This window comes from Lygodium microphyllum, chromosome 22 (genome assembly GCF_053477565.2).
Source record: "Lygodium microphyllum isolate KBCC chromosome 22, Lygodium_microphyllum_v1.1.10, whole genome shotgun sequence".
In the NCBI taxonomy this organism is placed as follows: Eukaryota; Viridiplantae; Streptophyta; class Polypodiopsida; order Schizaeales; family Lygodiaceae; genus Lygodium; species Lygodium microphyllum.
Genome location: NC_141156.1, coordinates 36,496,156 through 36,568,244, shown reverse-complemented (window position 1 = coordinate 36,568,244; position 72,089 = coordinate 36,496,156). Strand labels below are relative to the sequence as shown.

Below are 72,089 nucleotides of genomic sequence, written 5' to 3'. Positions count from 1 at the left end.
ATTCAAAAGAAAAAAATTGGTCTGGGATTTTCGGAATAGCGATAGCCACACATCCCTCCTTACTTTCACTACCATTCCAATAGCATCTACATGTTAGCAAAGGTGGCCGCGTGATTCCATAACTACTATCTATGTACACATTACAAAGGATGAATATGGCAAATGGGAAGGAGCATTGTTCAAGAAGATTCATGGGTCTACATGCAATCTTTAGCAATAGGGCCTCATCGAGTTTGTCATCGTGGTGTACTATAAAATCATTGAAAGGACAAAGTGCTCGAGTTTCAAGAGGCTCAATATAGTGGTCTTGTTGCATTAGTTCAATAAGTATATGGTGTGAAGGACTTGAAGCTACCTCCTATGAATAGTTGATAAGTTTTTCCCTCTAATTGTAACTCACTACTTTTATGTTCTTAACTTCTCATATGTTTTTGAGGTTTTTACTTCTCTCCCGTCAGACATTTTTCCTTCAAATCTTGTTGAGGACTAGCCTTTCGAAAGATTGTTTGAGACATACAAAGCTCTACATGTGGATGTGGATGATGATGATTGGAAAGTTATCACAATATCTTTTACAATGCAAGATTTTTTTTAAATAAGTTTATCTATATAGTGCCTACATCAATTGATTCATATGGTTCTCTTGAATTACTCCCTTATCCAACTCTCAATTCTTTGGAATGGCCCATTTCCAATGGGTGGACGTTTCAAACATTAAAAATGAAGATTGTGCATGATATTCATAGCTTGTTGAGATTTGGGAGAGCTTCAAGATTAGTGGGTCTGTCATGGTTTGTACCAATTCATATTTTTACATATATCTTCAAAAGCACTAATGTGTATCAATGTCCTTGCATGTTCATCTATAAGAACATAACATAGGAATTTCTCAATTCCAATTTTAAAGAAGGATAGAATGAGGTGGGTGGAATGAACAAAGGTGACATATTTTTATGCAAAGTGGTGGTCTCTACTGTTACATTTCGTTGGTTGATTACACGTTTATCATTGTATATGCACTTCTATTATCAAGATTGGATGAATAAAACAAGCCAATAAAGTCCCTTAGAGTTCACACTAAAGACATGGGACAAGCATTTGATATTCAAATTCATATCCCAAGTGAAATGAATGAGTCAATCACAATGAGTAATTGTTAAGAGTCTCCTAAATGTATGAGAGCATCTAGTCTTGATGGGAGGCATTCATACGGAGAGCTTCAACTTCTGTATTGGTGGTAGAAAGGTGAGCTTGTTTAATGATGGAATTTTTTGTTTTGATTGGGACACAATATTTCAAATATTATTTGGTCTTTTCTCCTTTCAAATGGGCAAAAGAATGAAGAAGAATTATATGCTACTAAGTGCTTTGTAACAAGTCAAAATCTATGTACATATTTTAAATTCTCTAACATTATAGATCTTAGATTTTTTGTGATTTTTAAAACTTTTTAAAATTGTATTAATGAAATTTAATGGATTAAAAAAAGCTAAAACTCTAGGTCTATGGCCTATAAAAATTAGTCACTTGGTCTCATTTTCATTTTCCAACTCTCCAACCACTTCTCCTCTCCTCCCAAAAGCACCCTTGCTCTTGCCTCCACCCCTTCTTCCACGATGGATCACACTCTTGATAGCTTCATGCAATTCCTTTAGGGCATGGAATTCATCAGGATATTAGATCTTTTATCCCAATATCAAGTATTATAATACGGTATTGTGGTATGGTCCAAGCTTACAATACTACCCCCTCGAGTACATGACCACACACTTATGAGACTATGTAATGAAGCAAATAAGGCCAATGGCAAACAATGACAGCATGCTAAAGCAAATAAGGCCAATGGCAAACAATGACAGCAGGCTAAATGCCTTTGTGATAAAACTAGAAGTCTAGGGCTTAGGGTTTGCTATAAATAGGTAGCCCTAGCCAAAGTTAGGGGCCTTTTGCCATTTGGACATGTTATTCATGTAAGTTTTCTTGGTAGTCACATTAGTTTTCTTGTTCTTCACCTACATGGAGGTGAGTTTCCATGGCACCAGCTTGGGGTGTGTTCCAAGAATCCTTTCTTGTATTCATGTTTTCACCATAGGTTAATGTAGTGATTTCTTCATTTTCCATTGTTCCATAGTTAGATTTTATGGTAGTCTAGGACCTTCATTACAATGGTATCAGAGCATGTGTCTTTGATCCTTGGTTACATCAATTTTCATGGTTATGATCTTGCTGGGGAGGTCTTAATCATGGAGGAGTTGGTTACATCAAGACTTGATTGATCTGTCATCATGGAAGTCTATGTCTAGTTATCTGGGGATGATTTACATAGAACCATGGTTAGATCTGAAGTAACTGTCACAAACAGTGGTCAAGAAGATGGTTCTTGGTATGCATGATGGAGGATCTTGGCAATATCCATTGGATAATGGAGGTTCAGGGCTAATTTGACAGGTCGTCATCAAATTCTACCCCATTTTGAAGGCTTATGGACCAAAAGAGGGTTAGACATGGCTGGAGGACACTTTAACTCTGTTTACTTTTGAGAGGGAAGGGTTTACTTTTCAGACACAGTCTTTCTCTCTCCGGTTTCAAGCTCTCTTCATCCTCCATAGCCAAAATCTCCATCCTCTCTCTCTCCCATGATTTCTACTGTCAAAATGGACCTGATAGCTTAAGCCTCCATGCTCTAAGCTCTCCATTGAGTACTCAAATGGCTTATTAGCCACCTCTAGATCTCATTGTACTTCAGCATGCACTCACGCTGCTTGTGCCAAAAATTCAGGGTGCTGTATTGCTTGTGATCATGAAGATTTTTGAGCTTTTGTACCTCATCTCAAGCTTCTTGTTGATCAACTACAATTCCTATTTCAACCTATGGAGAGAATGATTGCATCAAACTTCACATTGTCTGGTAGGAAAATTTCCATATCATAGTCACGCCTGTCCACATCGGAAAAAACTCTGTAAGCTGCGCTTGGAGATCGACTACGATGGCTCTTCATCAGGAACACTATCCAAAGTGTCAAGGTCCACACAATCTGGTTGTCGACGGCATCTTGAATGTCATTTCCCCTAAAAAGGGATGACGGCAACCCTGGTAGCGAATGAACGAGCATGGTATGTCTTCATCAAAGGAAGAAGAGAAAGTCTTTGAAAAGAGCCATCAGAATGATATCTGGATGAAGGTTTATTGAAGGTTTATCTGTGTTCTTTGTGTGGAGCCTTCGCCTCTCCTTGCGAGAAAAGATTGGACAACAATTGAAAAGGGCCATCAAGAAGCTCGTGAAAGTGTAGAAAGGGCCGCATACCATGGTTGAATACCACCATTGTCCATTATAGCTCCAGAACACCACAACCATTGTCATCCTTATCATTGCCATCAGCGGTTTCATTGCTGTCATCTCCTTCATCAGTTCCCTAGGTTTGCCGTGCCCGTCAACAGCATCATTTGCTTTCATACCCTTGCCTCTCAGAAGTGGAACTAGAAGAAGACTTGTGAAGAACAAGAAGTCACCAAAGTAGTAGAAGAAGATCCATTTCTGCTCGACTTTGACAACTTTATCCTGAAGCTTCTGGATGTTGAGGACAAGCTCTATCGCTATTGCTGTCCGACAAGATCCATTTCTAGTGCGCATACCTTTCTCTTCTACAGGGCATACGTTTTTGAAGTTCACTCACACTTTTTGAGCAACAGATGAGCCTCCCGGTTCTGTTGCACAACAGCAAAGTGTTCCTGCAACTGTCAATGGTGTCAACAGCAGTATCAAGAGTGCAGGAAATGGCTGTCAGTGGTATCAACAGCAGTATCAAAGTGTTCTTACAGCTGTCAGTGGTATCAACAGTAGTATCAAGAGTGCAGGAAATGACTGAGGAGTTTGTAGATATATTATAGTACAGCAACAACATCTCCAACCCTTTCAACCAGAGCTTCGGTAGTCAATATACCATAGCCTGCTTGTGCAAAAGGAGTCGATGTCATATCAAGTGTTGAAAGAGGATGCCATTTCCAAGAACATATCGCAAAAGTTTCAACAATCAATACCCCATGGCTTATTGACAAGTGGAATTGATGACATGTTCTTTAGGTGCAGCCAGTACCTTTCAGGTTTGAGAAGGGTGTATCTACTTCGCTGCATCTTCTTTCATAGGTGTTGATGGAGAAGGGTGTATCTACTTCGGTGCATCTTCTTTCATAGGTGTTGATGGAGAAGGTTCATCTAAGCTTACTGCAATAGAGGAAGGAGAGGTGGCGTAAGAGAAGTCAAGGATTGTGTTCATCCAGCACATCATATGGTGGTGCATACACTGCAGCCCCTTCACAGCTTGTATTCTCCGCAGTATCTCAGGCTCTGCGAAGGATTCCCATTGGTGGCCTTCATGTAGCAGCAGAGTGTGTAAATTGCTTCAGGATACTACTCCTTGCTAGAAGCTCATGGCTTAGTGCTTTGTCCTCAAATTCCAGCAGGCATAATTGAGAAATTGAATGCTATTTTTGGCACCTTTCAACAAGATTGAGCAAGCAAGTGGGTTCCTCTTTCCTTCGCATATACTATGGATCACACTTGACCAAGCCATTGAGGGTATACAATGTATGATAGTTAGACTACTGCAGAGCAAAAATTGGGTGCATTATGGGCTTATTTGCAGAGAATATACTCGGATTATCAATGTACTTACTGATCTGAAGCATCTCCCAACTTCTTATGGGTGGAAGACATTGATAATGAGGTAAAACAGGGCTAAAACAGAGTAAAAACAAGGTACAGTCCACTGTGGACAGATGTGGAAATCCTTTTACAGAGAGGGGTATTTCTACTCCTAAATTGAAATCAGCACTCTCATTTGAAGCTAGACATCATAGGCTTGAAATAGAGCTATCATTTGTTCCATTTGGACTTGTATTCATCAAGTTATGGCCAAAACAGTGCAACTAGGTACTTGGGACAGGGTGCTGTCTACTGTGGACAGACATAGTAAATCATTTCCAGAATGGGGTATTGGAATATTTTAATGTGAATCAGGAATTTTAATTGGTACTAGACATCATGGGTTTCGAGCAGAGCCATCAAGCACCTCATTTGGATCAATATTTCTCAAGATATGGCCCAAACTATGCAACTAGGTACCTGAGACAGCTTGTCTGCATGGGACAGTTTAGTGAAGGATGTCAGGGAAATGAAGTTAGAGGTTGAAAACCTTGTGTCTCTTGTTGATAAACGTCTTGGAATAGCATCTATGAGTCAGCATGCTCATGCTTTTGGATTTAATGCTTATGGTTGTGCTTCCTATGATGCTCCAGCTCATTGTCATGACAGTTTTGGATCTCCTACTTCTTCCTTCACTAGTCGGCAATATTTTAGCAATCTTGGGGGATCATTTGGAGAATTCATGATTTGGTAACAGAGAGCAATTCAGAGCAAGTTGATAGAGACAGAACAAGCAGCTACAAGAGTTCTGCAGATCATCAGTGGATGAAGGCCAACAAAGTCGTGAGGAAGAGGCAGGCTGATATTCTCAGATTTCCTCATCTTGATAATGGGGCTTTTGGCCTTTGATGCTTCCTAAAGGTTCCTCATATATATAACCAGCAACAGAAGTGTGATTTATGCAGCAGATTTCATGGACAAATGTATTTTGCTTTGGTGTACTGCTTGAGAATATGGCATGCACGCTAGTCAACTTCATATCAGGGAAAAGCCTTGCATTCAAAAGGAGTTTGTAATTCACTGCTGCCCACATCAAAATATCCATGACCATTTCTTGAAGGTTGAAGAACTTGGACAGCATAGACCGATGGAGCATTCTCAAGGGTATGAATTCTCAAGGGTATGATGCTCAAGTATTTGGTTGTTTGATCAATGGAAATTGATCAATGAATATCTATGGACAAATGGTTCAATGTTATGGATGCAACATGGTAATGAAGAATGGCAGCAAGATGTATTCTCCCTTGGACAAATGGAATGCAGGGATGAGTATGCAATGAATGTACAATACAATCTACTTCAGCCCTACACTTGGAAGAGTTAGTATTTTGATGTATGTAGGGGTATGAATAGGGCAAACATGTTCATTGGCTTTCCTATGGGCAAAAGAGAATCTCCTTCAGTGAATCTTGACTTGGATTCATATTGACCATTTCTTGGGTATTCTTAAGCAAGATTTGCTTCAGTTTTGGAATTGCAGAGGTTATTTTCATCTATTTCAATACCCTACAGCTCTTCCCTACCCCTTTGAGTGTCTTGGTGTTGGATATTTGCTCAAATTTTGATGAGAAGTACAAAAGACACTTGAAACAAGGCATTCACTCTTTACAGAGTGTGTCTGGCTGACAACAACAAAAAGCATTTCCAGAATTGTCTATACTTATCCATTTGCAGAGCTTGATAGCTCATTTGAAAGAGTATTGTATAATCTTCAAACAAAGCCATAAAGCACTCAATTTGGACAATTGGAGCTCAAGTTATTGAGGATTTTTCCACTGCTGTATACTCAGACTGCATGTATAAAATGGGAGACAGACATGGATATTTTGTTGGAAGGGTGGATAATCATGCATATAATGATCCATATGGGCAGTATGAAGCTTGTGCATTATGCATGAATGGTGGGCAGCATCAATCTTATGCATATGAGCATGATATGGGTGCAAATAATGCCTATGGCACACACTATGCAGGGTACCAAGGACAGCCAGCTTATGTCATGGATTATCATGAGGAAGAAGAAGTACTAACCCGTCCTTTCTCCTTCAACAATGTTCATGGTACCTACTTTTCAAGCCGAATGTTGGATGATCTCATTTCTAGAGGTCTATGCTACAAATGTGGAGAGAAGAATGTTATTGGTCATCCAAATGTATGCAGGGCACAGCATGTTAGAATTTCAGTTATCTTAGAATGGCCCACTCCTTTTGGCACCCGAAGAAAGCTTATACCTCATCAAGAGCTGATGGAAATGAAAAGACAACTCATATGCTGTAAATGTGAGGGTCAATGGTCTCCTAATCATGAGAGTTACTGCAGGAATAGTCACTTTGCTACAGCCCTTGTATTGGAGGATTCTAATGTAAATGTATCTCAAGTGGAAGTGCAAGTTTGTCATGGACAGCAAGAAGAGGATAAAGATGTAATAATAAAGTTGAAAATGTAGTGGGAAAGCTTAGGGAAATGTCTCTTAATGCAATGCATGCAGAAATTTGTAAAGAGTAAGCATACTTGGAAGATCAAGAAGAAGAAGATGATTCAAATGACCAAGTTGAAGAGCAAGATGATGCAGCTGAAGATGAAGAGCAAGAGTATGCAGATTCAAATGAAGATAGTGCACAAGAAGAGTTTGTTGCAGATATGAACGACAATGTATATGTGCATGATGATGAGTTATCATGGGGTAATGATGAAGACATGTATCAACCTATCCTTGATCATCATCAGCCCATAGATGATCATGAACTGCGACTACCTTATGATGGCATTTCGACTGAGTATGATTTTGGTTATGGGGCTGATATGGCATATGACTTTGATGTGTCATTTCCTTATGATCTAGGGATTTATCTTGATGATTATGAAATTTTAGATGGATTTCCATATGACCCGAGAGGTTGTGACCATTATTTTGGAGGATTTCCATATGATCCCGGAGGTTATTATGGATGATTGGATGATGATTTGACATCCCTTGACCTGCAAATTTGGTTGACAGCTTGTCTTCATTGATTTTTGACATGGTTTATGGAAAAAAAAAAACAGTTGAAGAAGCATGAGCTCATTGTTTAATACAGCTTGCTGTATTACATTACTGTCATGAAAATAAATGGTCTGACATCATCAAAGTCATCATTTGATGATTGGATATGATGCTTCTAGGTGTATTCTTCAAAATGACACCTCATTTGTTGGATTTGGAGCTATATTTAAGAAGTTATGACTCTTTTTCTATCACTGCCCTTCTATGGACAGCATGAGCAACATGCAGGCAGTCATCAACTTCTTGGACCATGGAATCTTCTTCAAATTGTGCTTTCGGACATTCATGACACATCCATTGTAATATCTTCCCATTTGCAGCTTTGAGGACAAAGCTAATTGAGGCAGGGAGGGTTTGTAATGAAGCAAATAAGGCCAATGGCAAACAATGACAGCAGGCTAAAGCAAATAAGGCCAATGGCAAACAATGACAGCAGGCTAAATGCCTTTGTGATAAAACTAGAAGTCTAGGGCTTAGGGTTTGCTATAAATAGGCAGCCCTAGCCAAAGTTAGGGGCCTTTTGCCATTTGGACATGTTATTCATGTAAGTTTTCTTGGTAGTCACATTAGTTTTCTTGTTCTTCACCTACATGGAGGTGAGTTTCCATGGCACCAGCTTGGGGTGTGTTCCAAGAATCCTTTCTTGTATTCATGTTTTCACCATAGGTTAATGTAGTGATTTCTTCATTTTCCATTGTTCCATAGTTAGATTTTATGGTAGTCTAGGACCTTCATTACAGACTATATTGTCAACTTCCAAGATTCTGACAAGGAATGGATGCTATTCAATCTCTTAAAGTACATCAACGGTACAGAGGCATTTTGAAAATGATTGGGTCGTTTTGGTGCAAATCTCACCCCCACCTATTTCAAGCACCTCACTTCTCAGCAAGCTAGGGAATACGACTTTGATCAACATGGCACTGACTATCTCTCATGAACTACCACTTTTGTTTTGTTAATGAAAGTAAGGACCCACCTGTAGTCGTAGTGTATGCTAAAAGAGCAAGTGGGATGCTTACTAAAGGAATAGACAAGAGGAAGCAGAGGCTACAGAAGAGTCAAAAGCTCTAGAACTTATGGTCGATAGAGCTATAATTGTTGTAGATAACACCTTAGAAGGTGGCTCACGTGAATAGGAGGTTGAGCCCTCTACTGTCAATGTAGACTATCACATAGATAGCATGAGTGAAGTCTTCATCAATGAATGGCCAATTCACATGTCATGGCATCTAGCGGCTGCAAAAAATCAAATGCAATTTTTTGGGTCATTTTTTATCATTCTGGGGCAAAAACAAGCTGATTGGCCTTTTGAACCACAAATTTTTAACCGATAAATTTTAAAAAGTTTCCATGTACTTCATCGCTTGGTTGATGAATGCTAACTTATCATTTGGCAACACAAAAAGATTAACTAGATTGTTGATAATTGATTTCTCATTCTACATAATTGTCGAGTTCTCAATTGACATAAATTTAATCATTACACTGCCATGCACAAATACAATATGAGACATTCGAGGCACAATAAAAAGCAAAGGTTTTTCATTACATATCAAAGTTCACAAAGTACATCGCATTGCATTGTGTTACAAAAACTATAGGCCCTTGGTAGCTCTAATCTCTATCCCCTCTTATCCGTCTATCTAATTGTATGTCTCTATGCATGATGGTCACCTGCTTGGCATGAATTGCGCAAAGATATGTGTCCTCAAAGAAGGCAACAAGGTACACTTCTGTAGCTTTGTGGATAGCCTCCACTGCAATCCCTTGCATGCAAAATTGATATCCATAAGAGTGAAGGATTTTCTTCACTAAGTGTGCAAAGGGCACTTTCCTAATCGGTAGGTCTGTGCTGTTATGGTACTTTGTGAATCTCCCTAAGAGCTACTAGGTGATAGTTCTTCCTCCCCTTTAGCCTTTACCTTAGGACTCGTCTTACTGGGCCTCGCCGTTGTCCTCCTTGTGCTTGTTTGGGCATGGGATTGGGGCTTGGGTGGGGGTTGCTCGCCAAGGGCTAGTTTATGAGACCTAGCCTCCTTTAGGGTTTAAGGAGGGTTCACATGCGGAGTTATATACGTGCCCATTTTGACTCTTCCCTTTGCCTTGTCATGCACTATGCTACATGTGTATTCACTGCAAATGTGTTTCACCACTTTTCTTATTATGTGCATGGATTTGTTGCCTGAGAGATTTGGACAATGCGGTAGCCGTAGCATTCTCTAATGTGATGGAGTGACCAAAGATGCATCTATAAAACCAATCGAACATTTCTACATGATAGCTTTTCTTGACATGAAGACCCATATTTCTCTAAAAAATATAATCCATTAGCATATAAAGTGTGTTGCAAAGGTATGGAACATTGACATTAGATTTGGAGCATCAATGTATGCAAATATTAAAGAACATGCAAGTAGTAGAGTTGAAGTTATACCATGTAGTGGTGTGATGTTGGTTTCTCCCCATACATTGACAACTAGCTTTGTAAAATCATTGACCACTATATGAAATTCAACTTGAGTGGAATGATTTGTTGATGGTTTTAGTATTATACATACTAGCTTATCAAAAGAATTTACCTGGGCATTCTTAAGACTAGGGTCTCTTTCCAAATCTATATTGCATTTGCATAAATCTTTCCACATCTCCCACTTTAACTTTGATGGCTTGCAAGTCATATTGCTTAGGAATCTCTTTGCCTTCATTCCACTCATTGATATTTTCTATGCTATGTCATAAGTTAGGCATGATGTTTTCTAGTCCTTTTTAATATTTGCCTTGCCTCCATGTACACCTTATGAATTTAATAGCTCCTCGAGTTTCTCAATAGTTGCTTCATGTATGGAGGGAGGCTTCATTGTGTATATATAATTGATATGCAACTTCAATAACGTCAAATATGTACATGAGGTAATGGAAAGTGTAAAAATGGACATTCTCAATGTTAATTGGAAATTCTCATCAAGATATGACCTATTTGGTAGTACCTTTCTATTGTAGGCCAATGATCCTTCCTTCTATGCAACATTATCTACAGCCTTAGGAGAATTAATTTTTTTCATGCAAAATGGACGAGGCAACGATGCTAAAGCCTTAGTGTCACAATTGAACATACACTTTAGAGTCTTAAGATCACCGCCCAAGTGCCAATTAATGTTGAATTCTCCGACTACTTCCACATACAGCTTCTCCCTACTTGTTTGCTTGGAAATTATATATGGATATGGAATGCATTGAAAGCTCCAAGAGAGAACATTATGGGTCTCCTTGGGCACTTTGGATGCTACTACCTACCAAATTTCCTTTTCTGATTACACAGTAAACAGTTGGACAAGCATGCTATCTTTTGCATAGGCCATGGCATAATTCATCAATGTAATGCCTACTCTCTCCAACTTGCATCCCTTTAAGCTTGATAACAAACTCCAAGGTTGAAACAAAACCTAGCAATCATAGTTGGTGCAAACTTAGGAGAAACAAGTGTACTGTATTAAATCCATAATGTTAGATTAGGACAAGTCAATACCTTTTGAGCATTACACCTTGTAGAAATGAGCCATGGCACATTGCAACTTAATAGATCAACAAAAATATTGTTGAAGTTATCATAGTCAGAAGAAATATTTTGAGTTTTAGCTCCCTCCACTTCTATTTTACCGATAATAAAAAAAATTACTTTCTTATTGAATCAAAAATGGATATATTTTTTCTCGTCTTACATCTCTTGGTCAAAATGGACGAGGCAAAATCATATGCTTTATTTTGCTTATGAGCTAGTACAGATGCTATCATACCATATATGGCCTCATAGCCTTGTCAACTAACCCCATGTATATTATATGCTATTCGAATTTCTTTTATGGATAAACTATTAAGAAATTTTATAAGAACCTCATTTAAAGTAGCAACCCGGAGGATTCGATATCAAGGGTCTCTCAAAATTCCAATCTGATGCTTGCATTTTAAGAATGCCTTTGGAAACTCCATTTGATGACTCTCACCTTGGCCTCTAATATCATCGAAAAAGTTCCTAACAATAAATAGACATTTTTAGGAAATAAAGTAGATTCAATGTGTCCTTCAATAGAAAATAGCAAACCTTAATGCTTGCACACGTCTTTTCCATTCTCCACCCTTCAAGGATAGTGATAGCATTGGAAGTAATTGATATTTTATTTCCTTATAACCCATGGAAGTTTGCTTGCACCTTTGCAACTTTGCTTCTGCAATGTTCTTATCCTTCTCCATTTGCTTCAAAAGCGATTTCAATGAAGCATTCTCCTCCTCCAAGGTTAAATTTCTTTGTGTGTCTGTTGCCATGTCTTGCCCCCTTGCCTTTATATTGCTTCGATTTTTCTTCAAGCTTCTGCACTTTGATTTGTTGATCTTGTAGGGATTTTTGCAACACATTTAAAGAATCCTAGGATTGTAACAAAGATTGATGATTTCTATATAGCATTGATTGATAATATTGATGCATATGAATATTTTCATCTAAGTGTTTGCAATAATCTAGTAGACCATTTTCACCATCCCCAACAAATGTAAGCAATGAAGAAATGGAATTGAACGGTGGATTTAGCCTATTGCTAGGATCATTAGGATACAAGGAACCATCCACCCAAAGATCCATATTTTTCTTTCCTTCTAAACAATATTGGAAAGCACTTGTTGCATCTAGCCTATGCTTGCTACAAGGGGACTTTGCAATAGCATACTCTTCATCTACACAAACATGCAAATTCACCTTTCTCTTACAATTGCTTGTCGCTAAGTGGTTCCATTAGAGTAGGAGAGAAAATGGAGTAGATTAATTTTTCATGAAATAATACTAATTTGGAATGGCTAGAGGACAAAAGAGAGCATGAAAAATACTTTGATGCATATATAATATGGTTAGGCACCACTAGACATGGAAAAGACCATGTTTTGAGAAGGGAGGAAAAGAGTCGCATTTCAGGGTCAAAATTAGTCCGCCTTGCTGTTGTGGCAATTAAGAGGAGCAGTGGAGCATAAAGTAGATATGTAACTACCTCTTTAGGGTCCTAGGTATCACATGTGTGGGTATTAAAAAATATGAGCTGATTTTGAGGACATCCAATACAAAAATGTTGTGATAATGGCAGAGAACAATGGAAATCCCATTATTGAGAAGCTCAACAAGAACAACTACCCTTCATGGAAGTTCCGTGTGACAAACTTTCTCATTGGAAAGGGCCTTTATGAGTTTGTTTCAAGTGAAGAAAAGGAGTCAGAGCTTCTGGGTATCCCTTCGACTACAGATGAATTAAAAGCATGTAAAGAATGGAATGCAAAAGACAAAAAGGTGATGTATTGGCCATTTGTAATCATTGATAATACGATGTTGGGACATATCAGCAATGCAGAAACTTCACATGTAGCTTGGACAATTTTTTAGAACATGTTTTCAATAAATACAAAGGCAGGAAAGATTCAACTCAAGCAAGAGTTAAATACCTTGAATAAAGAAAAAATGTATGTTAATGAGTATGTTTTGAAGGTGAGGAGCATTGCAGATGCTTTAGTAGCGATTGATGCAATGCCTGATAATGATGATTTGGTTTCGTCCACTTTGAGTGGCCTTAATAATGAGAAGGCATGGAAATCATTTGTTACTTCAGTATATGTACGGAAGCCATTTCCAAATTTTGATGAGCTGGTCTCTCTCATGATTATCGAAGAGATCAATATGTAGGGTGACTCGTCTGAAAGAAATGGTGAACAGGTCCAAGCATTTTACTCAAGTTCAAGAAGGGGATGTGGTAGATCCTCTTCGAGAGGTCGTGGTATGGGATGTGCTGGCGATAACTAGCAAAACAGGTTCAATCAGCAATTTGGTGAAATGCAGGTTTTAGGAGGCTGAGGAAACTTTAGAGAAAGGGGAGCTCTAGAGGAAGAGGTGGATGGCAGAACAAAGATTCTGGAAATTCTGCTATTGTTTGCCATTATTGTGGAAAAACATGTCATATTGCAGCCCATTGTTATGCTAAGAAGGATGATATTCAGTGATAAATTGCATCAAGAAAACTATGCATCATCTTCACGACAGAATGAATACAAAAATGAGTGTTTCTTTGTTATGCAGCACATGATGAATGCAATTACAGGAAAGGGAACACATAATGATGTATGGTATGTGAATTCAAGTACATCTAATCATATGACCAATCATGTTGAATGGTTTGGAGAGATGCAAGACTTACAAAATCCAAGTTATGTGCAGACGGGTGATGATTCATGCCGCTCAATTTCACATATTGGAAAGGTTCCCTTGTCAATGCATGATGGCCAAACAAAGAGTCTGACAAATGTATTACATGTGCCTTCAATCACGAAGAATCTAGTGTATGTTGGCTAAATGGTAGACCAAGGGTTACAATTTCGATTCAATACAAAAGGTTGTTTTGTAGAAGACTTGAATGATAAGTGCAGGTTGGTCGCAAAAGGAAGTAGAGTTGGCCACATGTTCACTTTAGATGTTGGAATTCTTGCAATGGATGCTGCTATGTATGCTAAAGAAAAAGGAGTGGTTGCAAACATTGAAATATGTCATAAACGTATTGGATGTGCAAATATGCAAAGGCTGAAATTAATGCAATCCAGAGGATTGGTTACAAAGTTGTCTTTCTTTAGAGTTGTAGAATTTCATAAAGTCTATGAACAATGCTAGTTTGGTAAGTAGGAAAGACAACCCTTCTCGTATGATAGAGAAGTGAGCAGAAAAATAATTGATGTAGTACATACAGATGTTTGGGGACCTACACAGAATGTATCTCTTGGTGGTAGCAAATACTTTGTCACATTTATTGATGATTGTTCAAGGAATCTATGGTTATATTTCATGAAGGAAAAGAGTGACGTATTTGAGCACTTTAAATCTTTTGAGGCAGCTGTTGAAACAGAAACATGCTTGAAAGTGAAGCGCTTGAGATCAAATGGAGGGGAAGAGTACCTCTCTAATGAGTTTAGTAGCTTATTAAGAACTCATGGGATAAAGAGGCAATTTACTTGTATGTATATCCCACAACAAAATGGGATTGCAGAAAGAAAAAACAAGCATATTGCAGAAGTTGCACGGGCGTTAATGGTCGAAAATAATATACCAAAATATTTTTGATTTGAATCTGTTAATACTGCTATCTATATTATGAACAGAATCCCCACAGCTATAGTTCATGGAATGACTCCCAAAGAATGCTTTACTGGCAAGAAGCCTGATGTATCACACTTGAAGATATTTGGCTATGTTGCATATATTCATGTGCCAGATGAGCTACGAAAGAAGCTTGATCCAAAGGCTAAAAAATGTATTTTCATTGGATACTCTTTAAAGTAGAAAGGGTATCGTTGTTATAACCCTGTCAATCACAGGTGAGTTCAAAGTGAGCAGGGATGTTATTTTTTATGAGTTGAGTAGTTGATATGCATCTGATGGTGATGTATTAGATAATGATAATGATTGTGATAGCTATGTGCAAAAAGAAAAGCAAGAATCATGGATTCTTAGTGGACCAAAAACATCATCTGGTACTACACCTACAGTGAGCCCTTGGTCTGGGAGACTAAGGGATAGCCCCACATCTTTAGGTGGATCTATAAGTGTTGCAGCCAAAGACAAAGGAAAGAAGAAAATGCTAAATGGTAATGATATATCTACTAGTCATTCGAGATTTGATGAAGATTCTAGTGATTCAGAGAGTTTGGATGATGAGCTTAGTATTCCTTCAGTCAAGACACCAAGTGTACAGAGAGCTCATAGTAATGTAAGGGCTCCATTGAGTGATCCAATGGTACGTAGTAGGGTCAGATACCCTATTAAAAGATTTCGTTTTGAAGGTTATCCAGCTCACCATTATGCTTATATGGTGAAACTAGTTGAGGATATTGAGCCCACTTATTTTGAGGATGTTGTTGGTCATGCTCATTGGAATGCAGCAATGGATGAGGAGATGGCTACATAAGAAGCCAATAAGACTTGGGATTTGGTACCCTTGCTTAGGGGTAAGAAAGCTATTGGCTGTAAGTGGGTTTACAAAGTCAAGAATAATGTAGATGGGTCCATTAGTATCTATAAGGCTAGGCTAGGCTGCAAAAGGCTATGCTCAAACATATGGCATAGATTATGAAGAGACATTCCGTCCAGTTGCTAGGATGGCAGCTGTTAGATGTGTGATTGCTCTGCTAGCAACCAAAGGTTGGAATTTGCAGAAAATGGATATTAAGAATGCCTTCTTGCATGGTAAATTGCAAGAAGAAGTGTATATGGAGCAGCGAGCAGGTTATGAGGATTTAGAGTATCCCACATATGTGTGCAAGTTAAAGAAGGCACTCTATGGACTGAAGCAAGCACCTAGAGCATGGTCTGACAAGATTGGAGAGTATCTTGTCAATATTGAATTTTTTATTTCTGATGATGATCACTCACTTTATGTGAGAAAAGGAGATGCAAGTTTGGTCATCATAGTCCTTTATGTGAATGACTTGATTATTACAAGTGACAGTGACAATGGAATTGCTGAAGTTAAGAACTTCTTAAAAAAGAAGTTTGAGATGAAGGATTTGGGTGTGCTGAGATACTTTCTTGGTATTGAGGTGATCAGATGTGATGATGGTATATGGCTATCCCAAAGGCAGTATGGCTTGGATATGTTGAGTGCCGACATTGGGTATGAGATAGAAGACCCTACTATGTTCAAGAGGATAGTAGGGAGTTTGATTTACATGACTATCACAAGGCTAGACTTGAGCTATGTTATTGGCCTTGTCAATCAGTTTATGTAAATGCCTAGATAGCCTCATTTGGATGCAATTAGACGTATATTAAGATATGTGAAGTCCACTTTATATTATGGACTTTTTTATGAGGCAGATAAGAATGTACAAGTCTTTGGATACACAGATGTAGATTGGGCTGGTAGCATGTCAGACAGAAGATCTACTAGTGGATTCATGTTTTCCCTTGGTAGTGCAGCAGTTACATGAAGCAACAAAAAGCAACCTACATTTGCTTTATCGAGTATGGAGGCTGATTATAGAGGTGTTGCTATGGCAGCATATGAGGTGTTATGGCTGCAAAAGTTATTAGGTGATTTGGATATGCAAGGATATAGTCCAATTGTCATTCATTGTGACAACATGAGCAGCATACACTTAGCTAGTAATCCAATGTTCCATGCTAGGACAAAACACATTGAAATGTACTACCACTTTGTGAGAGAGAAGGTACTTGCAAGAGATATTGACTTGTTATATGTCAACCCACAGAATCAAGTAGCTGACGTTTTCACAAAGGCATTGGGTACAGAGAAGCTTCAAAAGTTTCGAAGCTTACTTGGAGTTGTAGAGATAGAGTTGAGCTTGAGGGGGAGTGTTGAGATGGCAAGCTCAACACGTGCGGACATTGATGATGGACCGCCTGGTTAGATGGGTCTACATGTCTACACTTAGCACGTTGGTGGTCATTATGATACTCACATGGCCACTGACTTATCACTTATTATATTTAGTTTGTTATACCTACCTACAGCTAGCAAAGATATAGCGCCAGTCGATTAGTGTAGTCTGTTATGCACTGTTTGACTTAGTAGGCTACTTTCCTTTATGTTATATATTATCTGTACTTTGTGTACATTGTATAGTGTGTGGAAGAAGAAGAAGAAATCAACAAGAAAACGTTTTTGGCCTCCATCTCTCTTCTTGTGTTCTTGAGTGAGCTTCCTCTTATGCATACACTGTATGTTTGGCATAGCAGCTCAAGCAAGTCTCCCCACCACACGATTCTTGACAAAAAAGTGGGTGGAGCCTAGGAATGGGGACAAAAAGACATGCAATGATGACCATTGAAGATGGACTAATCCAAGATTAATGATTCCTAAGAAATTTCTTTATGAGGCCCTTTTTGACTCCATATTCCCCCTAATGCTCTATTATACTAGTAGTATATCCACTTACTACCCTACTTTGCATCTCTAGACATCTGACATGACATCCATGAATGATATCATACCATTATGGACATTATCTACTGCATAACCATTCTGCAAACAAGCTATATAACAATGAATAAACAAGTAGTCTCTGTGATATAACCCAATCAGTTCAATGATATCATGGATATATGCCACCCTCATTAAACCTCCTCAATACATAGGTATATAAGTATCATTGCTCATACATTTTTCAACCTCCAATTAGAGTATAACTCAAACCAGCCTCATATAAGCCAAGCTTGAGGCCGGTTTGAGTTATACTCTTATTGGAGATTGAACATGCATGGGTCTATCATTGACCATTTAACACCATACCAACATCAATAAACAACACCCTAAGCTCCGTAAAGACATTCGATTTTGAAATTGTAAATATTCCAGCTTATATGACTATGCAAAGCCCAATATATGTAGGGAATAGGTACTCAAAATTCCCTCAACTGCTTTTGATGAGATACATTGATATTCGATCACAAGATTGCTAACATGACCATGAGTGCTTTACTTCAAATTGTTGATTTCACCAGGCATTCAACTGTTGAGCAAGAGACTGAACCAGAGACATTTTTTACCGACAAGAAAAACTGGCATACATTCAGAAATTTCTTTTTTGAATCTAACTTCAATTTTCTCAGGTAGTGCAGCCCTTTTTTTGAAGCATATCATTACAATTATCATGGTTGCTTCCATCAAATATCATCACACGATGATGCACAGACATCCTAATGACCTTGCACTTGAACATTGAGTTCCCGAACTTGCCTCACAACTCCATCAATTGTAGCTGAGCATCTATGTGTTTGACTAGAAAGCATGACTTCCTCAAGTGGCCAAACTGCAATTACAACACAAAGTGGCATGTCCCAAAGGATGAGTAGCAAGAGAACTAGTCCATATTCATATTGTCTGACCTTGTCTACTCCTGGTATTGTGTTCTTTCCATGTTGATTGAAGCTATCACCAATCTCATACAATATACATCATGCTTGACCTTATCTACTCCTACTGTTGTATTCTTTCCATGTTGACTAAATTTGAGCCAGTAGTCTCATACAATATACATGATGTCTTCCAACTATGCTCAGACCTAGGGGGTAAAGCCAATGCCAAATAGTGAACTAGAGTAGTGAATCACTTCTAGTAGTCCACACTAAACATAGCGCAATTTCTGCAGGTTTCCATGTTGCTACTATTGTGCTCTAGCACAACACTCAACAAACTCAGCACTTACGCTTTTTAGAAATGCGCCCTGCTATTCGCACAAATCTCCTCACATAGTCCATCCACCAAATTGATCGATAGGACACGTGTTGCTGCTCATTAATCTTAATTCTAGTCATTTAGCTCACTTTTTTAGCTCTGTTGCAAGTCATTAACCCCTTCATATGCTATCTCAAGCATGCCTTGTATATCAATTACATTAGATGAATGTCACAAAGCCTGTCAAGCTCTGATACCATGATGAAACTTTAAGTAGGGAAAGACAAAGATGGAGCAAACAAAGGTCAAGAGCTACATGCTCTTCCTCTTCATTATTCTTCAACCATTTTATATTTTCTCATTATCTTTCTATAACACTTGTGAGACAACCTAAGTTATATAACTCAACAATGATTAACTAACTCAAGTCAATCTACTCGTCCAACTTATTTAGAATCTATACACAAACCTGCTAGTGACAACTAAGCTACACAACTATCATGTCAGGGATAGAATACTAGTGATGAACTTGACTCTCTCAATCAGAAAGACCAAGAACAACCTGCACTGGAGGCTCTCATAATTGCATTGTGTAGATAACCATACATGCAATAGACATAGACATCATACACATAGGAGATCTCAAGGTAAAGAGAGGAGAGTTGCCAAATGCGTAACCCATTGAGCAAAGCTCAATACATAGCCTAGAAGCATATAAATATCATTGAGAACACACAAATAGACATAAATGCCAAGTCCAAAGTAAGTGATCAAATCATCCCACTCTAGAGCAACTACATCTAATACATATCAAGAGAGCATGTACGTGAAGTCAGTGTCCCACAATCTTGGTGAAAGTAAGCTCAAGCTCAAATGCATAAATCCAAAGATCTATGTAATATCCAAAGTAGCACATGTAACTTCCACTAGAACAAAATCAAATGCCAAATGAGCAATGCAAGGTCAAAACATTAAGTACATGACATTCGAGTATTAAAGATATATGAAGCATAAGCCAAGAACATAAAACCCAATAGATTCTTCTAGCTCATAATTGTGTAAGCCACTAAAGTAACCAAGGTATGTAACCACAGCCAAGATCAATGTAACAGAGCCCAAATATAAACTCAAAAGCATGCCATAGCATATTGGAAAGTATACATGACATTTGAGTATTAAAGATATATGAAGCATAAGCCAAGAGCATAAAACCCAATAGATTCTTCTAGCTCATAATTGTGTAAGCCACTGAAGTAACCAAGGTATGTAGCCACAGCCAAGATCAATGTAATAGAGCCCAAATATCAACTCAAAAGCATGTCATAACATATTAGGAAGTATACATAACAATCGAAGTAGCAATATATCCACTGAGTATCCCACAAAGCATCAATGAGCATTAGGCATTAGCTTTTCATTGATACATGCTTGCTACCCTATTATTACACAACTAAAATGACAATGAAATCTAAGCTATTTCAAGCTCAAATTAGTCCCAAAATCATAACCATACTATGTAGGCACCGAAATAGCATCCCTAAAGCATCAAACATACATTAAGAAATTTATATTGGCTATTCAAACTAGAATTGTTCTATTTTTACCATATGCCTAGCATGAAAGCAAGAAGTTTGATAAACGATAATATTCTCTCCCCCCTACCCAATCTCATCTTGATTTGCATTTGCAATTGTGGACCCATGAACTCAATTAGCTTGTCCTTCACCTTATTATTATCCATGTCATGTGTGATACTTCAATAATGCTAAAAACATCATCTTCTTGTTTGCAATCAATAATAATCAAAGGCATGAGTTTACCTATTTGTGAGCTATTCTTTTACCTACTAAATATTGGCTCAGAATCAATTAGAGTTCATCTTGTGGCATTAATAGCCTATTGTAACGTGATTTAAAAGTTGTCTTAAAGTAGCAATACTATAATATTTTAGCTACTATGGTATTTTTCCAAGTACACCAACCCTCTAAACCAAGCATACAACACATGGGTATCTTTCTTTGCTACAATGTTATTCCTTTAGGATCTCAAGTTATGGGTCATGCATGCTAGGAGGACGACATTAGCATACATTACCTTGCTTCACTAATAGCCCTTAGCAACACTAGTCAAAGGCACACATGACGTGAGGCATGCCCATGATGAGTATTTGATTGCAAGTATATTCATGACCTCTATTCTGAAAACTAGATAGCATGGGCCCTTGATTGTGGTTGGATAATTGGAACTTATGCTACTGAAAGGTTCATCAAAGTTGTTGATTTTGATCGTTGGAATATGGATTTTAATATGTCCTTTAGTCATAGTCATGGCCTCGCTATTCTAGTATCGTTACGGTTGGTAATGCCATGTGCCTCAAATTTACTCAACTCTTATAAACATATTTCCTTCACATAGGGCAACACTTGCCTACCCCCCCAGCCCTGCACCCCTCTCCCTTTAATCATGAAAGTTGGAAATCCAATATCCAAAATTTACTGATTGATTTCTTTATCTCTAGCTCAATTAAGGCCACATAGAAAAGAAAACTACACAAAATCAACATTCTGAGTGCTCAAATCTATAGCTCTATTTTCTATCCAAACCAAAACTATTTTATTATGTATGAAACAGAGAATAGAAAACTACACAGAATCAACTTTCCAAGTACTCTGATCTGTAGCTCTTGTCACACTCTTTGTTTCTAGTTATAAATGTCTAAATCTGATACCTTATGCAAAAGTTATGGCCAAAATACAATAACACTGTCAAGTGGCCATAGCTATCCACGACTTCTACAGCATGCTCTGTATCCACTCAAAATGGATAAAATGGCTTCTCCTTAGCTCAATAAGCACTTAACAAGGCTCAACTAAGACTTAGGAAGCTCGTCAACAAGCGCGAAGCAAGCTAGAACAAGTTGGAAGAAAGAAATACTCAAAGCATACCTTAAGAGGAAAAAATAATGCCTGCCATGAAACCTTGAGTTGAAGCTTAGAATCTGGGGGCTGAAGCAAAGGATGAAGAAGCTCCTTCAATAGTTAGCTCTGATACTAGTTGAAACGTAGAGCTCGAGTGGAAGTACACAAGTGGAAGCAAGAGCTATGGCAGATGGAGCAAGAGAGCAAGAAAAAGAGAGTGCATGTAGGAACTCCAATGGTCACAATGTGCGATTGGCTTTCCCTTTTTCAAGTGTTACTAAAAAAATAAAAAATAAAGTGACAGTGATGGGCGCCTGCCGCCCACAATATATAAGTGTGCCAATATTGTCAGTGTAATGAATAGACGAGCAGTTAGACACACGTGCCTTTACCCCCAACACACAGTGCAAGAAGAAGAGTAATTATGTGTGGTCCAATGTGTGATTGGCTTTCCCTTTTTCAAGTGTTACTAAAAAAAATAAAAAATGAAGTGACAGTGATGGACGCCCACCACCTGCAATATATTGGTGTGCCAATATTGTCATTGTAATGAATAGACGAGCAGTTAGGCACATGTGCCTTTACCCCCAACACATAGTGCAAGAAGAAGAGTGATTGTGTGTGGTAATAGTGGTGGTTATATATGGTATTGATATATTGTGTTTGGCATAGTCTCATGGCTCCACTATCAAGAACAAGTACATCATTGACATGATAGTAAAAACTTCACAAAAAAACTTACTTTATTGCAAATTTTTAATGTAATAATGACTATGATGATGCTAAATGATTTTAGGGTGTGATGCTCTATGACTTCTCCATACAATGCTACAGAGAGAGAGAGAGAGAGAGAGAGAGTGTGTGTGTGTGTGTGTGTGTGTGTGTTGGGGGTTAAAGGCCAAATGTACCTAATCGCCTATATTTACCTTGTACACAATGCTTGTATGCATATACCCTACGAGTAGCGGATGCCCAGCACGGTCACTTTATTATTTATTTGTGTAGTAGAAATAGTTCCTACTTCCATTCATCTAGTATCGATCCCTACTACATCAAGCAGTACCCTTCCTGCATGCCTAACATCTCCAAATTTTTTCAAGGCATACAAAGTTGGTAGCTTTGATATACCAAGTCCTTCTCTGCATTGCCTAGTTTCAAGAGAGACGCCATTCCTTTCCTTTGTAAGGATATTTAGAGTTCTATAGAGATATCACTTATAGCTTATGTTCAACAATTGTACTCTTCTTTCCATGAGAAGATGCAACACTCCAAGGAGAAAAAGGCTACCAATCCTTTAATGACAACCATGGATAGCCAATATTGGATAATCTCTCTCCAAGGTAGTAATCAAGTGGTTTACCCAACAACAACGATAATCATTACCACTATGTTAGAGAATACAAAGAGAAAGGGAAGGCAAGTCACACATTGTGACTGTTGAATTTCCACATACCATCTTGCTCTCTCTCTTGCTTGATTCTCCATAGCTCTTGCTTCCACTTGTGCTCCCACTATTGCTACACCTTTCAATTGGTATTAGAGCAGGCATTCCATGAGCTTCACTAACATTCACTTCAACCTCATGGGAAGATAGCTTTATTCACAACATCCATGGCAGCAAGGCATGTATCAATCCCATTAGCTCCTTACATTTCTGAATCATTTCTCAACCTTCCCCCCGTCTTTGGCGAGTGCCAGGAGCTCCAGTATAGTTACTAGCAGTCATGGGAGAAAACAAGAAACAACCCACAAATTTTAGCATTTTTTTAGGGCTACTCCTTGTCTATCCCACCTCATCCTCTTCCCCCAACTCCTAATAGTTATTATTTGGCACTTGGTGGTCCTTCTCAACTTCCTTTGGTTCCATATTTAGCATCATTTGAAGAGTTTTGGATCAACCCATTACTCTATAGTTTAGGGTAAATTGTTGTTCATTGTTTAGACAACAAGTATTTGATTGCTCTATTGATACTAAAGGGGCAAGCTTGCAATGCCTAGATGATGTATTGATACTCAAGAAAGGCTTTTTGATTAATTAAAGCTTGTTTAGCTCAACATTTGGAAGGTTCTTTGCTATTATACCCTATGGGTAGCAAGCATTCGCTATGAAAGCTTATGCATTGAATGCCTATAGATGCTTTTGAGATTATACATGGATGTATTGATGCTTGGCATTGATTATTATGCCCAGATATGCTTATGTTGAGCTCTAACCCTTGGATTTGAGCTCCTTGGATACATATATGTAGTGGTCCTTTGCTTCAATGAATTTCCACTTACAAGCTTGAAGACTTATTATTGGTATATGCTCCCGAATGTATTGCTTCATGTCTTTGGGCACTCAAATATTATAAGACACATGTATTTAGCTTTGCTTTACTCTTGGACATTCTAGGTTTTCTTCTGTGGAAGCATTTTGATATTTTTATTGCAAACCTTAAGACTCTTGAGTCAATGAGAGACTCTTATATACTTATTGGTCTATGCATACAGTCCTTGTTACAGACATTGATGATTGTGGGCTGAATTAGCTTTGGTTTGTACACCCAATACTTCCTCTTGTAAGACGATTTTTGTCCTCTTATCAAATGATTTTTATCAACTTTGATGCATTCTTGGATATATACCTGAGCTTCATTGTTCATGTGCAATGAAGTAGTTATAGATTGGTGGGTCTAGAGATCTCTTCTGCGCGGTTGGCTTACATATATGCTACTATTTTTCTTGGGATTGCATTTATGTCTGACATCTTTGGGTCAAAGATAGTGTTTGGTACCTTGATGGTTTATGCTCTATCTTGCACTACTAGTTGCATTGTATATCCCAATTGCTACCCTGGTATCCCTGGATGTGGAAGCTTTATTTTTTGGTCTTTTTCCTACATTTAAACATTCATTTGCAGTAGTTTTATAGACAACCATACTAAAATTCAATTAGGTTTGTGAGACCAAAAGTGACAAGGATTGTGAGGCCTTTTCGAAAATCTTACTTATCTTTGTGAGACCTCTTCTTACCATTTAACTAATTATTGTATAATAAAGCGCTATTGAGATAGAAAACAACATTTCTGTTAAGGTATGGTTAACCTTCATATGAGCCCCTAGACCTGTGGAATAATGACATTACTAAGGCAACATCAACTCACCACATGGTCCCTTACACCTATAACAAGTACATGAATCACCCAAATAGTCAATCCCAAAAATTAGATTTGATGGACGCCATAAAGATAGTGCTATTCACAAGTCCATTAAATCCAATTCATTGGATACTCCACAATCTAACAAACAAGATATCCCAAACTCGAAATATGATGTCCTTAATGCCAAACCAAAACTACAATTTACTTGTATCAATATTAATAATAAACTAATAACACTAGCCCACTTAGGCCAATCTATACCATGTAGCATTCCATGTAGGCATGTGCAAATGGTAGCCAATTGACAACTCAATATAACAAGAAAAGTTTAATGTGCATACCAAAGAAATCCACAAATGGACATGTAAACCCTTAACAAGCTAGGGGCATTAGTGATGCATCCACCAAGGTTTGAGCTCACGAACCCTTGCACACAAACACAGGCTCAAAATTCATTCACCACCAAAAGATATTAGTGCTTCTAAAAGTAATTAAAAGTAACATGACCCAACCAAGAACTAGTAGCTCAAGTGGTAGTGAAATGGTGTGACAAACTTAAGGTCATGGGTTCCATTCTCACAAGCAATAGTGAAATGGTGTAACAAACTCAAGGTCATAGGTCCCATTCTCACAGACAATATTGTGGCACCTTGTATGATGTATGATGTAAGAAGTTGATTATGGCTCCACTTTGCTGGTCACCAAGGTGGATGTTGTAGTGGGACCACTTGTAAAATCCATGGTCAAAGGTTTGGTCACCCCTTGATTACAAGCATCAATGTAAGCACTAATATTCAACTAACACAATCATTTCATGTCCCAAAAAAACCAGCACAAGGTGCAAGTTATGTAAATCGTTGCTTGTAAACCGCACCACACATAAATAAAAATGAAACCTAAGGCAATATTGTATGATAAACTCTTGTAAGGCAAGTTGAAGTACGTCATTGGACAAAATGTGTAGTAGTTAATAGTGAAAAACATTTTCCTAAAACTTGTAATGCAAAGCAAGCAAATGAGAGCCACCATAAAGTTGGAAAGCCCCATTACAAAAAGTAGAAAAGAAAAGAAAATTGGATTCAAAAGTTTTGTAAAAAAAGAAACCCATGTGTCAATGAAGTTTACAAAGTTGATGCCCAATGAGTACACCTTTTTTGAACATGCAAAACTGATATCGATCTAGTTTATATCAGCTTGTCCGGCATCTCTAGGGAATCTATATGCCCCCCCCGGCACACCCCCCCCCCCCCCCCCGGCAAATAATAATAATAAATCTACGCAATGTTGGCGCCTCTACATTGGAGGATCTTTATCTTTTTCCCTCAAACTTGAAAGGGAATTTCTGTCTTGGGTTAGCAAAAGATTCAACCTCAACAAAATGGACATTGTGAAGTATATTTTAAAGATTGAACGGGGACCTATATACATCCCCATTTATTTTATATGAAAAAGCGCCGCAAGAAAGCAGCACAAACCTACTACTGCAAATAATAAACCAACTACCCAAAGAGACTTGCAAAGTGAACCCCTGATTCTGCGTGCTATATTCAATAAAAATAATATATAATACCAGTTTTCTGACTTGTAATTCAGTTAAACTATGATCATTTTGAGCAGGTGGTAAGAATTGAGAGGTTGACAAATTACACCTCTGATTCTTTATACAAAGCAAATCCCAATTGAAAGATTTTGATGCCATCTTGTATGTCAGTCTCTGATCCTTCGCAATTACAAGACCCATATCCACTCCAAAATGGAGCCCCCAGCAAGCCCAAGAAGTAAGCACACAACCATGACAAACCCTGCCACTTCAGCTTCTTCCAAAGGAACACTCTTTGGGGCAAGAATCATCACAATGGTGGTAAAATAGCCATTAGTCAGACCTAAGAGACAAGTCGATAGCATCACTACAGTATCTGTCTGAAAGAAACTCGGTCCATGTAAGCATAAATAGAATAAAGGATAGAAGAGAAGCCTTGCCACACAACCCCCTATAGCGATAAATTTGTTCTCTGTCATAAAGACTCCAGGAAGAACCTTGCCAACAAGATCAAAGAGATTGTAGCACAAGGTCAATAACACAGCATACCAGTCACCAAAGACAGATGAATGGAGGTCTTCAGTGATGTGGCCTGGGAATATTGATAAAGTGACCACATATATGAGCGCTACAGATATTGCAAAGCCTTGAATTTTCTTCCACACGTGCATGTAGGAGATACCATGAGTATTTCCTGTGTCATCTGGTCCTGAAAATTGCTCAACCTTGGAGTCATCCTTCTCTTGATCAGAACTGCCATTACCCAAAAGGGAGACAGATTCCAGTGTAGAAGTTTTCAGCTTGCTATAATAGCGCATAACAGGTAATTTTCCAACCAGATTATAGCTAATGACACATGCAATCATTATGACGATACTAACAATAAAGTAAAGATAAGCACTTGCTTCAATGCCAGCCTGTGTTTGAGGCATCACAGCTCTTGAAACGATCCGAAGGACACTTACAAGAACTCCTGCAGTACAGTAGCCATTAACCTCTCTAATGAGCTATCGCTCTCTCTTTTTTTTCGTAATAGGTAATTGAATTAATTACGCAAAAAGTACCAAGATTACATGATTACAAGATGCCTAGAGCATGAGATGCAGAATGGCTCTATGCCATCGTGAATAATCTCTCTCTCTCTCTTTTTTTTTTCGTAAAATCTCTCTCTCTCTCTCTCTCTCTCTCTCTCTCTCTCTCTCTCTCTCTCACCCCCACAAAAAAAAGTGCTTCGTGAATTAAACAATGATAACAACAGGTCATCAAGCCAGCATGCAAAAGCCATATGCATAGCTAAAAGAGAAAAGAAGCAACACAGCTAGTGGCCACATGCACAACTAGAGACCAAAAAAAAGACACATGGCTACTAGGAAGAAAATGAAACTTGTTAAATCCCTTGAACCTAGAGTGTTCAGCAAAGATGCCCATGAACAGTGATTGAAGTCGTGCAAATAAGTTCTAACCATGGAGCAGCACATCACAGATAACACTACCTGCCAATATCATAGAAGCCACCTAACACAATGACCAATCTAGCCATGAATTCTAAAAGTAAGAGCCAAATACTTAAACCATTTCTAGTGCCAGACATACTAAAGCCCAATCCAACATGAGAACTGAAACAAACAAGAATTTGTGGTTGCAGTGTGTCAATTTGGGGTAATCATCCCAAGATCCATGCTCAATCACTAGTTCTTAGCAATGTTACTGATATCCAAACATCCCAAAATTGTCTACCAACCAAGTAAGAAACATAATGATGAGATATATCCTCCATCTATGTAGTACAAAAGACACGACGACCATTAGCAATCTTGAATCAATGCACCATGTCAATAGTAGAGCGGCCACTAGTAAGAACTCTCCAAACAAAAATTGTCTTGAAAGGGGATCTTTGACTTCCATAATTGTTGTGCCCATGGATGCTATTCCAAACTCATATCCTGTAGAGAGCTAATCAAAAGCCACCAAAAGTTACTCAACATTAAAAGTGCAGCCCTACCCATACAGTAGTGACATGCTCCGTGTAAAGAAATGGTATGGCAAACACAAAAATGCAAGAGTGTAAAACAACATGAAGGGCGCAAACTAAAGAATAATAATGCATGATAATCAAAACGAAGAGGATACAATCATAGGGCTAGGGGCTCCGAATCTCCTTGTCTCCAGGGCTGAGGCAGAGGTCTCTAGAGCGTGTATCGTAGGGTGTCATACTTGAACTGATCTGGAGGGCCGAAACACAGAATTCTGGATGTATCAAATGATCACTGAATGAGCAGTAGGCAATGTAAACAGTGGCAAGGCAGAAAAATGTAGATCTCCTGGGCATGTGGCAAATGATGACTAAGCAGTCTGGATGTGTCAGACGATGACTAAGTGAGCAGTAGGCAGCATAGGCAGATGTATGGCAACAAAACACAGATCTCCCAACGAAGGTGATGATGTAAGCAACCGAAAACTGGACCAGCAGGGCAGACAGTCCTTACTATAAAGGCAGGTACAGCTGCTAGGACTGCAGTAAACGCAACTGCTGAGAGTGCTGGAACAGGTTTCCAGGCAGCAGATAGGGATAGGCAACAAGGCAAGACGGTAATGAAGGTGCTGAGACTGAGGAGGCTCTCCAAAACAAGCCACCTAGCTGGAAAGAAGCTGTAGACAACAGGGCAGCACTTCAGGAAGGCTCCATAAACTAACGATATCCTCCAAAAGGGGTGTGGCACGTGGACAATAGCGATAGACCGAGAGTGCTGAGATTAGCTAGCTGGAATGAGAGGCTGGAAGATGCACAAACACAAGATCCCTATTGATAGAGGATTGCAGGTGCATTTATCCTACTATCAAAAATACGATTTTCCATAATTTTGTATTAATTGCTCTCTGGGGCTGTTTTAAGAAGACTAGATTAGAGATTAATGCACCATATTTATGAGTGACTGCAAACCCTAATATTAGTGGCTCAACAACCCCTCTCATACCCAAAAAGGATTGTGCCCGAGATGGTGTACAAGTCACATCTCCATCCTCTTTTCATAAATAAAAGATGCCACCTCATGTGAAGATATGCCAGGGTTTGCACTAAGAAGACACAAAATGTACGAACACGACTAAAACGCCAACTCAAATAGTAATGCAATAAATGCAAACCCTAAATACAAAACACAAACACAAGCAAAGAAGAAAGAGAACTCTGAAATGAATGAACCAATACTGTAAATGAAAGAGAGAATGTACAGAATGCTTAAGGGCAAAGCTCTCCAACAGCCACCAGTGGCTCTTGTGGGAGTAGGTGTCGATGTGTGCTGTCCAATGGAGACAAATCTCGAGCATAGTAACCACCAATTGGAGCAAAGGCTAATGAAGAAAAGTGCTGAAAACAAAGAATGACCCGCTAAAGATGATGGCAACTGATCACCAACAATAGTGGGAGACTAGGCCACAACACAGACCACGTAGTAACAATCGTTAGGGGCTAGACAACTAGTGGAAGAGGGCTGATGGCCGAAACCTGCAAGACAAGGATGGATCTGAATAATGGGCAGCCTATCTATTTATAGATGCAAAAGGATCCTCCCAGATTAGGGTTATACATGTGGACACACAAACTCTCTAGAATCGCTCGCTATTTGATGACACTTTTAATCATTTACATGTTTTGGGGCTGTTTTAAAGAGCTAATTAATATAGAATAAATTTTTAGCTTAACACCCCCTCTCAAGACCAAATTTGGACCAGAAAGAGATTGTAAGAAAAGCTCAAGCCCATTTTTACCCCCAAGCGTCCCACCCTAAAGTAGCCAGGGCATTGGACAAAGGGTACACATCAACTACCCAATGGCCTACCAAGACTATAAAGGCGATGGTTATCTTACCAAGGGAGCCCAAATGATCACCCCATAGAGGCCAAGGCATTGAACAAAGGGCGCTCGTTAGCTTCCCATTGGCCTACCAAGACCTATAAAGACAGATGGAACCATATTATTTTTTTTAAATAATTTTGGTGGAGAAGATATGGTTTTTGGCCTTTCAAGTGACTATGCCCCGTGGGGAGAATGAAAAGAAATGGTTAGATCCAATACATCACAAAACAAACAAGGTAACCTAACTACTCAAGAGTGTCGATGACGAGTGAAAGGGGTGAAAAAATATGGTGATATGGTGATAAGGAACCGGTTGCGGAGACAACTCAAGGTCCACCTAGGTATGCTTTGCACAATGAGATGTATAGAGCAATGCTACATGATGAGAATGCACATGCAGTAGGTGCCACTTGGACAATGTCCCTCGTGAGAAAATTATTCGCTTGCTCAAGAGCCCTTATACAAAGATGATGGCGATCATGCAATGCAAAGGGAAGGTACAACAAGGAAGGGAGACCGATGTCGAAGGCAAGTGCCGAATCCTATAGAATACCAAGAAACGGTAGGAACCCCCTCTCAACCCTGGATATCGAGGCCAAATGAGTAAGAGGAGCCTAATGTCGATCTTCATGTGGGCCAAGAACCATGATGATAGATGAAAATATGGATAAAGCAACCCAACTGAAAGAGCAAGGTAGAAGTCGCTGCCATGATTACATCAAGAGAGATTCACATGAGCACAAGGCCGAGATAGCCAAGATCCCTTATGTATCTGCAATTAGCAGTTTAATGTCTGCCATGATAGCTACTCGCCCTGACATGGCTTTTGCCATGGGAATTGTAGCATACTATATAACTACACCTAGCCAACAACATTGTGATACCGTGAAGGGTATCATGAGATACTTGAAAGGCATTGCAAATATGTGCATTTGCTATGGTGGAGAGGACACTGCAGTCATGGGTTACACTAATTTCAACTATGCAAGGCATGCAAATAGTAGAAAGTTCCCATCTGGATATGTCTTAACTTTTACTGGAGGTGTTGTTTCTTGGGTGTCCAAGGTACAAAAATGCACGATCTTATCTAGTACTAAGAGGAAATTGTAGCACACTATATGACTACACCTAGCCAACAACATTGTGACACCGTGAAGGGTATCACAAGATACTTGAAAGGCACTACAAATATGTGCATTTGCTATGGTGGAGAGGACACTATAATCATGGCTTACACTGATTTCAACTATGCAAGGCATGCAGATAGTAGAAAGTTCCCATCTAGATATGTCTTCACTTTTACTGGAGGTGTTGTTTCTTGGATGTTCAAGGTGCAAAAATGCACGATCTTATCTAGTACTAAGAGTATATTGCATCCACTAAGGATTGCAAAGAAGCCTTATGGTTAGGCCATTTGGTGACAAACCTTGGTATTACTAGTACTCCTACCCTGCATTCGGATTCTATGAGTGCTATTCAATTGGCCTAGAATCCAGTCTTCCATGCAAAAACAAAGCACATTGAGGTGCGCTATCATTTCATTGGAGAGGTAGTAAAGGACAAGTCTATTGAGCTTGTCAAGATCTCAACTGACGAGAATCCTACATATCTACTTACTAAAAGTCTCTTAGTGGAACATTTTGCCTTCCTTAGAAAAATGATGGGCATAGGATGAGATAATGTCTATTCCTCCTCCTGTTGTACTTTTATGTACATTTGTACTTTGTCACTTTTTTCTTATTCTCTCCTCACTACAGACGCATTCGCATTTAAGTTACAGGTTATTGGGAGTAAACACACTTATGCCTATGTTGCCTGTATTTACTATACACACCATGACCACACACATGTGCACTGTAGGTGGTGAATGTCCATTACTATCACTTTGTTCTTTGTTCTTTTAGTAACTATTGAATAAGGGAAGGTCAATCATACATTGTGACTGTTGGACTTTCCACACCTTGTATCTCTCTCATACACGAATAAGGGAAGGTAAGATGGCCATAGTCGATTCCAATAATCCACACATACACGAATTTTCTTGTTCTTTTTGAAACCACAACAATTGTAGGCAACCAAGTAACCTCATTAATAGGCTTAATAAATCCAATCTACAGCAATTTATCAAGTTCCTCCTTGACCTATTTTGCATAATTAGGATTCATCCTGTAACGACGCTACATAACAGGTTTGCCATCCTTTTGCAAATTGATCCAATGCTGACAAATCAGAGGGTCAAAGCCCTGCATATCAATATACTCCCAAAAAATATTTGCAATTTTCCTGCACAATGCCAATAGCTCTTTCTTAAATTCAAAACCAACAAAAATGTAAACCTTAATACATTTAAGGACATCAGCAAAACCCAAATCCACTTCTTCCACTTCATTTTCTATAATGCGGACTGAGTGCCACATTGTATGTTCAAATTGTGCCTCTGCGACCACTTCCTTATGTTCTTGAGTAGTTTGAAATTGCTCTGTTGTCTTATCCTGAACATGCTATGCCTGAAGGACAGAATTCTGAAGGTTTGGATCTATTTCCAAAATGTTTGTTATAATAAGTAAATCCTACACATCAAAAACAGCGGAGTATTCTTATACTATATTTTCCACATCTATTTCAGAACTACTATAGAATTAGCTTGGAGAAAAAGATCTTCCTCATCATCCTCAACTCCAGGAGCTAAATTAATTGTTTGGGCCACTACAAACCAACAGCTAGGCTTGACCAGCATCTTGCCTTGAGTACAAATTTTAATCCCCTTTTTACCATGCACAATAATCACAAATCCTAAATCCCAATCTTGTTTCATCCTGGCAAACTTAAACCACAGTCTTTCAAGCAACATTTGATAAGCATCCTCATCCATATGCGACACTACAAAACTCACCTTGAATTTCAAACTAGCAACCCAGATTAACTAATTCCTCAAAATGCCTAATGGTTGTAATCTTTGCTGATCAGCCATCTTCACCTAAAATGGAGCTAGAGCCAACTCTGAACATTTATGAGATAGATAGACTGCTTCTAGAAGAATATTAACTGAGGATCCACCATCTAAAAGAACTTCATTAAACATCTTTCACGTATGCTTTGTAAGTGCGAGAAAGAACGTGAGAATGACAATACTTTGAACTTAACCAACTTGATCAATTATCACCATGAAAAATTACAAGATAGATAGAGAGAGAGAGAGAGAGAGAGAGAGAGAGAGAGAGAACAGTTGAAACCACATTGAGAGGAAAATCGGCTCCTCCCCTTTTTCAAGAATTTATTGAAACAAAACCACGGGCACCAAGTGCTCGAACCATATACAAAAGGGCTAATTTGTTACAATTCTAAAAACTAGGATTTTGAAACCCTAATTTTTGTAAACTCTGGGCAACAAGTTGATTCTATTCTTTAGTGCTTGAATTAGATCAAGCTAAGTAGAAAGTGTTTCTTGGATGAAAGATAGATAAGAGAGTACAAAGCATGCGCCTGAAATTTCAGCACGAGAGCTTGTTTCAAACCAAGAGAGAGTCCTTCAATATATAGGTGTGGGGCTTGGATGCTCAAAAGTGAAAAGTAGAGGTTACAAATCATAAGTGCTTGCTGAAAATGACAAGTGTAGGGTCACTTGTCTCGTGTAGGAATACTTGTCTCTTCAAAATGACATATGTCTTCTTTTAGATGCCACATGTCACTTTTCTAGAGAAAGAAGCTTCCAAACCTTCAACTCTAAAAATCTCTCAAATGGTTAAGAATTTGAGATAACTACTGAAGAAAAAATTGTTCCTTACAAAATTCCAAAGCCTTTGACGTGAACAAAATTTCCATTTGAGCAACTTCTAAAAATAGTAACCTCCTAAATTTAAGAAGTTGCCAAATTTAGCTTTTGAAGAGCTTCATTATATAGGTTCACTGATTCATGGTTTGTTTCTTCAATCATGAGCATCTAGTTTCACTTTCTAAAACCACTCATTACATAGGTTTCTAGTCAAAGTGACTATCTGAGTGTAAAAGTCTTGGTCATCTAAGCTTTTTGGTCAATCTGACCGCCCGACTAAAACTTTTAATTTCTTTTAGGCATCTCATCAATGACGACCCAAGTATAATTATAGAGCATTCTGATCATTCGCCACCCTTAAATAGAAAGATAAACATTTAATCATATCTTGAAATACTTAAATAATACAAATCACCTTTCAAAGTACATGAGCATCAAATAGATTTGGAATCATTGAGCCAGTATGCATTGGTAATAATTGATATACAAAAGGTTTGTTACATACTCCATCTAAATTGTGGGGATTCCATAATTGGCCACCAATTGTTAAATAAGGATTACAGTACGACATAGAGCATCCACATGTTTTGGACCCGGTTCATGATTACTAAGACTCCCGTACTGTTCTTTCAACTTCTGCAAGATTCTCCTTGAAACTATGAATCAAGTCTAAAACCTATTCAAGTATCAACCGCAATGATGACATAACTAAGGCCTCGAATAATGCATCAGATCCATCTGCTTCAAGTCCTAAACCTTAGCAAGGTCCATACAAATATCATCAGCCGATACAATATGTCCCAAGAAGTGGATTTTATGCAAAAAGAATTCACTCTTCTTGTCATTGATAACCAGCCTATGCTTACGTAGCTCATTGAAAACAATGTCCAAGTGCTTTCTATGCTCCGTCTCATTCTTTGAATAGACAATCATGTCATCAAAGAAAGTATCCACAAATGCTCTATGTGGCCGAAAGATGCCATCCATCATCCGATTAAAAGCGGCAGGAGCATTCGTAAGTCCAAAAGGCATGACAAGAAATTCATATAACCCAAAATATGTCCTGAAAGCTGTCTTAGGCATATCCTCCGGTCTAATGCGTATCTGATGATACCCACTTTTCAAATCTATACGGCTGAATATTGCTGCCCCTTGCAATCTATCCATAACATCATCGATCCGAGGGATCGGAAAGCAGTTTTTATCGTAATCTTGTTCAGAGCATGATAGTCAATGCACATACGCCATGAACCATTCTTTTTCTGCACCAAAAGCACTGGAGAACAGAAAGGAGACGAGCTAGGCTGAATCAGCCCTTTTTCTAACAGCTCATTTACCTAACTCATAATCTCCTCCTGTTGGGCTGCACTGACTCTATAGGGTGGTTTATTAGGAGGGCTACTTCCAGGAATAAGGTCTATGCCATGATCTTCAGGTCTTTCAGGTGGTAGCTGCCCTAGAAGTGACTGAGAGAAGCAATCAGCATACATTTTCAGAAATGACGATCCTTCTCTAATTTAGACATATTCCCAACATTCTCACTATCATCCTTATCCTTAGCAAAAACTAAATACGCTGAAAGATGATTTTTCATTACTTTAGAAATAGCAGCTGCAGATACAACAATGACAGGTTCCCCTTTCAACTTTACATCAAGTGTGAGTGTCTTTCCCTTATGTTAAATAGTGATCTCTTTTGCATATGAATCAATCACTACATGCATACGGTGCATGCCATGGCATACCAAGCAACACATCACAATCCTCAAGTGAAGCGATGTAAAACTCTTCGCTGTCCACATATCCCTGTATGTGTAACCAAAGCTTTCTAATGAGTGGTGTGACAGGTTCTGCATGACCCTTACATGCCATTCCAACTTCCCCCATGGCTCCCATCTCATCCTCTTTGATGCCTAGACGGGCTGCCATGTCAGTAGAGATGAAGTTGGCTCCTGCAACATTATCAAAGAAAATCAATGCATACTGATCCCTAATTTTGCCCCATGCTCTACATAACTCAGTAGCATCATCATTGGGTTGATCACTAACAACATCGGGCACCAATCCCACTGATGTTTTGGGTCTTTTACCCTTAGGATCTCCCTGATTTTCTGATTTTGCAGCTTGCTGCCTATTGGGACAATTCTTTGCAATATGATCCTTCTATTCACAAATAAAGCATTTATTTGCAACCATCAATTCCCTACGTTGTGCCAATGTTTTCGAGCCCTTTCTTTGCTGTTTTGGCCTATTTTCAGGCTGGTTTTCAGATATGTCCCTTTTCTCAGCCTTAAACAACTTTTTATTCGACTTCTCCCCGCTCTCTTGGAAGCCCGAATCCTTTCCACGCAGCAAAGCATCGGCTGTAGCAGCAATCTCTATGAGCTGAGACATGCTAGACACGGTGGATTTTATGCAAAAATCCCTAATTCCTTTGGGCAGCCCACACACATATATTTCCACTTGCTCATGAAGGGGTACGGCATGATAAGAAGTGACGGGCAGCAATGCATCCCAAAACTTCTTATTGTATTGCTCTAAATTCTTGCATTCCTTTGCATCAAGCTTGTTCCAAGCTGTCATGATGTCCACCTCAAAGGTACTAGTCAACCAATTCGATGCAAACATAAGCTTGAATTGTACCCATGTTGACGGTGCTCTACCTTGCATCAAGAGCGTGGACCACCACTGCAATGCATTCCCCTTCAAGAAAGTGACTGCCTTTCGAATCTTAGAGGATTCGGTGAAGTTTCCCCCTGAATAGGCTGCATCAAACTGCTGAATGAAGGTCAAAGCTTTCAGCCTATCTTGTGCACCACTGAAGGACTCAAGCTTCACTGCTTTTCCTCCATCATCATAGTCCTTTGCTTCCCCTTTGGGAGTCAAGTTGTCATACACTGGCTGCTGCAAAAAGGGTGCAGATGCTGTATTTACATCATGATCAAGCCCAAATGAAGCATTTGGATGACAAGCAGTCATTCCTTGAGCCCCATAAGCATTCGGGGGTGCAAATGTATTCCCAAACATTCCACTTTGCGCCCCAGGCATCAAGCCAATGCTACCATACATAGGGTTTTGCACATTTACAGCCATACCCGAATACAATGGGCCTTGCACACCATGCATTGGCTGCTGCATACCATAGGGATTTGTGCCATGCATTCCCGTATGCGGCCCTTGGCCAACCATTGCATGAAAAATCATACTACCACCAAAGTATCTTGGCTGCCCCATCATAGCATGCATACCTAGCTGTCCAAAATCCATTGGATTGACACTTCCATAATGGCCTTGCATTTGCATTCCTTGCCCCATAGGTACCAACTGTTTAGCTTCATTGGCCTCTTTAGGAGCTTCAAGTGAAGGATTTGGCACTACCTTCGGTGCACCTTGCTGTCCCGAAGGTGTAGAAGTTGACTTCTTCTTCTTGCCCTTGCTATCCTTCTTCGGAGCATTCAAAAATCGGGTGAACTGAGGATCCTTTGCCAATTCAGCAAAGATATTTGCTGCTGTCCTCATCCGATTCTTGAACTGGTCATCAAATTCCTCTTCACTTTGCTGGTCATCTACCTCATAACGGCTTGAAGGCCCTGCATCTTGCCCAACAGCAACATTTTCAGCTTGTTGTCCATCATGAGAGCCTTGTCCAAGATTAGGCATTGCATTTCCTTCATTCCCATGAGAATGTCTATACTAAGAGGCATCATCACTCCTTGATTCCATCTCACTGTATGAAGACATGTTGCTGTTATTTCTCAGCTGAGCACAAAAATCAGCACTAGCACAAAGCTTTGGCTTGCAATCAGGTGTCTCAGGCTCACCAAATCAAGAGATTGAGTGATTATCCCAGCAATGGAACAATGAAACCAGTCTTTCTTCTCGGATAGGGTGGTTTAACCTGATTAAGCACTTAATTACAGCAATTAGCAAATGAACATAAACTGAAATGCTCACTTACCTTCATAAACTTGGACAGTGGACACCCTGTTGGCCCCAAAATTGGCGCCCCTTTCGGTATTTCGTTAATTTCAATTGTTGATGGATAAATTACAAGCCGAGATTTCACGATCTCCTTGGCTTATTCAAAAGCCCATTACTATTTCAATAATCAGCAAAGCATTCGGGCAAATTGCCCCTTGATTTTCACCTAGGACTTGCTCTAATGGAATCCCAACTGGTCAAATGCTGCCCCAAATTCACAATAGATGGGCTGGCATCTGAAATCCTCACAATTCCACGAATTTCCGGTGCTGATTTCAGTGTACAATGCCTTTCACTGATGACACGGGTCCCAAGGTGGTTGCTAAACCCTAATTACTGCTGTAATTTAGGGTTTACAGCAGTAAACTCTCTGCTGTCCACCAAATTTGGCTGTACTTTGCTACCAATGACTGAGAATTACTGAGAATGCTTGAGCATAGACTGGAGGAGATGAGAGAATGCTGTAGAGAGAGAGAAAATCAGCTGAAATGTATATTTCGATTCGTAGCTCTGATGACAAATCTGATGGCACCAACAGCTTCAAAAGGGGGGTAAAACTCCAGCTCAGCTACCGAGCCCTCCTCTTCTACTGCCGCCTCTCTTGAGGCGGAAGAGAAATCCTGCTGCCCTCTGTCTCATCGCGACGCGCGATCAATCGTCGCCGCCTCTCACAGTCAAATTTGATCACCTCCTCTCCCTCTACCAAGCTCCGAACAGCTGCAATTCCACTTCCACCACCCTCCAACAGCCTTCTCCCTAGTTGCATGGGAAAGTTTTGCCAAGTGGCAGCCTTCCTAATGCATTTTCAGCCATTAAATTAATTTTTCAGAATTAATTAATTCTGAAAATTAATTTCAGCCCTTTTGACCCTACCCAAAATTAAACATACCCATCTGTAATGAAATTGGCTAGGCCACTTGCAACTTGGAGTGGTTCCCAACCTCTGTTGACCCTTAGACTAGCATTAATTAATTAATTAATGCTAATCCCTAGTGTCACCACTGACACTTAATGGCCAAATAATTGTCCTAGGGTCCAACCTGGCACCAACTGACCACCAAAACCCAGTTGGCATAACTTAACACAACTTTTGCCTTTAGCACCCATTGCATCGTCGGGGTCCTTGGCCCATTCCCATGAAATAACTGCCATGTGCATCACATGTGCTAAACAACCTTGTACATTTAATTAATGATTTAATCAAATGTTACTAGCAAGATTAAAGCATCTCAAAATTTCACATCCCCGTGACACCGTTGTCCTAAAATGATATGGAGTCAAGGATCCTAGTTAATTCAAGGGTTTGTTGTGCCACAGTGCTATGGAGTGTGAGACAAGAATGAGCAAGAATAGAGCTGAGAGCTGAAAGTGAGGTAATCGAATGTGAGTATACCAGTATGTTCCAAGGTACATAAAGAGTTAAAAATATACTTATATGTTAGGGTCCAAATAAAGGGTGTGTTCACACCCGTAAGTTTATACACACAGGAGTTAATGGAAGTTTACACCCAAAGGGACTTTACATCCAACAACCTCCCACTTAAAGGCCCAAAGTGGTACCTTTAAGCTATCCAACTCCCACTAGTCGAATGTAATGCTCATACTGAGTCTTTGCAAGGCTTTTATTGAGAATATCTATAGCGTTATCTTGGGTTTTGACCTTAGTCAATGTAACAAGACCATCATCCAAGACCTGTCTAATGAAGTGATACTAAACATCTATGTCTTTGATACATGCATGAAACACGGCATTCTTAGTCACATATATTGCACTCTAGCTATCACAACCAAGCACTAGAGTATGTGAAGAAAGACCAAAATTCTTGACCAAACGACCAAGCCAAACAACTTCCTTAGAAGCTTCTATGGCTGAAATATATTCAACTTTTGTAGTACTCAGTGCTACAATTTTTTGCAACCTTGAACACCAAGAAATAGCCCCACCAACCAAAGTAAAGACACACCACTGGTAGATTTTTAGTGTCAAGATCTCCTACCATGTTTGAATCACAGAATCCCTACAACTCTAGTGTACCCTTTCCATAGCATATACACTTGTCTTGTATACCTTTTAAGTATCTAAAGATACATTTCACTACTTTACAATATGGTTTTCCAGGGTTAGACATGAATCTACTAACAACTCCCATTGCATAAGCAATGTCAGGACGAGTTGCAACCATGGCGTACATCAAAGAACCACAAGCTAATGCATAAAGTATGCCGTTCATAATAGTAGCAGTTGCAGTATATTTTGGGCAATCAGATTTACTAAGCTTTGTATATAGCGGTAAGGCCACACCAAGAGCATTAGCATCAGCCATATTAAATCTATCAAGTACTTTGTCGATGTACTTGTCTTGTGAGAGAAACATGTATTGCTCTCTTTCTCTTTTAATGCGCATGCCCAAAATGTGTTCAGCTACTCCCAAATCTTTCATTGAGAAGGCTGAACTCAGCTGCCTTTTAAGAGCATGCAAAGTACTTTTATGCTTTCTTGCAATCAACATGTCATCCACATATAAAACCAGCACGATAAGGCTTCCATCATCAGTCTTTTTAGTGTATAAGCAATGATCTGTATGGTTGTATTTGAATACATGGCTGAGTATAAAAGTATCAAACTTTTTATACCACTGTCGGAGGCTTGCTTCAGCCCATATAAGCCGCATTTTAGCTTAGAAACTAAATGCTCTTTCCCTAGAATAGCAAAACTGTCACCCAAGACTGTGACAACTATTATCTTTTTGTTGATTTCTTTATTACTACTTTATTTGGGTTTTCTTTTTGGAAGGATCCCTCTTGAAATCTAAACGCCTGAGTTGCATGGCCAGTATGTGAAACGGACAGGAATGTCCAGTGAGTCAAGACTGGACAATTAAGGTCCAGTACAAGTCTAGAAGAGACTGATGGCACTGTAGATTGACAAGCCTAGAAGAGACTTGTGAAAGTGTATATGGACAAGTGTGCTGAAGAACTAGCCTGGAAGAGACTAGTTCAAAGTGAAGATGGACAAATCTCCAAGAGATTAGTCCATGTGGGGTCATCAGTGGAAATTCACTTTCAGTTGAGCCACATTACCAATTTCGATGTAGCCATAGTCTGCAAAGATGGTCAGAAGACTAGTGGGGATGCAATGGAAGCAACTCCTAAAATATAGGGAGTTACTATTTTTGGATCCCAGAATCTGTTCGCGTCATTATCTTCGTTTTTGCACGAGGATCAATCCTCTAGTCTGTGCCGAGGTCAAATTCTGCACCGAGCATGGAGAATTTTAGACCGGAAGGCTAGAACGGGAAATATCTTACAGTGCTGCCACTTGGCACAAATGTGTGCACTTACCTCTTTAAAGAGGGCTGGCATGCAGTTTTTGGGCTAGAAGGGGCTCATTTGTGATGGATAGCTGCAGATGGAGAGCTATTGAGAGCTGGTCTACCTTGTCTATGATGCACAGAGGGTTGAGCTTGCTCCCTACTTTCTCTTTGGCAGTTATGGATATGCCTCAGTTGAGGGCCTTTCTGCTGATTCATGTACAGTTGTGTGGGAATATGCTGTTTTTGCATGAGGCAAGAGCCTCCTTTCTCCAAGAACAGGATCAGTTGTTTGCTGCTCCCAAGCAGGAACAGGTGAGGGTGGTAACCTCACCAAGCAAGTGTCTGAAACGGCACTAAATCAGTTCTGTTTTTGGACTCTTCAGAGGTTATTTCAGAGCCCAGTTGATGTCAAAATCAAGGGGCACTTGGCACAGATGTTGGAGAACAGTACAGGGAACAATACGAGTTGTAAATAGGTTTCAAAACAGGTCTGAACCACTAATTACAGTGGCCTGAAATGGTCAATTCTGCACTCCAACCAGAAGTTTCAAACTTGGGCAGAGTTTCCCCTCCTGGTCAACTTGATTTGGGTCAGTAATTGTACTGTTATGCTGCCAAATTTCACCCAGAATAGGTGAAAAACAGCCCATTGTACTTTCTCTCTTTTTAAAAATAAAGAAATACCGCAAGGGGCACCTGACATAGGGGCCAACAGGGTGTCTGTGTGGCAACAGGAGCATTCTAGCTTCCTGTTTTTCTTCTTGATTCTGTGTCTTTAAGTTCAGGTAAAGTGGGCGACTGTGAATTGGGTGAAAGCATTTATATATTTTGGTTGTACACTACCGCCCTTCCCAGTGAACAGGCCGGTTACAAAAACCTTCGGGCTATTTCATGTACAGCTCTTCATCCAAGTCACCATGAAGAAAAGCAGTCTTCACATCCATCTGATCCAACTCTAAATCCAAGGATGGAGTGAGAGCAAAATAAAACACGGAGCATAATCATCTTCACCACCGGCGAAAAAACCTCCTGGAAGTCTATGCCTTCCTTCTGTGTATAACCCTTAGCAACCAAACGTGCCTTGTATTTGGGCTTCCCATCAATACATTCACCTTATAAAACCCATTTATTAAGAATAACTTTCCTATCCTTGAGCAAAGGTACAAGCTTCTATGTGTTATTCGCATATAAAGACTTCATCTCTTCCTACATAGCAAACTTCCACTTTCTCTTATTTTCACATGACTGCCTTTTTAAATGGCAGAGGCTCACCTTCATCAATCAATAAAATGCAATCCAAAGATGGCTGAAACCTCTGTGGCTGCCTTTTGATACGTATAGACCTTCTTACCGAATGATCTATATTGATAGGCAATGGATTTGCATCCTCAGGTATGTGCACACCATTACCTAGTGGCTAATTTTCAACATTTTCTTGCTGCTGTAACCTGTTTTCAGCGTGTTCTTCTTGCTGTCCTATTCCATCATGTGCATCTATTTGCTGTCCATTATCTTCTAGCTGTAGCATAATAGGTTGCTACTCATTTTCAACATCAAAAGAAATAGAATCTTCAGTTGGTGATTGTTGAATGGCTGGCTGTTCATGCTAAAATTTGACCTTCTTTTTGTCAAGGTGACCATGTGTAGCCCTTTTCAGCAACTTTGCCTCATTAAATACTACATCTTGGTTGCATACTATCTTCCTATCTTGAGAAAACCAAAATCTATATTCCATCTCTCCCTCATCTCCATATCCCATGAAGATGCCCTTGATGGATATCATGTCTAGTTTAGTCCTCTGATTTACAAGAATATGCACAAAGGTATCACAACCAAAGACATGCAAGCGATCACATGAAGTAGGTTTGCTTAACCAAACCTCTTCAAGAATGTGATTTTCCAATGCACAATTGGGAGAGCAATTACACACATGAACTGCAATTTTAAGAGCCTCTCCCCAAAACTACTGCGGGAGATTAGCTATGGATAGCATGCATCTGACTCTCTCACAAAGTGTGTGATTATATCTTTTAGCTACACCATTTAATGCAAGATTGTAAGGGGTTGTCAACTCCCTCTTAATGCCATCCATCTCACAAAATTTTTTTAATTCATTTGAAACATACTCACCCCCATTATCCGTTCTTATAGCTTTTAACTTAAGCCCTTTCTGTGTGGTAACAAAAGCATGAAACCTTTTAAAGCATCCAACACTTCCTTTTTGCTCTTTAATACATATACCCATGACTTTCTATTGAAATCATCAATAAAAGTGACAAAGTATTGTGCCATCCCCATGTGAATTAATAGACATAGTGCATACATCAGAATGTACTAAGTTAAGAGCATTGGAATTCTTAACGACACCAAAGTAATAAGGAGACTTTACATGTTTCCATATATGCAATCATTATAAAAGTTAAGACCAAATCCTTTTACATCAAATCTCCCTAAAGAGAAGAGAACCTGAAGAGCTTTTTGGCTCATATGGCCATGTCTTTTGTACCAAAGTTCCATCTATGAATGAACTTCAGCCATAGTCAAAAATTTGCTAGGTAATGATTTACAATGCAAATAATACAAAGTCCCCCTTTTGTTGCCTTTAACAATCAGCATAGAGTCCTTGTGGAACTTCCAAGATCCACCACAAAACGTAGTAAAATACCCTCTTGCATCAAGCTGCCCAACTGATAGTAGACTTTTCTTTATGCCAAGTACATAGCTGACATCTTGCAAAATCAGCTCTTGACCATTTTCAAGGGCCAAGTGAATGGTACCTACACTCTCTATGTCACATGCATAATTGTTGCCCAAGTAAACCTTGCCTAGGCAACCTGCAATGTATTCAAAAAATGACTCCAAAGAGAGTAACATGAAAAGAGACATCGCTGTCCACTATCCCTGATTGAGACAGCCCATCATGAGCTGAAAGTAAGGCATCAATTACCCCCTTTTTAGTGATGTACATATTAGCTGCATATCACTTGCTACTACCATAACATCTACATTATTACATGAGGCCACAACAAGTATCTCTCTAGTGTCAGAGAGCTCTTCAATGACCACACTAGATGCGACATTTACCTTTGCAACTTCTTTTAATTAGCCTTTTTATGCCCTTTACGTCCACATTGATAGCAAGTAACATCCTGTTGTTTGACCTTGCTTTTACTCCTACTTTTGCCTTTATTTCTTGCATTACTCCTCTTTTCTGACCTGCCTCTTAGATGATAGGCTGAACCACTGCTTTCTCTACTTGACTTTCTTCTAATCTCCTTATTGAGAATAGAGCCCCTAACGCCATCGAAGATTAAAGCAAGGTTGTTGCTCAATGAAACAACCATAGACTGCTATCATGCAAAGTTATCAATAAGAAAACAGCCTTCGATTTATTATTAAAAGGCTACAAACCAAAGTCCTGCAACAATTGGCTCAAAATCCCTAGAAAGCACTCAAATGCTCCAATGTTGACTTAGACTCATCCAACTCCATGTTTACAAGCTTGCACATGAGATGCACTTGAGTTACTAGAGTTGTATTTTCACAAGTGTCCATTAACTTTTTCCATATGGCATAAGCTATATCAAGACGCTTAATGTCATAAGCTATATCAAGACGCTTAATGTCTATAAGTACATCATCAGATACAGCCATTTTAATGTATGCAATGGCCTTCTTGTTGAGTCTAGCCCAATCTTCATCTGTCTCTTAGTTGCAGGCTTGACTTCCAAAAGAGCATCATCACAATCCTTCAGAAACAAAATGCCTTGCGTCCTGTCCTTCCACAAGTCAAAGCCAATGCCATCAAACCTCTTGATTTCAAGAAGGGATTTAGTGTCACTGTTGCTTCAAGCATTTGCAGCCATTTTTCAGCAATGTGCCCAAAGATCAATGCTGCAATTTATGACAGCAAACAATGAGCTGAATGTTCAGCTAATATCAGCCCAAATTTTCAGACAACAAGAGCAAGATTCAGTCCAAGTACATGTACAGCAGTAGAACTGATGACTTTCCACAATATAACTAAAATTTCAGCATATAATCTAAGCATACATCACTGCCACGTGACTCCCACTTTGGCAATATCACCAAAAATACATCTGCAACAATCCCAGATCTGCAAGTGATCACAAAGACTGCTGCAACATGACTATTAAGAAATATATCAACTCAATGGGAGCTGCCCAACATGTGTACTGCATACATATGTGACCAAGTCAACTTCTGGTACACAAAAAAACACCAAAATTCTCTGCAAATTCTTCAAAAACTCAAGAGTGGAGATAAATCTCACTACTTACGCTTCAGCAATGTTCCCAATGTACACTTCAAACATCAATTTTGCCAAAATTCTCAAATTTCGGCAAAAGTCCCAAAATTTTACTAAACAATCTGCCCCGATTGTCAGAAGTGGAGCAGCGGTGGAAGCATAAACATGTGCTAAAATAAACTGCTGAAACACAAGACAAAAAGAGAAAAGAAAAGAACACGATACAGATGAGAACTCAGATGCATGCACGGGAAATGGAATCCATATATCTGAACACGAGACAGTCGCATACAACAGTGAGTCACTGGCTGCGTGGGCACTGGCACTGGCTCCTCTCTCATAGAGTCTGCAGATGGTGAAGATGAAGTGACTGACTGAGGAGGAGCCACTGAGTATAAATAGGCTGAAAAAGTGGGGAGCAATAATGCTGGTCGGACAGCATTAAAGCTGGCCGATTGGTGCATAAAAATGCTTCACTGGCATAAAATGCCACACCAGAAAAATACCTAAAATACCTAATAAAAATGCCCAGCCCAGATCAAGCTCAGACTCACACATGAGCTGACAAATACTCTGCTAACACCCTCTCTCAGATCATGAGTGATCTGATACAATACAATAGTACAATGAAAAGGGATCAGAAACTATACAACATAGAACCACCAAGTAGAACCATGGATACCCAAGCAGTGGGTGATCAAGCCACCACCAAGGTGCCTCGGAGAGAACCTGATGTCGATGTCGATCGTACCAAACACCTGAAAATAGAGAAGATCATAGCATGTCTCTGTGTCCATCACCAATGTCTCGCAGTAGCATACAAGACCATCCTGTCAAAAATGCCTCTGAACATAGGTGACCATGGATTCCCCGCCTTTGGCCAGACCGCCAAAGTGTCCCCTCATATGAGCTCCAGACGAAAGCCTCCCGCTCTCTGTCAGATAACCAGCTCAGCATGAACCTGGATGTCAATCCCAGCTCTAGGATTTGATTCCGCCAGACTGAAGTCGATGCGTCAAGGACGTCCCTCTCTGGAACCTGTGCACCTGTATAAAAGTATAGATGAGGCGCGGCTGCCCCATCTGAACACCCGCTCACACTCCCTCTCTGGCACAAGAGAGTCGTGAGGGATGACCTCATCACCACCACTAGAAAGCAACCGAGGAAGGGGCCACCAAGCCCTTCCCGCGATCCAAAGAAGAGGATCCCTTCCGCGCCTTGGACTTCACCTTGGTTGGAGGATCGGAGTCGGAGTCTGATGAAGGAGAGGACTCATCGGTAGAGTCAGCATCCCGCTTCGTCTTCTGCTCCTTCTTCCTGGAAGCCGCTAACTTCTTGCAGTCCTTCCGCAAATGTCCCTTCTTGCCACAGTGGTAACACTGGGCCTTCGACTTCTTCTTCCCGTCACCCCTCTCTGAAGCTACATAAGCCTCACCTCCATAATGTGCCGGAAGCTGCCCCTGTAATCTCAAGGATGTCTCATGCAACTTATCATCAGGGAAAGTGCACGGAGGAGCCATATGGAGAGGAGAAGAAGAGAAGTAGAGAAGAGATGGAATTTAGAGAGGAAACACAGCCAAAACACAAGCACAGACTACAGAAAATGAGAGTTCACATGCAATAGAACCCAAAATCTGATCAATAGAAGACAAAATCTGCTGCAGAAAGTCAAAAAATCAGTCAAAAACTGCCAAAAACAGTAAAAACGGCCTGAAGTAACAGTCACCCAGCCACGAGAGATGCTGAATCAGCAAAACGCAGGCTGTAAACTGGAGAAAAACAGGTAGAAAACTGTCGCCAGCAGCTGCAGATGAAAAACGCAGGCAGCAGAGGGTGCGTAGGCAGCAGAGGGTGCGGAGGCAGCAGGCGATGGCAAAACTGCAAAAAACGCAGGCTGAAAACAGCCCCAAAACAGGTTGCCTGGCTGCAACAGCAATCGTCAGATCAGCAGGGGTACTAAACAGTCCTGAAATCAGCAAGAAAACACAGCAGAAACACAAATCCTGAAAACTGATACCATGTCAGAAGTGGAGCAGCGGTGGAAGCATAAACATGTGCTGAAATAAACTACTGAAACACAAGACAAAAAGAGAAAAGAAAAGAACACGATACAGATGAGAACTCAGATGTATGCACGGGAAATGGAATCCATATATCTGAACACGAGACAGTCGCATACAACAGTGAGTCACTGGCTGCGTGGGCACTGGCACTGGCTCCTCTCTCCACAGAGTCTGCAGATGGTGAAGATGAAGTGACTGACTGAGGAGGAGCCACTGAGTATAAATAGGCTGAAAAAGTGGGGAGCAATAATGCTGGTCGGACAGCATTAAAGCTGGCCGATTGGTGCATAAAAATGCTCCACTGGCATAAAATGCCACACCAGAAAAATACCTAAAATACCTAATAAAAATGCCCAGCCCAGATCAAGCTCAGACTCACACATGAGCTGACAAATACTCTGCTAACACCGATTGCATTAATACATGATCTCGAGAGCATAAAGCTGGCAAAATTAGCAAAATTAGCAAAATTTGCCAAAATCTTGCAAAATCTCCAAATTTCTCAAGTCCAAAGGTGCACCAATGTCAACAAATTTGACTCGGCTAAGCAAAATTTCACCGATATAAGAAAAGCCACAAAATTTTTTAGAGCCAATGTGCACAATTTCTACAATTTCCTAGTCATATTGTCGTGTTTTGGATCATGGTTCCCAAATCCGAGAAAAGCCCCAAGACTTTCGACCAAGATGGCACATTGTGCTTGTGTACGCGAACACCCGATAGAGAAAGAAGAGAAAAATTGCAGTTTTTTTTTTTAAGGCTTGTCAAATTGTTGACCAACCTCATCTGCCCGATTGGCATCTACCTGGCCCATCGTCTGTCAACCACCGTCGACCTGGTTGCTTGCTAGTCCCTGTCACCCGTTAGTTGTCGAGCCTATCTGGACCTGATCGACCACTTGCCAGTCACCATCAACCTAGTCCATCTACTACACGCGACCTGTACTGGTCACCTTCTCCCCCACGCCGTCTACTACACGCTAGGATTGTCCTAACTCACTTGTCAACTGCTGCCAATCTTGCGACCTAACACACTTGTCGACTGCTACCTATCCCACAACCTCACACACTCTTGGAAAGCGCGAACGTTGTAACCAATGCTCTGATACAAGTTTTTTGTGCCAAAGTGCTACAAAGTGCAAGACAAGAATGAGCAAGGATAGAGATGAGAGCTGAGAGTGAGGGAATTGAATGTGAGTGTACCAGTGTGTTCATAGTACACAAAGAATAAAAAATGTATTTCTATGTTAGGGTACAAATAAAGGGTGTGTTCACACCCGTAAGTTTATACACACAAGAGTTAATGGGAGTTTACACCCAAAGGGACTTCACACCCAACACGGTTAATTTCTCCTATACTCTGATGCAACAAATTTGTGATAAGCTCTCGGCTTACCGAAACCACCCTACCTTAGGGCGGATCCGCCAAGGATCACACCCTCCCACTTCCCTCAGTTGTGCAGTTTTAGATATTTACTTACCTAACACATTTAAGTTATACACATAAAATCAACTTCCTTAATTAGTCCTTTAAATCACAATGTTCGTTTACGTTATTTAAAATCACAATACACAAACAAAACAACTCTCTGAAAGATGTTTTTTATTTAATAAAATTCCTTACACAAGTCTTCACCTTCCATCCATACGGAAGAACGATGTGAAGGTCATTATTTACCCAAGATTTCCACCCGTAACTAGTACCAAGACCTCCAGAAACCCATCCTAAGTCACATAGGAATTTGGGCAACTCCTAGGAGTCTTAAAGGTTTACCGACCAAAGCCCCCTTGGCACCCTCACTCCTCTTGCCCAAGGACTTCCTATGGAGTGACCTCTCGTCATTGGGGTCAGTCCAAAACTCTCCAAGGCAGCAATCTGTTTTCCCCTTGGGAAGGAACTTGCAACTAGCCTTGGTGGAGGTCTAGTGTGCTTTCCTTATTATCCTATTGCAAACTTGGTATTAGGATTTTTCCATTATTTAATCAATTTCCTAAATGCATTGAGTCAAACTCGTATACACTGCTACAAACACAAGCAATTTCTTTCAAGTGATTTCTTAACAAAAGAGGCCATTCAGTAGGATCTTAACTTTTCTTTTCTCTTCACCTTCGATTAGCATTCCTCTTTTTGATCATTTTTCTTGATTATCGTAGGTCTCTAAGTACAATCTTTCGTTCATAATTCTTGTCAAGATTGGTTATTAATCCCATCAAGAATTTTAGAGATTATCTTAATTTGGAGGGAAATTTATCAAATTTTTATTTTTATAGTGGCCTTCTTCTCCCTTAAGAAGTACCCCTAATCGATAATCTTGATCATCTATTTTATCCTTCTTAATTCACTTAATACTAGCTTAAGTTATTCTTCTTTGTTGTAAATACGAAGGTTTTTTTTTATTTAAGAAAATCGTAAGAGTAAAGAGAATTATCCTAGATACGATTTTTACCATCCTTTACGTTCATATGATTTGTAAAAACTAAAGAGCTATTATTAATATAACTTCACTAATCCTAGTTTTACATAATTTATAAATGCAAAAAAAAAAAAAATTCTACACAGCTTTTAACTTTCCAATGTTTTTATCTTTCTATGATTTATAAATATAAAGAAATTAAGCTTAATTCTACTTTCATCTTTTCAAGATTTATAAATGTAAAGGAATTAAGGTTAATGCTACTTTAATCTTTCCATGATTTTTTAACATGATTTGTAAATACGAAAAGAGCTTTATTCTTAATGCAACTATTCGTCTATAAGTATCTTAAGATAATTGTTCAATGTGATATTATACAATTTACACTAGATTCGAATTATACAATTTTGACTTAATAATCCTTATGTGTCCTATTTTTACGTTTCTAACCATGTATTTAACGAGCATAATTTACGAAGGAACTTGATCTTGTGCCATGTGAGGTGGCATGTTGACCATATTAGTGGCTTCCATGCTCCTTGCTCTAGAATTTCTCCTCTTCGGGGCCATTGCGGAAACACATCCACGGTACTAGTTTCGAACTTGGACAACGGTCTTGAGCTCCAGACAGATTTTGCAGTTCCTTGTGGGATTTCACTCTCACTAGGTAGGAAGGGCTTGTGTCAAAAATATTGGGGTGATACTCCTCTTGTGTTTCGAGAATGTCTTAATTGTTTTCACTTTCCCTCTCTCTTTGCTCTTATTTTCCTCTATCCTTCTTTATCTCCTCAACTCCCTTCCTTCTCTCCTCCTCCTCCTCACCTCTTCTACTTTTCTCCTTCTCTTCTTCTTCTCTACATCTCTTCTACTCTCCTTCCTTTCTTCTCTCTCTCACCCCTCTATTCTTGCTCCTTTCTTTCCTTTCTCTTCTCCCTTCTCTCCTTTTCACTTATTCTCTCCCTCTCCCTTCTTTTCTCTTCACCCTTCACTTCTTCCTCTCTCCTCCTTTCTTCTCCCCTTTCCTTCTCCTTCAACTTTTTTTTTCTCTCTTTCTTCCTTCTCCTCTTCCCTTCTCCTTCCACACCTCTCTCTCTCTCTCTCTCTCTCTCTCTCTCTCTCTCTCTCTCTCAGCAACAACTAGGTGCGTAGAGTAATAGCATTAGCTTTTCAATTGCATATCACTAGCTTTATAACCTTTAGGCTAAGGCTTAAGCCTTGCTATCGATCATTCGATTGCTTCTCTTCCTCTCATCTTGCAATGCTGAGTATCAACTCGAACGGGTGGTGGCATGGAGGCCTTGGTGTGATCACACGCTATAGCTCGAGTCTTCTTGCTGATGAAATCAAGGTAGCGAGGACTGTCAGACTAGAGCGACAGCAAAAATCTTCCTTTTTTTTCTTTTTTTTTAATTTTCTCTCTACGGTTTAGTCTACCCCTCCCCCCTTAATACTAATTCATGCAAAGGGAAAAGAAAATGAGCATTACAATAGAGAAGAGAGAAAACCTAACGATAGTTGTAGGAGGCAAATGCAAGAAATTTAATGTGGGCGACAAGGTGTAACCATGAGAAATAAACCCTTTGTATTGATTTTTCTTTTACTCCAAGGCATCCCATCCCAAAGTAGCCAAGGCATCAAGCAAAGGGTGCACGCCGACTACCCAACGACCTACCAAGACTATAGCAGCAATGGTTATCTTACCAAGGGAGTCCCAAGTGATTACCCAAAGAGGCTAGGGTATCGGACCAAGGATACTCATCGGCCACCCAAGGGCCTACCAAGTCTTGTAAAGGCTGATGGACTCAACAATGGACTGTCTTTTTCTTTTTTAAAGGGCTTGCTTTTAGTTTATCACAAAATTTAGCATTAAGTGAGAATTTTAAAGTAATGTTCATCCCACTAAGTCACTATGCCCTAAAGTACAAGAAATAAGGATGGATAGCCCCACTACCTTCATAAAACAAGCAAAGGAATCCTATACACTACTAGGATAAGTGCCTAGGGATTACCTAAGGGTGTGTGTATGTGTCAATCATATGGAGAATATGTGCAAATACAAGCAATACGACAAATAAGCAAGCAAGACAAGTAAAGCCAGCATGCAAGTTTAGGGAAAAAAACTGCCTTAGGAGATTGCCATATACAATGCCACAAGTATAGTGGATTCAAAGTCGACCACTCCAAAGAGTGACTGAAAATCGATAAATACACATAAATCCATGTTTACATGAATAGAATGCCAATGCATAGGGTAATACAAAGAAAGATACAAGATTTGCATGCCCATGTATAATGCGATGCAACGGTGTCACTTGGACAATGCCCTCGCAAAGGAATTGTTCACTTACTCAAGCGACCTTTTACAATCATGTCATCCTAACAGTACGGATGAAGTTACAAATGTCCATAATGTACGATACAAAGTAAATAAATTTCTAAGAGTGAAAAGCTATAAGCACCATCACTGTCCACTATCAAGAGAAGAAAAACGCTCACTCTTAAACTGGAAAAAGTGAGAGTGAAGCACCCTCCCCCCGTCAAGCTAAAGAAGTAGAGAAGATTGTACCCAAGCTGAGACGTGATAAAACCGGCCTGTTGACTACCTTGGTCAAAATATCTACAAAATTATCGTTGTACACAGCCCAAACTCTATCACGGCCATGTGCCGTATCCAAGGAGTAACAATCGGATTGCCTACAAGGACAATGGCACTCTGATTGTGGTAGTAGACAACTCTAGGCGTCTCACAAGAAAACCAAAGTGTGACCAATAAGTTTGTCAAATAGATGGCCTCTGTGGTACCATCAAAAAGAGTAATACTCTGTCTCAACCATGGAAAACGCCACCATCTCCTACTTACGACTAGGCCAAGAGATAGATGACGTGCCCAAGGTATAAAGATAGCCGCCATGCCATGGAAATACCATGTGTCAGAATCTCCTATCCAATCAAAATCAATGTATCCCTACACACATAAATAATAACCATAAGTTAGCCCATAATTATAGATACAATGTAAATATCTTAGCACACGAAGACAAGCAATTCAATGAGACATTCTAGATATATTAAAATACTAATCAAGCAACCTAGCTGAGCATGCAAGATCTGGCCTAGTATGAATCAACCAAAGTAATTTCCCACAACAGAACAATAGGTATAAGCATCAAAAGGTAGGTATTCTTATGCATATGGACGATGTGATCAAGAGGCGTAGCCACTAGTTGTGTATGATCAATGCAATACTATTCCACCAACTATAGAGCGTACTTTTGCTGTGATAGAAAGATACTTTCCTCAAGTCGAATAATCTCCACCATCCCCAAGAAATAAGACAACAAACTAGGTCGGTCATCTTGAATGTAGAGCAAACTTTTGCCTTGATTTCTCATATTGCCACAAAATCTAAGCTAGTGAGGAGTATATCACCAGTGTACAATAGAATATAGCTACTCTCGTGCTAGTAGTGTGCATATATAGATTAAGATTATAGGGATAGAATGGTATCCATGAGTTCGTAAGAACTCATCCATCCTATGGTATCAAAATCTCAATCCACCCATAAAGAGCTTTCCACAAGTAAAATACATTATTGTTCTGGTCAACACAAGTAAGGTCCGGAGACTACTTCACATGGACTTCCTTCTCCAAATAACCGTTCAAATAGGCACTTTTAACGTCAATCTAATAAATCGACCAACCATGGTAAGCGATGAGCGTGACCAACAAACAAAATCATATCAACCAAGTAGTAGGTGCAAAGGTTTCCTCATAGTCAATGTTGTACTTCTGCTTGAAACCTTGCACTACAAGGCGACCCTTGTATTTATCTAAAGTACCATCAATCTTTAGCTTAGTTTGAAAAATCCACTTCATCTTGATAATTAGCTTATGACAAGAATGATCCACCAAGGTCAATGTCCCATTTCAATCAATTCTATCCAAACAAGAATGGGATGAGCGAAAGCAAAGCCATGGAGACAATGTTGAAACATATATCATGTTTCCAGTTGTTTCTCTTAAATTTACATCTCTTAATGAAGTTCCTTCCAATATAGAGATGAGAAAGTTTATCCATGGATTACATCCAATGATACGGCGAGCTATCAAGATGACAAAGCCTAATACTTTGGAAGCAGCCCAAGATGCGGCCTTAGAACCTGAAGTATTGCATATGCCATGGATACTTAGTAAAGACTCAAAAGAAAAACCACAAAGGAAAAAGACCAAGATGTTTAATCAAAAGAAGTCTGATAAATTAAAACCAAAGCATAAGGATGAAGGTAGACCACCTTTGCCATTCAAAAAGAAGCTAACATATCAGCAGTTAGCAAAATATACAAGAGAAGGACGATACTTCTCTTGTGGAGAAAAAGGATATATGGATGATCAATGTCCTAATAAGGCAAGGAAGCAAAACCAACCTCAAAAGATACCTCAAGCAAATGCCATACCTAAGGAATCCTTGTAACAAGATGAAACTCCATTAGATAAAAAGAAGCTTTTTATGGCTTGGGGTAAGATTGCTAATTAACATGTTCTCATCCACTTTGATATAGGAGCTACATATCATTATATCCATTCTCGGATTGTTGAAGCTCTACATCTACCAAAGGAGAGGTTTGGAACACCAGAAATGTCAAGTGTTGCTTTTCAAGGAATGGAGTCTAAAGTTACTCCCATTCTTGGGAAACTACAAATTGAGATAAGAAATTATGTAGATCATGAGAGTTTTGTCATGGGAGATCTTGGTCATTGTAATGTTGTATTAGAAATACCCTGGCACAGAAGAATAGGTCTAGTCATTGATTGGAATCAAAATAAGTTTAGATTTTCTTTCAGGGGGCAAAATGTATCTTCTGATGTAGAAGTGGAAGAAAACTCTATTGCCATCTTATCCCATACAAATATCTAAAGCAATGAAAAAGTCTATTTCCTTGTATTTGACGTTTGTCAAAGATTCTAACAAAGAGTCTAGAATTGAAGAGTCCATCTCAAATATGAACAAGGACCGAATGAGTTTCTTAAAGGAATATGAAGATTGCTTTACAAACACTTTACTTGACGAGTTACCACCAGAGGCCAAAAAATCATCACATTGATCTTATTCCTGGAGGCTCACCTCCAAATAGACCACCCTTTCGTGTGAGTCCAACACAACAAGAGAAGATTATAAAGCAAGTGAATGAGCTCTTGGAGAAGGGTCTAATAAGACTTAGTTCATCACCTTTTTACTCTCCAGTCCTCTTAGTACAAAAGAAATATGGATCTTGGCGCATATGTGTGGACTACAAGGCCCTCAACAAAATTACAATTCGGAATAGGTTTTCCATTCCAAGATTTAATAATATCTTTGATAGATTGGATGGATCAAAAGTATTCAACCGAATTGACTTAAAGACTCGCTGCCATCAAATAAGGATTGCTCCTCAAGATATTCATAAAACAATATTCAAGACAACTTTTGGTTTGTATGAGTTTCTTATGCTACCATTTGGTCTCACTAATGCTCCTGCAACCTTTAATAGAATGATAGAAAGAATCTTTGAAGCACATCCGAAGTTTACAAATACTTTCTTTGATAATATTTTGGTTCATTCAAAAGATGAAAAAGAGCATAAGCAACACTTTAATAGAATGATGGAAAGAATCTTTAGAGCATATCGAAAATTTACAAGTACTTTCTTTGATGATATTTTGGTTCATTCAAAAGATGAAAAAGAGCATAAGCAACACTTAAAAATAGTATTTCAAGAACTCTACAAACACAAACTTTATAAAAATTGTAAAAAGGGTGAATTTTTCCTAAAAGAGATTCACTACTTAGGCCATATTGTATCCAAGATGGGATTTGGATCCAAAAAAAAATCAAGACTATTGTAGAATGGCCAAATGAAGTGAAAGTTCACGCTCAACTGCCAAGACCCATGGACCGCTTATTGCTTCAAGCATTTCAGGCAAGCACCAATATCTATCTCTTACCTGGCCGACGCGCCTTCAATCCTGGGGGGGTGTAGTGAGCTTACCTTGATGCCCGAATGAGTAGTCTCCTCCCTCAAGCAAGCTGGTAGCTCCAAGATTCGAGATGCAAGCTCAAGCAACCTCAAGCCTCCTCCTTTGAGCTCCATCCTCCATAGCCGTGTACGAGACAAGACAAGACAAGACAAGAGAAAAAAAGGACATGATGAAGAGCTTCTCCACCACAATTCCTCACCCTCACACTCACTCCCTCACACTCTCACACTCCCTCTCTCAAGCACACACAAGCAAGGAAAAAGGAGAGGAGATGAAAAAGATACCACTTTAGCCACACACCAAAGAATGAGATTCTCGTTCACTTTTTGAGTTTATATACAAGCCCTCAATCCCTTGGGCGCCCATCCCCTTTTTACATAACCGGACATATTGCCAATGTCCTCTTTGCCTATTTTCTTCTAGTTACCTTATCCCTTCACCTATGCCCATCTATGTTTTACAATTCGCACGGGAGGCAGCCTGGCGTTCTCTTACAAAATTTTAGTCGCACCTTTACATTATAAAATGTGTATTTGCCTTCAACTTGACCTTTGCGGTCGCCCTTGCGCTTTTGGCATTTCCTCTTTTATTCATTTGCCTAGCTGCCTTTTTCCACATTATTTCATAGTTTTTGAAAAAAAAAATTCCCGCCTTGCATTGGGATTAACATTAACCCCCCTCCTAGACGAGTGTCAATCCCATGGCACTTGCGGGTCTATGTTGATGAGAATTTGATGATCTAAAGGGTGGTCGTATGAGTCGATGATGATGGGGCCTCGTGGAGATTGATCCTGGGAAGAACCTGATCAAATGATGAAGGTGGTGGAGGCTGAGAGTGAATTGAGTGGATGACGGGGCTTCCGAAGTTGGTGGTTTGCAACATTTGTATTTACCTAAAAAGAAAAGAAGGTGCACTACTTGAGAGGTATATCTACCTTACCATGTGGTGCATTGTGCTCATGCTAGTGAAACTGGAAGCTGGGTTGAACCACATGCAAGCCTAGGTGTTATCTCACACTTGAGGACCCAGTTCGTGCATAAGGGAGGTGCAATGGCTGTAACTTAGGGAGATAGGTCTAACCATAGACGAGGGTGACCTCCCTAAATATGTCTTGTCCTTAATGTCCCCTAAGCGTGAAGTGAGGAATCAAAAAAATGCTAGGGGGTTAGGGGCAGAGCCAACTGACCAAGGCCATCGGATGCACCTAACTTGAGGACCCCTAGGTACAGTGACTGTGGCCTACATGTAGTGAGGTGATTCATTTGCTTTCTCTTGTTATTTTCTTCTCTTGTTCTCTTATTCTTTTCTTTTCTTTTTCTCATTTCTTTTTTCCTTTGTCTTTTCTTTTCTTTTCTTTTCTTTTTGGATTATAACATCGCCATGGTCATGCGAGTGAGAAGTTGGAAACTTAATGGAGTTGCTAAGAAATTGTCTATCTTGGACGTATCCTTTTAGGCCCATTCGAACGTTAAGAGGAGTAGTGGATAGGAATGGGTAGTTACATTGAGTAAAGCAGCTGTCATTCATGTCCTCTAAGAGGGCCATGCAAAAGGATGGTAAGAGAGCAGCTCGCATCATCAATCTAGACATGGCACAGCTATTAATGCCAGCATTAAGATCAAAAAAGAGCGGCAGGAGGCGGTACTTTTGTGAGATAGGATCTTACTTTAGCAGTACTCTAAGAAGACTAAGATAATTACAAGTAGTGAGGAAGGCAAGGTCTGGACAGGAGGAAAACTTGCTAAGGAAATTGTCAATAGAAGTATATAAGTCATTCTCATTGAAGGTCAGGGCATCCTCCGGCTTGGTGGCATTCACGTTGTATATTTTTGGAAAATCATTTCTACCGTGGATTGTCTGGATTGTAGTCCACCCCAACCCTTCTAGGATATGGCATGTAGGTAGGGTTATTTCTCTTGAAGGGCAGGGTGTTGCAAAACAACATCCAGGCGTCCATGTTGCAATCCCAGATCCTCCTCCTCCATCTTGGCTGGCACTCATAGCTCTTTACTGTTCTAGGCACTTCCATGACCTTGTTCTCCTAGTAGTCAAGAGCCTCTGTTCCCCATAGGGTACGATTCTTTTCTCTTTCAGAGGTCCATCTATCTCCCAACCTCCTTCTAACATTAATCACCTCCTCCATCACCTGGATTAATAACACTCTACTCAATGTGGCGAGAAATCGAAAATTAAAGTCGAATGGTTCGTAGCCCCCTTTTGCTCCCAGACTATGAGTTTTGCATTGCAATTCATTGGAAAGCAGTCTTCTCTTGGCGGGATTGGCGCTGTTGAAACCATTGATGGTTGAGCTTGTAGCCTTTTTCGTACCTATCCTAGCATTCTCATTCTCTTCTTTTTTAGCTCCGCTTTCCTCTCAACAAAGATGTCCACCTCTTGCTGTACTTCAGGTTGTGGAGAGGGAGGCGGTGGGACTAGCTCATCATCTTGTTGTCCCATCTCATAGCCTGGTCCTACTCCTTCCTCTTCTCTGTGTTACTATAGTGCTCCTTCAGTGAATCCCATGGCATCCATTTCTTGTACAGTCAAGCTTGCCCTTAGCAAGTAGCTCCTCTGATCCAGTAGGCTTAGGCTGACTCCTATTGCTTGGGATGGCATATGCGGCCCGTCTTAGAGCCTTGTGGACAACTCCCAGCTTTCTTTTTAATGACTCAACGGCCTACACCTCCTCTATTTGGGTGACATCCATGATAGTGTTGAGAGAGGCGCGTTGTTGGGCTTCTAAGCTTACTTGCACAGCCTCTGCCCTGCACTCTGCTAACACCTTGTCACCTTCTGCACGAGATCGACGGCGCACTAGGTCCTTGACTCTTCTTTCACTTCCGTCCACCCATTCATCTACTCTCTTTTTTTATCTCTTCCAAGCTTTCACCATGCCTTTGAGCTCGGATCATTAGTCTTTGCTCTTATTCCTCAATTTCTCTTTCTAATCTCTTCTGCTCTTCTAGCTCTAAGACTACCCTCTTCTCCAAAATTTCTATATACTCTTGATACCTTTGGCTCCGCTCTTCTGCTGCTACTTCTAACTTCTCAACAGCATCCAGGACTTTTTCCATCTCCCCTTGCAGGTCTTTATGTAGCACTACTAGATCATCATAATGTCGTTGTAGACTCATGAGGTTCTATGTCTCTTCGGCGAGCTTTGCTTGCCACCTGTCTTCTTCTCCTTCCTTGGCCTTGAGCTCAGTTCTTCAACTCACTTATCTCTTTTTGGCACAAGGCCACTTGGTGGATTTTCTCAAGCTGGAAAGCCGCTAACATATCCTTTTCGGCTTCTAGCTCAGCAATAGCCACCTTCTTTTCCTCCTTTGCTCTTTCCAACTATGTAGTTGTAGTCGGCCAATTTAAGTCCAATGATCGTGAGTTAAGATATTAAAATCAGCTCCCTCATCGATCAATGCATCGAAGGCATGTGTTTGTTGGGTAGTGACCGTTATGCGCAGGTAAGCAGGTGCTACTGCCTCTCCATCCTCCTCATCAATTTCCATTATTGTGGCAACTCAAACCTTCATAGGGGACTCTAGCATGGGAGGCTAGATAGGTTCAAGTGTCCGATTGCCCAGAATCGGACTCTGCTGTTATCATCCGATTCCGACGGCTCGAAGATAGTGATGACAATGAATCGATTCCATGTAACAATTTACAACATACAAGCCTACAAGGATTTCCAGAACGCAAGTATGGACCAAGAACAAGGTTTGTATATACCTAGTACACGCGAAAAACGTTTGTGGAAGACGATCGATCCGTCGGGAGCTCTCTCTCTCTCTCTCTCTCTCTCTCTCTCTCTCTCTCGTAAATCTCTCTCTCTCTCTCAAGCTCTCTCTCACTGCTGTAGATGAAAATGAGCTTCACCCTTGCTCTCTGGAGTCTTAAACCCTTGTCCTGCTCAACCTTGATCTCTCTAATATCTCCCCTTGTAACATCAACACATTCAAGCACTCTTTTTTTCCCTTTTTCCCTTGTTTGTGCCTTGTTTGGGCCTATTTTACAGCAACGACCCTAAAGTGATTCGCTTCAATTTCTTAATCCTATCCTACTCTAAATGCAACAAAAATCAAAACCCAAATACTAAAATAATTTATCCTACTTGCCTACTCATCAAAAACCCAAAATACTTGTTTTAAAGATTAAAATCCCAAATCTCTACCTATATCAAGCACCAGTTCGAGGATGAAACCCTATTTCGACGCTCCATTTGAAGCACGCAAGTGCTCAAGCTTAAATCCATTAGTCCCGGCAACAGAACCAAAATAAAGTGGGAGCTCAAGCTCAATTGCCAAGACCCACAGACCGCTTATTGTTTCGAGCATTTCAAGCTAGCACAAATGGCTATCTCTCACCTAGCTGACGCGCCTTCAATCCTACGAGGGTGTAGTGAGCTTACATTGATGCCCGAATGAGTAGCCTCCTCCCTCAAGCAAGTTGGTAGCTCCACAATTCGAGATACAAGCTCAAGCAACCTCAAGCCTCCTTCTTTGAGCTCCATCCTCCATAGCAGTGCGCGAGACAAGAGAAAAGAAGAGGAGAGACGAGATGACGGAGAGCTTCTCCACCACGGTTCCTCACCCTCACACACTCACTCCCTCATACTCTCACACTCCCTCTCTCAAGCACACACAAGCAAGCAAGAAGGAGAGAAGAAAAGAAGAAGAATAAAAGACCACTTTAGCTACACACCAAAGAATGAGCTTCTTATTCACTTTTTGAGATTATATACAAGCCCTCAATCCCTTGGGCACCCATCCCCTTTTTACATGACCGAGCATCTTGCCAAGGTCCTCTTTGCCTATTCTCTTCTAATTACCTTATCGCTTCACCTATGTACGTCTATGTTTTGCAATTCACATAAAAGGCAACTTGGCGCTCTGTTACAAAATTTTAGTGGTGCCTTTGCATTATACAAATGCGCCTTTGCTTTCAACTTAACCTTTGCGGTCGCCCTTGCGCTTTTGGCATTTCCTCCTTTATTCCTTTGCATGGCTGCCTTTTTCCGCTTTTTTTTTTTATTTTCTTTTTCCCATCTTGCATTGGGATTAACACAAAATTGACTAGTATTCATGAAGTTCGAAGTTTCTTGGAATTATGCTCTTATTACAAGAGATTCATTAAATGGTTTACAATGGTTTCTAGATTGTTGCATGATTTAACCAAGAAAGCAGTGGCATTCTAATGGACCAAACTAGAGAAGGAAGCTTTTAAAGCTCTAAAGTTCTATATCAACAAAGAACCTATTTTGATTATACCTAATTTGACGAAACCTTTCTTTGTGAAATGTGATGCTTCAAGAGACTACATTGGTGCAATCTTAAACCAAGAAGCACATACAGTTGCTTATGCAAGCAGAAGGTTGCAAAATGCAAAAGAGAATACTACTACCTATGAAAAGGATTTAATGGCCATCATTCAAGCTTTAAAAGATTGAAGACACTATCTTTTAGACGGAGAATTTCTCATCAAGACAGACCATGACAATTTAACTTTCAAATACTATATATTCATAGGAAGCAAACAAGGTAGCTAATGCCTTGTCAAGAAGATCTCAAATTCATGCAGTGTCCATGATTCATCATACAGATTTCACCCTAGAGTATGAGAGACATGTCTGCTTCTAATGAAGATTTTAAAGTCATTTGAAAGAGTTTACAACTTGGTAAAAGGGTAAACTCTTATGTTATCAAAGATCGATTTATTTTAATGGAGAATAAGTTATGTGTTACTAAAGATTTCAGACCTAAAGTAATGGAAGAATGTCATGCAGCTCCTTATATGGCTCATCGTGGTATTTTAGACACAACCAAGGTACTTGAAATGTATTTCTTTTGGCCAAGTCTTCAATGAGACATTGAACAATATTTCAAAGAATATCTTGTGTGTCAAAAGATTCATCATACAGATTTCACCCTAGAGTATGAGAGACATGTCTGCTTCTAATGAAGATTTTAAAGTCATTTGAAAGAGTTTACAACTTGGTAAAAGGGTAAACTCTTATGTTATCAAAGATCGATTTATTTTAATGGAGAATAAGTTATGTGTTACTAAAGATTTCAGACCTAAAGTAATGGAAGAATGTCATGCAGCTTCTTATATGGCTCATCGTGGTATTTTAGACACAACCAAGGTACTTGAAATGTATTTCTTTTGGCCAAGTCTTCAATGAGACATTGAACAATATTTCAAAGAATATCTTGTGTGTCAAAAGATTAAGTTTAATTGCCTTTTGCAACCATTACCAATTGCAAGCCAATCCTGGGAAATAATTGCTATGGATTTTATTTTTTGTGTATCAAAATCAACAAATGGCAATGATAGCATATGGACTATTATTGACAGATTTAGCAAACATGCTCATTTCATTCTAGTCAAGAAGACTATCAAGTCTCAACATATGGCTAGAATATTTATTCAACAAATCTTTAAGTATCATGGATTACCACAATCCATCGTGGGTGATAGAGATCCACGAACCACTAGTCTCTTTTAATGAGCTCTTTTTAAAAACTTGGATACAAAGCTCATCTTTTCTTCTTTTTATCATTCTCAAACAAATGGTCAAAGTAAGATAGCCAATCTCACAATATTGGATATCCTAATGTCCTACTACCATGAAGCCAACCAATAATGGGAAAAGTATTTGCCTTTGGTAGAATATGCCTATAATATGCAAGAAACGCAAATCCGTAGAGAATATAGAAAATCTATAGATAGCTTTAGGAGGCAAACACAAGCAATCTAATGTGGGCAACGGGTGCAAAGTGTAGGCAACCGTAAGAATGACCTTGCAAAGAATAGAGAAGATCAAACGCAGGCAATCTAGTCAAGGCGACAGCACCTAGATGATAGCAACTCCTCCAAAAGGCCTTAGTGACACTAAACGCAGCCTGAATGATGACACCAATTGTAAAGAAAATACCCTAACACAGAAGCATAAACAGAAACCGTACGACAAAGCACAAACTAATAAAAAAACACAGTTAGGGTTAGGATTAGGGTAACTCAAAGACAATGAACACAGTTAATAAATGAAATGATACACTACTAATAATACGATGCTCATGCAACAAATATACTATGCATTGAATGAATACTGAACCTCAAACTCTTGTATCTCAAGGATCAGGGCAGGGGTAATGAGCTGGAGAGTGTATCGTACTCTGAACGGATCCCAAATCGCAGTAAGGCAGCCTCCGGATGTCGAACACCAGCAAACGCAGCAATGAGAAGTTGGATCTGATGCAAACAGCAGTGAGGAGAGAGAAAAACTAAAAACGCAAGCAACAGGTGAGAGAAAGACTAAAAACGCATGCAGGACAGCCTGCAGGAGAGAAAAACTGCAACGGCTGCAACAAGAGAGAGAAAAATGTCAGGGCTGCAGCTGGGGCTTGCAAATGCAGCAGTTTGCTCATGTGGCAGGCTGTACGACAGCAGTGCAAATGATCAGCAATCAGTCGCCGAGCAGAAACAGCAACAATTAGCATGTGGAGGGCTGGAAACAGGCGACAGACTGTAGGAAACAATGATGGACAGCAAGGGCTGATATGTCTTCCGTGACACGAGTGTGGACAGCAAGCTGATAACACCTGAAACCTGCAAAACGAGATTGAGAAAAGAGTGGAGGACTGACTGTGAATTTATAGAAAATTAGGATTCTAGATCCTCTCCCACTTAACTCTCTCGATCCGCTTCCCGTCTTAGGGTTTTGGCTAAAATAAGCCTAAAATAAGCATGTTTTGGGGCTGTTTAAGTGGCTAAGAGCAATTCTTGGCACAACACCCCGTCTCAGGCCCTAAATAGGGCGAGAAAAGTAGGCTAGCCTAAATTTTGATTTACCCCAAGGCGTCTCATCCCAAAGCAGCTAGGGCATCGGACAAAGGGTGCACGTCGGCTGCCCAGTGGCATACCAAGACTATAGAGGCGATGGTTATCTTACCAAGGGAGCCCAAGTGATCACCCCAGAGAGACCACGGCATCGGACCAAGGGTGCTCGGCGGCTGCCCAAGGGTCTACCAAGTCCTACAAAGCAACAATCAGCGTGTGGAGGACTGGAAATAGACGACAGACTGTAGGAAACAATGATGGACAGCAAGGGCTGAGGTGTCCTCCATGACCCGAGTGTGGGCAGCAAGCTGGTAACACCTGAAACCTGCAAAAACAAGATTGAGAAAAGAGTAGAGGACTGACTATCAATTTATAGAAAATTAGGATTCTAGATCCTCTCCCACTTAACTCTCTCGATTCACTTCCCGTCTTAGGGTTTTGGCTAAAATAAGCCTAAAATAAGCATGTTTTGGGGCTGTTTAAGTGGCTAAGAGCAATTCTTGGCACAACACCCCGTCTCAAGCCCTAAATAAGGCGAGAAAAGTAGGCTAGCCTAAATTTTGATTTACACCAAGGCGTCCCATCCCAAAGCAACCAGGGCATCGGACAAAGGGTGCACGTCAGCTGCCCAGTGGCATACCAAGACTATAGAGGCGATGGTTATCTTACCAAGGGAGCCTAAGTGATCACCCCAAAGAGACCAGGGCATCAGACCAAGGATGCTCGGCGGCTGCCCAAGGGTCTACCAAGTCCTACAAAGGTGGATGGAATCAATGGACTTTTTTTTTTTAATGTTTTGAAAATACATAAGTAATATGGAGACAGCAGCCGATTAAGTAACAGATAGGAAAAGATAAAGAGAGTTTTAAACCCCAATCAAGCACAAAACTAGCAGACCAATCCCTCACACTGACTAGAATAAGTGCCTAAGGATGAGAACAAGTGTGTGTATGTGCCAAGCATATGGTGAATATGTGGAAAGGCAAAAAAGAGAATGATGGGCTTAGCAAAACAAGCAAGCAAGCAAGGGTAGGTAAACTGCCAGTAGGAGAGCTGCCATGTGTTATGCTACGATATGGTGGATCCTAGAGTCGACCACTCCAAAAGACCAAAAAGGGATAAATGCGCACAAATGCATGTTTAAATGAACAAAATGTCAATGCATAGAGTAATGCAAAGGGAGATGCAAGATGTCATGCTCTGCAATATGCTATGCAACGATGCCACTGGGACAGTGCCCTCACAGGGGAATTGTTCACTTGTCCAAGTGCCCCTTTACAATCAATTCATCCTAACAGTGCAGATAAAGTTACAAATGCCCATAATATAATATAAAAGAATAAGTGAATGTAATGTCTAAAAACTGTAAGCATCATCATTATCGCGATCAAGAGTAGAAGCCACCTCCTCTCAAACTGAAAGGGAAAGCAAGAGGGAAGCATCCTCTCCCCGTCAAGCTGAAGAAGTAGGGGAGGGTGTACCCAAGCCGATCCTGGGTAGCAGGTACTGAAGAATCGGCCGGTTGACCGATTTAGTCAAAATATCTACAAAATTATTTAATGAAGGCGCAAACTCTAGGCAAATAGTGTCTAGCTCAACCTGCTCTCTGAAAAAGTGAAAGTGGACTCCCACATGTCGTGTCCGTGGTAAGATGATCGGATTGCCCACAAGGGCAATGGCACTCTGCTTGTCACAATAGACAACTGTGAAAGAGTCACATGGAAAATGAAGCACCGCCAGTAAACTCCTCAGATATATGGCCTCGATGGTGCCATCGAAGAGAGCCTGGTACTCAGCCTCGGCCGTGGAGGCCACCACCATCTCTTGCTTACGGCTGGACCAAGAAATGAGAATCGTGCCCAAGGTAAAGAGGTATCCGCCATGGGAATGTTGGATGTCAAGATCTCCTACCCAATCAGAATCGGTATACTTGCAAATATAAACCAAAACCATATGTCAAGCCATAAGAAAAGAAACACCGCAAATAATCCAAAACACGAAGACATGCAATCCAATGTGATATCCTCGGTGCTATGAAATACTGATTGGGTATGCTAACTGAGTAAGCTAAATCTGGCCTAGTGTGAATTAACCAAAGAAGTTTTCCTACAACAGAACGATAGTTGTGTGCATCGAAGGGCTGTCCTAGGATATCCTTCGACAAGTGGACGGTAGGATCAAGAGGTGTGGCCACTGGCCGTATCTGATCCGAAGTGTACTGTTCCACAAGCTGAAGGGCATACTTCTACTATGACACAAAAATACATCCTCCAGAACGAACTACCTCCATCCCTAAAAAATATGACAACAAACCAAGGTCTGTCATTTCAAATGTAGCTTTAAGCTTAGCCCTAATTTCCGCTATGGAAGCAGAACCTGAACCTGTGATAAGTAAGTCATCAGCGTATAGCAGGATATAGCTAAACCCCTCTGGTGTGGATCGAACATATAAGTTCGGGTCATAAGGGGTAGAATGGAATCCATGAGTCCGTAAGAACTCATCCATTCTATGGAACCAAGACCGCGGCGCTTGCTTCAGCCCATAAAGAGCTTTCTGCAAGCGGAATACCTTATCCCTGGGGTTCCCTGAAGGAAAGCCCGGTGGTTGCTCCACATAGACTTCCTCCTCCAAGTATCCATTCAAGAAGGCACTCTCGACATCCATCTGATGTATCGGCCAGCCGTGTTGAGCGGCGAGCGCGAGTAGCAACCAAAAGGAAGTCAACCGTGCATAAGGGGCAAAGGTCTCTTCATAATCAATGCCGTACTTCTCTCGAAACCCTTGCACTACAAGGCGAGCCTTGTACTTGTCTAAAGTCCCATCAGCTTTTAGCTTTGTCCTAAAAATCCACTTTGTCTCGATGACTTTCTTGTGGCTCAGACGATCCACCAATGTCCAAGTCTCATTTCGGTCAATACTCTCTAGCTCCTTTTTCATGGCCTCTCGCCATTGAGGATGCTGAAGAGCCTCCTGTCATGTATCCGGCTCAAAATGCGCTATGTAATCAACTGTAAACAGCATTACAAATGATGCCTGAGGAGCAAGCCGGGTAGATCTTCTGGGTTCCTCTGGAGAGAAATCCGGTGGTAGGATCCCCGAATCCCGCATGATCTGCTGATACTAGCGAGGTAACGGGTCTCGCGAAGGGGGCTTGGGAGCTAAAGAAACTGCAAGAATGTCAAGAGCAAGAAGTAGACCAGGCTAAATAGGCACGATCTTGGATGATGTGGAATAAGAAAATGGATCGGAATCTGGTGCAGAAAACTGCACAATATCCCTCTCATCAAAAACAATATCCCGCCTAACGATCACCTTGTTTGTCCGAGGATTGAACAAACGATAGGCTTTCGCTTCAAAGGAATATCCCACAAAAATAAGGAGATCAACTTGGGGAGTAAGCTTACCTATCTTGTCATCAAGCGTATGTGTGTACGCACAACACCAGAAGACTCTGAAATGGGAAATAACAAGCCAAGAGCCAAAAAATGCTTCATATGGGGTCTCCTGAGAAAGAGCCGTAGTCGGACACCGATTGAGGATGTACACCGAAGTGTTGACAGCCTCGATCCAAAGGTGCTTAGAAAGCTCTGTTGCGAACAGCATAGAGTGTGCCATTTCCATGACTGTGCGGTTCCTACGCTTTACGACTTTCATTCTGAGAGGGAGAGTTGGTAGAGCCAAGCTGGTGAGAAATGTAATGCTTCTGTAGAAACTCGAAAAACTCGTAGGAGATAAACTCACCATCGCTATCACTCCTACCGGCTCAATGACCAGTCTGGTTATGAACCAGCAGCACCCAAGCAGAAAAATATGGAAAAGCATCTGACTTATGCTTGAAGAAGTGCATCCACATGTATCGAGAATGATCATCCAATATCGAAAAGTGCAGTGTGCCGTTCAAAGCGGCAATGAATGTCAGCCCGCAAAGATCAACGTGAATCAATCTAAGAGGCTCCTCAGCTCTATGTGTAGACTGCTGAGGAAATGGGGTACGGTGCTGCTTCTAGAGCTGACAGGCTTTACAGACATCTTGAGCTAGCGTTAGGCATGAAAGGCCCTCAACCAACTCACGGCATAACAACTCATAAAGTAAGTCATAACCAAGATACCCTAAGCGAAAATGCCAAAGACGCTCATTGTGCGTAGACTTCCGAGATGTGGCTAAGGCCTAGAAGCTATGAAACATGCAGCCCTCAGCTGTCGGCTCGGTGAAAAAGTGAGTCGTGTGATATAGGCCATTAGGCTGTGCCTACCAGTTTGAGAGTCAAGGACCTCGACTGCGGTCGCTATAAAGAAAACTGCTCGCCCCAACCGGCAAAGCTGCAGAATAAATAACAAGAGGGTTTGAGACTTAGGTTTTGGTATTGTGCTTCATGCCTTTGATCGACACTCATCCTCAAAATGGCCAGCCTTTTGATGTTGATAATACCTATTCTTTTTAGGTACATTCTGCCACCCTGGTTTAAGTTGTGTTTGGGAGTTTCCTTGAGAATCCCCAGATTGATTTAGCTTTTGAGTTTGATTTTGATTTTGAGTGGAGATTTGGTTTGATTTGCCCTTCCCTTGTTGCCCTTTCTGAGAATGAGCAAGAAGAGCCCTCTTTGAAGAAGAATTCATATGAAACTGATCGAACAACCGTGCGTAACGCAACAGCTGATACTCAAATTCATAGAATGTAGGCATGGTAAGCTTTGAAACTATTCCTTCCATAAAATTGAAGTATTTTTTAAAAAGCTTATTTAGGAACAATGTGACCTGATTGTCAGAAGACTTGGAAGTCCCTATAGTGGAGCATTCGACGAGGAGACGCTGATACTCAGCCAACTTGACTTTCAAGTCATCCCGATTAATGATTTTAAAAAGCTGAAGCTCATCGTCAAAATTAATACGACGAGTCCTATCCCAAGCTGCATAGCAGTCAATCAAATGTGCCCATCGCTCTGATGCTAAGTCAAAATACTGAAGCTGAGAATGAAACCATGTATCAGCTCGACAATAGCAGAGGCATTCTTAGCCTTCCATGAGCGAACGACCTCGTATGGAACCAATGCAAAGTCAGATTGGGGTTCCAACCCTTGCACAAGATCCCATAAGTTCTCTGAATCAAGGACATGTCTCATCAAATTCAACCAAGTAGTGAAATTTAACCCGTTAAAATCAATCTTGTCATTAAATGCATTCTTCACAGAAGATGAGCTAAAACCATGAGGTGTCAAGTAGGCGGTATAAAATGATGGTGGGGAAGATGGTGGAGGTGGGTATGTCTGATAAGAGAAAGAGGAAAGGGAAAGAGATGGGTAGGCAAAAGTAGACTTTGAGTGTTCAATGAGTGCCGATGCAGAGACATTGGAACATGAATGTTTCCATATTGTGAACCAAAATCGCCCTTTTGCCATTGCTTTTGTCATTGTTGGTCAAAACACTCTTTTGCTGTTGCTTTTGTCGGACATGCTATTCCCCAAGCTGGTGCATTAACGGTGTTTGCATCGAGGGGCGGCTTGTGATAGAGAGGGGCAAAATAATATGTTTCTACAATTTGCAATTTGGCAATGCCTGTTAACAGGTCACTAAATTGAAGAATAAAGAAATGATTCCCTTACCGGATCCAGCTGTTCCAGCCATGAGAGCTTGCATGTACCGACCAGGGAGCTCACCAGCAGACCCTACGACGCTCCCTTGAACGAGGGCGTCAGCCACTCCATTGATGGCAGCGGCAGCAACAGTGATGCCATACGTGATGTTATTCCCTGTGCCATTCTTGATGAACAGGGTCCCCATGGAGGGGACGAGGACGAGCATGGCAATGAAGAGGACGAGGCCAGCATTGACGCGCATGGTGGCGGGGACAGTGCGGCCAAAGAAGGTGAGGAGGAAGATGCAGAGGACGGCGGGGATCATGTAGACGATGGAGAAGACGCGATCGATCTGGCCGCTCGGGTACAGGAGCTCGAAGTAGTCGATGGCGGTGATGAAGGCGTTCCATGGCACCAGGTAGCCTGCGCCTAGCAGGAAGTAGATGGAGTAGGCCAGGTGAAATGTGTCCCTGGGCGGGGGAGCGGAAGAGAAGCCAGAGTCGTCCATCGCCATAGCTGCGGACGGCTCGCAGATGCACCCAGTCAGAAGAGTTAGGAAACAGCCTAATATATGTTCAAGACGTTGCATCATTTTTCATCATTTTAGGATGCCAACTAGAGAGGGCACCCAGTAGGTAATTTGAAAGTTAGGAACAAGGTTAAGTGACCATAAGGGACCTAGCAGGATCATTAACCGTCATTTAGAATGAGGATTTTGAGGGCAAAAGCAAGAAGTACAATATAGATAGGATATAAAGAGGCTAATCTTATGATGTGTTAACTTTTATGCAAGTAGGTGAGTCGAAAGAGGAGTTGGTGAGGAGTGATCCAAAGTCTACAAGCCATCAAATAGCCAGTAATTAGTGTTTCAAGTGGCAATTAATTTCATCGAGAGAGTAGAGACATACGCTAGCCCCAACCCCAATACATGTAGTCCTCTAAAGCACCCTTCTACCAAAGCAAGAGGTGCTCAGCATAGTGAGAAGTTGCAACAATAAGAGACAAGATGGGCATGGACCTCTTTAATGTTGTTAAGAGTTGTGTTATGGATTTGGAAGAGATCAAGCAATACTCAAAAAGGACCTTTCTCTTCTCAATGAAGCTTTGTGATCCAAGATCAATTATTATAAGCACATGGAGCAAGAGTGAAAGCATGAGCAGAAGCAAGAGCTATTGAGGTTCAAGCAAGAGAAATGAAGATGGTATGTGGCAACTCCAAAAGTCACAATATGTGACCTGTCTTTCCTTATTCTATTGACAAGTAAAGAATAAAGAATAAAGTGACGGTTAGACGAGGCGTCTATCACCTCCAGTATACATGTTTGTAGATAATAAGTATAAGTAAATATAAACGACTAGGTAAATGTGCTTGAGTGTGGAAAATTTAAAAAAAAAGTAACAAAGTACAATATGTGCATAAAAGTACAACGGGATGAGAAATAGATGCCATCATCTTACGCCCATCAACTTCTTAAGGAAGGCATAACATTCTAATGGGAGACTTTTTGTGGGAAAATCTACTAGATTCTCATCAATCAAGATCTAAACAAGCTCTATCTACTTGTCCTCAATCACCTATTCAATGAAGTGATATCAAACCTCAATGTGCTTAGTCTTTGCATGAAAGATTGGATTACGTGCCAACTGAATAGCACTCAGAGAATCTAAATGCAATGTAGAAGTCATAGTCTGTCACACCAGACAACCTAACCATAGGGCCTCCTTGCAACCCTTAGTGGCTATAATGTACTTAGTCTCAGTAATAGATAAGGTCGTGCATTTCTACACCCTAGACATCCAAGAAACAGCATCTCTAGCAAAGGCAAACACATAACTAGAGATGGATTTCCTATTATCTACATGTCTTGCATAATTGGAGTCTGTGTAGCCCGATTCTAGTATCCTGGCCACCATAATAAATGCATATATCTACAATGCCCTTAAGGTATCTCATAATGCTCTTCACGACGTCCCAATGTCGCCTACTAGGTATCACTAAATAATGAGCCACAATTCCCACTACAAATACTATGTTAGGTCTAGTGGCTATCATGGTATATATCAAGCTGTCTACCATGGATACATGCAAGATCTTAGCCATCTCAAACCTCTTATTATTTGATTAGGGACATAGCTGGGGACAAATTGCTTGAATGACCTTTATGTGAGAAGATAATGGATAGCCAATAGGCTTACCACCCTACATATGAAACCACTCAAGGACTTTATAAATGTACTTCTTCTCTTATAAGTAGAGGAGCCCCTTAGACCAATTACGCATAATGCGCATACCAAGTATGTCAGAGGCATACTCCATCTCCTTCATCTCAATACTCTTGTTGAGCTAAGTCTTCAAAGCATCTAGCTCATAATGAGAACTCCTAACAATTAGCATATCATCAATAAATAGCACCAAAATGCTAAGGCTACCATCAA

General features: G+C 40.2%; 1 protein-coding gene across 1 annotated transcript; it reads right to left on the bottom strand.

Moving 5' to 3' along the window:
* Positions 1-26,537: 26,537 nt before the first annotated feature.
* ENT1 (equilibrative nucleotide transporter 1) lies at positions 26,538-70,241 on the bottom strand. Its single transcript, XM_087662427.1, has 2 exons — positions 69,681-70,241; positions 26,538-27,532 (listed from the first exon to the last, which is right to left on the bottom strand). The coding sequence occupies exons 1-2, from the start codon at positions 70,165-70,167 to the stop codon at positions 26,748-26,750; spliced, it is 1,272 nt and encodes a 423-aa protein (XP_087518553.1). The 5' UTR covers positions 70,168-70,241; the 3' UTR covers positions 26,538-26,747.
* Between the last annotated feature and the right edge of the window lie 1,848 nt (positions 70,242-72,089).

Coding starts and splice junctions, on each gene's coding strand:
- ENT1 (XM_087662427.1), bottom strand. CDS start 70,167: ATGGCGATGGACGACTCTGGCTTCTCTTCCGCTCCCCCGCCCAGGGAC. Junction 27,533..69,680: donor GGCTGGAACAGCTGGATCCG/GTAAGGGAATCA, acceptor ACTGTACTGCAG/GAGTTCTTGTAAGTGTCCTT.